The sequence below is a fragment of the Pocillopora damicornis genome, chromosome 1 (assembly GCF_964200805.1).
Source record: "Pocillopora damicornis chromosome 1, jaPocDami1.2, whole genome shotgun sequence".
NCBI lineage: Eukaryota > Metazoa > Cnidaria > Anthozoa > Scleractinia > Pocilloporidae > Pocillopora > Pocillopora damicornis.
In genome coordinates this window covers 21,449,153-21,521,241 of record NC_142670.1, presented here as the reverse complement: position 1 = coordinate 21,521,241, position 72,089 = coordinate 21,449,153, and the positions used below count along the sequence as shown (strand labels likewise).

At 36.2% G+C, this 72,089-nt stretch overlaps 1 protein-coding gene across 1 annotated transcript; it reads right to left on the bottom strand.

Moving 5' to 3' along the window:
* Window positions 1-34,669: 34,669 nt before the first annotated feature.
* On the bottom strand, window positions 34,670-61,292 carry LOC149052755 (uncharacterized). Its single transcript, XM_089205462.1, has 7 exons — window positions 61,223-61,292; window positions 59,252-59,517; window positions 58,983-59,100; window positions 58,524-58,646; window positions 42,585-42,704; window positions 37,881-38,003; window positions 34,670-36,634 (listed from the first exon to the last, which is right to left on the bottom strand). The coding sequence occupies exons 1-7, from the start codon at window positions 61,290-61,292 to the stop codon at window positions 36,252-36,254; spliced, it is 1,203 nt and encodes a 400-aa protein (XP_089061588.1). The 3' UTR covers window positions 34,670-36,251.
* Window positions 61,293-72,089: the final 10,797 nt, after the last annotated feature.

Below are 72,089 nucleotides of genomic sequence, written 5' to 3'. Positions count from 1 at the left end.
TGCACCGGTATCGCAGAGGTCATGAGTTCAACTCCCGTACGGGCCTTAATTTTTTTCAGATCTTATTTTAACTACCACTTCAGTAGTGTTCATAACTGCGAAGATCTCTTATATTTGTTTCTTCACCGCAGTGCACATACATGATTTTCATATATTTACAGTCAGTACTGCAAAACATTCCGGAATTCGAAGCTTACAACACAACTATTGTGGCAGAAATACATCATAATTACATAGCATAATAGAATGTTCTAGTTTTCCATACTATGTCATCAGAAAGTTTGAGTATCAATGTAACAGTGAATAACAATTATGCAATTCTAGGAATTATTTAGTCTCTATCAACAACACACCTAAGCTGCTTTAGTTTCTAACGACCTGAGTAAATATCAAGAGTGCTCAAAACTTACATAGTGAAGTACTTCGATCGGAACAAATATAGATATTATGGTTATTTAAAAGCTTACTAATGCCCATAGTTGTTGACATTAGTTGGAGGACAGGGGGGGAAGAGTCTGTTCTAATACTCGGATAAAAAACTATTGGTCAGTCGACTCTGATGATGATTTCCGTTGAGGGTATTGAAACTTCAGTCACTATTACTTGCTACCTGCTGTCACAACTTCTCAGGATTACTCTTACTTGGAAGACCAAACTAAGCGGTCCAAAGGTAATCTTGTGTTCAAACTACTCACTGTTTAACACTAATCGTAAAAAGTGGATCATACGAAATTCTTTAAGTCCCTGTTATCATTGATGTATATGTGCGTGCCAATAAATCGATTTGTGAATCCTTTCACCGTGCAGAATGACTTGCTCATAACATTTAGTCTGTGCCACAGTAGCGCAGATTACAAACAGTTACGTGTAGTAGTTTGTAAATAAAGTAGGATCCGCAGTCTCTCACTTTTATGCGAACTGATTGCTTGCAACAATCTGCACCTCTGGTAAAGCAGACCTCTGAAGTAACCTCACCATTTGCCAGTGTGGGGTGACCACCTTTTAGCCAGCCTGAGAAGTCCGCACCACATCTATAACCCGATACGCACTGGGTTGGCATTTTTGTTCCTGCATCTCCCACAAAACGATACCATTCCCCGGATATTATGGATGAGGATTCGTCGTCGCATTTTCCTCGACCGTTGGGTGTGTTGTAAGTGCTCTTTCTGTTAGCCTCGCTCAGGTTTCTGTAATTATGGCACGGATCGGCTAAAAAGTTGAATTTCGGTTAACGCGATGTTTTATATATTTTTCTTTATAAGAAAGCTTAAGGTAAAAAAAATCATCATACAAACTGCGGTGTTTTAGAAGGATTTCCCGCCCTAAGAAAATTCGTAATAGCACGCGCTTAATATGACGATAATTTTTTACATGTGTTTGATATCACCAATCAGCTGTGTCAGGTTAATAAACGAATGGCAAAGCGTTGACTGTTCTCAATCCAGGGTCGCTTGTCAAGATTTTATCGGATTATGGCTGCTTAAAGCACAGAAAAGTTAGCTATCATTGTTTATTAATAACTTATCTGTTATCTGTTTCTCAATACACGCTCTAGCCGATCAAATCGCGTGTCTGACAACACATAACCAATCAAAGCTTCAGCTTTGAAATATTGTAAATTGGACAGAAAATACCGAAAGCGTTTGAAATATACGACACCACGAAAGTTGAAAATGAATTTCACTGTAATTTATCGGTTTTTTAAATTGACGAAACCTTGCCCAATTTAACAGCCCTAAAACGTGATTGAGAACTAAGGAATTTGAACTGCTCATCGTGCCTTGTAAATTTTTGCTGGTTGGTACAGTTTTGCTCGAGCCTTTTCCAGCGACTGACAAAATCTTTTCCTACCGTTTAAGTTACTCTTAGTATTGAATTAAGTGTTGTTGGATTTCTACGTACAAAAGTCTTCGATTCAGACTTCATACTTTGCTCGTAGCTTCGTCGGTTAGATTAAAATTTGCTTACGTTTCCCTTATTCTCTTTGCCTGCTTCCTAATTTTGAGAAAATATTATTGCATTAATTACTGTTGAAATGAACAAAAAAACTGAATCTTGTGATTCCTCAGTATTTCACTGGGCATCCTGTACTGCGCATAAAAATCACGTAATCGGGCGAACAAGCGCGCTTGAATTCCGAGAACACGGTGTTGTTTTTCAATAAATGGACCAAGCAAAGAGTTACGATGCTGTTCAGCTCTTGAGCATGGTGACCTCTATTTTTCATTGCATAATTTTGGTGTACAAATTTTATCCCCTTTATATTTGATGAATTAAAAAAATAATCGAAGCAAAAAAAGATATTGCTAAAAGCATGCACAAAGCCCGTTATTTGATGATGAAAATTATGACTTGGAAAACAACGACTAGAGGAGCGTTTCGAGTCGGCGTCGATTAAAATTACGTGATTTTTTTCACAAATTATTTACCAAAATCTTCCCTACGCTCGAGACTTTGTACCTGTCAATTTTTTTTAAATTTTTACTTTAAAAACTATTCTTCCAGCTATCAAAAAATGTACCGTGAAAATGCATCAGTAGAGGTCGTAGAGGCAGAAGTGGGGTAAGTTTGGCCCGTCATTTCTCTCAAACAAGCAGGGTGACCTTTCTTTTTAATTATACTTTTAGAAACAGACATTGGCAAGGAAAATTTAAGGAAAGACTGAAAAAATTGTCGGATAACTTTTTTTTCTGAGGAATTACCTTAATAGGTCCGAATGGGAAATCTTAACCGCGGTCAACATCCAATCAAATTATTCTGTTTGATTGCTATCAATCCTTTCGAGACATAACCTCATAATGATTCTATTTATAAGAAAAATTATGCATCATCAAGAAAAAATAATGGGATGATTGTTTTCTCTCCTGGAGGACAAAAACGATGCACATCAAGTCTACAAATATGATACAAAAAAAATCAAAAATTAAATCTATATTTTGAACATTGAGTGCGATAGTTGTCGTTAGAGAGTTGTTGGTGGCTATTTACTATAGATCTGAAGCTGATCAACGAAAATGTTCAGCATTTTGTCCTGTTGCTTTCAATTGGGATCAAGGATTTTCATTTTGTACCATTGGTCAAAAATACTAAGGCAAGGGTAACTACTTTATCAAAACAAACAAATCAGTCGACTAAGAAGGAACGTGCAAATTAAACAAACAAACAAACAGACGAAAGCAAACTAACATATCTCAACGTTATAGCGAGGCAATTACCTGTGCAGCTCCGTCCATCTCCGTTAAATCCAAATAAACAGGTGCACACAAAGGATCCATTTGTGTTTTGACAAGTAGCGTTCAGGTGACAATCGTGAGTATTTTTTTGGCATTCATCAATATCTAAAAAAATGGGAAAGAAAAGAAAAATTCTACAACGGAAGTGGTTCCACGAGTCGGATAACACATTCATTTTTAACTTTTATAAGATGAAAAAGCATTACGTTAGCTATCATTGTGATAAATGAATTGTTAATTTAAACTAAACCAAAACTTCCACTGCAGCGGAATCTCTCTCTGGCCACCATTCCAAGCTGTAGCCGGATATCAGTCGTCAGAGATCGGCCTTGGTAGCATTCCGTTGTAATACGCACTCCAAGGCCAAACGTGATATATAAATATGGCGGTTTAAATACTCCAGGATATATTGTATTCTTATAGGTCTATTCTGTAATTAACCTTTTTCGCAATGTTCTCCTTCGAATCCAGGAGAGCACGAGCATCGATATCCCTTGATTGTGAAACCGGACTGACAAGTTGCATTATTTTGACAAAGTGGGTTTTTACCGCAGGCGTTCTGAAAAGAAAAAAGAAAAAAATAATAAAGAAGGAAGATCGATGTATTGAATAATTGATACATGAATGAACGAACTTAAGTTTTGTTAAACGTCGGTTGTTTTCCACGATTCATCACCGAGTTACTGAATTTGAATTATACCATATATTTTACCTTTGAGCCTCGGTAAAAAAAATCAGCATCAGCTATCAGGTCAGTATCATTTTCAAGATGAGTGGCGTTATTCAGTTCACAGATATAAGCGATTCCTCCAGTCTCTGGCTCTTTTTTGAAGTTAGCACTGACGCAGTTGTCGTTCATGTACCAAAAAAGCTCACAGTGATCCAAGTCTTTGACGTATTTAGTTTCGATTTTATGGTTCATCAAACGACTTTTAGCAAAGAAGAAGTAATCTGGAAACACCATTGTGCGATCTCGCTCTGAAATAAAGCAATCAAAATATAGTTAGAAAACAATTTTTTTCTTTTCATACAGAAATAAACTCACGATTCGAGTTATTAAGCGTGCAAAATAACACGCTTGGTGAACAAAGAACTGTGATCTCAGTTAAACCATCACTACGAAAAAAAGGAAAAAAATTGATGCTACCTTCATTTGTTGACTTTTGTCTTTCTTTGAACATAAGTATCTAGGACAATTTTCCAAGTTTCAATTCCGCGATCAGAGATTTCCTCATGATTTGAGCGGAGACTTCTATTTCGATAAAGTAGGTTAACACATAAAATGCTTGCGTAAATAACAAATTTGAATAAGGTTTATAATTGTTTTTTGATCACGCTGTGCCCACTCTTATATCACAATTTCGGAATATTTTGTATAATAAGGCACTAGGTAATTACACCCCGCCCCCTTCTCCACTGAGAAAAACTTTCAAAACAAAAGAGAAACCAAAAGCAAAAATTGGTTGCAGTGACCATCACTTTTCTTTTGTGAAGACACAAGGCTTTTAGAGAGAGGGTTCGGTCTCTCTATTTTCCGCAGCAATATTATTTTAGGGGAGATAGGACAAAATCCGTAAAAAATACGATCCGTCAATCTTTTACTGTTGCTGTAATTTATCATAATTTTGAATATTTTGTGTAATAGGGCGCAAGGTAATTAACCCCAGCCCTCCCTCCCTCCCAAAGTTTAAAACAAAAGAAAAAAAAAAAAACAAAAATTAGCAGCAGCGACCATCACTTGTGAAGAAAAGATGTTTATAGAGCATTTCGTGTCTTCTTGTTTCCCCTGAACGATATTATTTTAGCGGAGATAGAACAAAAGCCGTTTAAAAAAGCTATCCGCAAATTTTTCTCAAGTTCCTTCTCTAATTTATGATCGCTAAGTCATGAAAAAAAATCATTTTTCTTTATAAACCTTTTCACTTTCTTCATCACACAGGTCCTTGAAATTCAGAGTTTCTTACTCGAGTTTAAACGATCGCCTTTGGTTATTTAGATCGATTATCACAGAAGAAGAAATTTATGCTAATTTTCATTAAGACGGGCTATCGTTGTCAGGCATCACGCAGGAGATTCATATACGGGTTCAAGATGTTTCTATCGATAAATTCAGTATACATTGGGAAATTTGACTTTTTCCTGTAAAATAGTAAATTTAAATGAAGAAAGTTAAACACTATATTTCTCAAACAAAAAATATCGAAAGTACCAACAGTTTAACGGTAGTCATGCCACCTGTTTTTGAGGTGAGTGCCTTTAAACTAATCCTTAAATATATTTTTGCTGACCTGAACTTTCTCTGAGACTTGCACAATATTCGATTTTAGCTTTTGATAGACAAGCTATGTTCATGGACGAATATACAACAAAACATTGTAGGCATTCTTTAACATATGTCAGCACTGTTCTCTTGTAAACGAAGTAATTTGTATTTGCCAAAGTTTTTTGTCGTTTTGCATCTCATATCCAATTTTCTGAATAAAGAAAAGATAAAACATTTTTGTTAAATACCTTTTAATTTTTCAAAAACGAGTTCCAATCTTGGGTGGATGTTCAATGTCGGTTTTTGACTTAGTCTTTGCTAATTGTTGTAACTTTAAGTCTTTTTGTATCAGCAAAAGAGAATAAAGGAGATATATAAATAAGGTTGTACTCATAAGTGAATCGAAGGATAAAAAATGATTCGCCGTCTGCGACTCACCTTTTCCAAAAGTGAAGTTAGTCAATAATGTATTCCAGGCTATGAACATGAAAAATGAAATAAATTCCATGCCTTCTTCAAGGTAACGGTTTTCTGTTTCTATCACGCGCGTATGGCACAAGTTTTAAGTTGATCGCCAGCTCCCAGCAGTGGATTAAGCTTCCCAAATCGACCTGTTGTTATGAACAAAACCATATTATGAAAATAAATTTTAAAAAAAGGCCTGTAGCTGTCGGTTCTATGTGGACATTAATGCAAATGACGCAATTGGGTGTTATCCGCTTCGCTCGATGGAGAGAATTAGATCTCCTAGGAATATCTTTAAATGTTAACATACGTATCAGACAGTGAAATTAGTCCACAGAACAACGTTGTAAAAATTTCGATCAATTTTTTGAAGGTCTAATTGACAGCGAAAAACCCCGGGAAAAGCAGATACTGAGACGTTAATTTCTTTTAAACTTTTTGATAAAAAGAACTTTCAAAATTTAAAAGATCATGCATATTTTTCAGCATATTTATTTAGCACATTTTTCATTCATTCCCACTAAAAGATAAATACCCTGCAAAATTTAATTGTATTTTTAATATTTGACGTATAGCAACTTTGGTAACAATAGACATTTAATTAACAGAAAAGTCATGTTCCCGTTTCAAGCTCGCCTTAATTTGTCAGTTTTTGGAGTTAAAACACGCAGACACATTATTCTCAACAAACTTCGCTCCCTAAATCAACTGAAACAGGTGATAATCAACCCTAATACGAAGCTTTTTAGCGTGCGGATATCTCCCTCCATTAGATGTTCTTAAACTGCCCATAGAAGAATAAATGTACAAGGATAAAAAATCTCCATTCAGAAATTTCGGTTCTAGATGTGAAGTGATGACGACTCGACCTCGACAAGAACTTCAGAAGAGATGATATATTCTTACTAAGCGAGAAAAAAAAATTGCACATGTTTGTGGTTTTGAAAGTTAGTTCTCTAATTAAGAAAGGACTTTCATCAAACTGTCGCGCGATTTTACTTTGAAAACTTGCTCTGGCCTTGAGGAAGTCTTTGAGAAAATACTGACGATTCGTGTTGGAATTTACGGTGAATATTTACACACATTTATTTGATATGCCAAATACTTAAAAGCTGTTGCTAAATATTTTTTAGCATGACGGTTTTTAATGAGTCATCGACAGTGTAGTTCAAATAAAATAATGGCGCTGCAAATATAACTTTCTTTCTTTCGTTATACACACTGTCTTGAAATTTGCTTACGTGCTTTTCGCATTACTAATAGTTCATTGAATTGTCCTCTGTCTTGTCTCAAGAAACCTTAAATCAACTCGTAATAATGATTCGAAATTATTTCAAAAGTTTCTATTCTTGTAAAATCGTTCGATCTTCTTCCCAGGGCTTCGTCACTACAAGTTAGACAGGAAGCCCAACGTTTTCCGTCCCGGTAGGATAAAATCATCCCGACAATTTGTGCACGATGAAACATGTAGCCAGCTTCACGCATTCTGTGGGAGTTTTAAAACATTTTTTTTAGGCGCACTTTTACCAGAATTAACAATTAATTTCTCCCCTATTACTTTACATAGTAAATGTTTTGTTCAAGATGACAGACAAGGCAGATAACAGAAGCTTTTTATGTCTTTTTATGAGCCACAAAATGACGTCTTTAATAAATTATCTCATATATTTTTCCAGCTTGCCTAATTCTTCGGTGGAATTTGCTCGAATTTTCAAGTTACGCTCATAATTGTTTAAGTTCTTATTAGATGTGATATGCCACGGAAAAATAGCTCAATAATTTGGAACTTCAATTTAATTAAAGAAATAAAACGTTGGAAAAATTGTGTGATCCACATTTCTAGTCCTCAAGTCTCTATTGTTTAAATTTGCAATTGAATTAGTCTCGATGCACGAATGGTTCAATTTCTGAAATTGAAAACTGTCAAACAATCTTTAGAACTTATGCACGTAGGAACATTTTTCATTTGTTTTGTACCTGAGGCGAAGAACTGTACATAAATTCAAGAAAAAGTTCCAGTAAAGAATAGTGAAATTGTTTCAAAGGCAGCTTTCAAGACATGGGTTTTGCCTAAGTTAAGAGGCTTGCATTTTTCAGCGAATTTATTCAGCGTCGCTCTTAAGGCCCTGTTTACTATTCGAGTTGTTATCAGATAGTTGTCTTTTGACTGTCGACTGGTCTCATTCGCGTTTTCAACGATATAGAGAATACTTTATTTAGGAAAGCGATAAATTAAATCGTGCTATTTTTTGCAATTACGATTAGACCAAACTGTTCGACTGAAGTTCATGTAGACTTATTTTCCATCGATTACGATTCATCTTTCGTTAAATGTGATTCACTGGCGCCTTGAAACGAAGTAAGTAGGTGAATATGTAGAATATGGAACTAGCAATCAAGGAGATGCAGATGATAGAAATACAGAATATTGTGGTGAAACTTGCAAGATTTACTTTACGAAGCATCGTGTGTTATAGTCTTCATCCTGAACTTTTCATCTTACACTTAACGAAGGGTAAATTATGATTTTCTTGGTTTTTGCTTAAGCATTCATGAAATAATCAGTTCGGGAAGTTAAACGCTGACTACCATGCAATACTGCTTCCGTTGAAGGAAAACAACTCAAGGCCACTCAGAAACTGGCATTACATCGTCGTTTTATAATCGATAACAGAATCCTTGGAATCTTTTAGCCATCACGGGAACATTACAGCATTTAGGTTTTTAAAATCATATGGGAACATTAAGCAGCAGCGTATAACTTCAAGGTGGTAAGACATCCAATAAACTTTATTCGTATCTTGAATTATGCGTTGCCTCTATTTCATTTTCTACGGTCTTCTTAAGGACAGGAGTCTATAAGGAAACGGTTGCTAGATCCTTTTTTTCCTTATAACTCTACTTTTGGTGTGCTGTCTTGTAACAAAATAAATAAAAAAAGAGAAGTTGCAGGTTCCGCGTAACTTAACGAGCCCACCGAGGAGATTACGGGAAAACGGAGAAAAATTAACACTGCCTTCATTTGCGGATTTTTGCCTATCTGAGAACATAGGTATTTAGGAAAATTTTCTACGTCTCAATTCCGCGCTCAGAAATTTCCTCATGATTTCAGCTGAGATAAAGGAGGTTAACACATAAAATGCTTGGAACAAAACAAATTTGAGTAAAGTTTTTTAATTGTTTTTGTTCATGTCGTTGTTACCGCTGCTATATTTTAAATTCCCAACTTTATGTATAATACGGGTCCTAGATAAATAGCTCTGGCCGTCTCCCTCCCAAAAACGGTAAAAAAGGGAGAAACAAGAACAAAAATTGGCATCATCGAGCATCACTTGTCTTTTGTGGAGACACAAGGTTTTTAGAGAGCATTTTTGTGTGTTTTGTTTCTCCTGAGCGATATTATTTTAGGGGAGATAAAACAAAAGCCATTAATAAAAGCTATACGTAATTTTTTCTCAAGTTCCTTTTCTATTTCATGATCGATAAGTCATAAAAAAAATTCATTTTTCTTGATCAACCTTTTTTCTCTTTCTTCATTTTACAGGTCCTTGAAAATTCAGATTTTTCCTACTTGAGTTTACACGATCGCCTTTGGTTATTTAGACCGATTATCATAGAAAGAGGAAATTTATGCTAATTTCCATTGAGACAAGACATCGTTGTCTTGCATCACGCAGCAGATTCATATATGGGTTCAAGATGTTTCATCAGTAAATTCAGTATACATTGGAAAATTCGACTTTTTCCAGGAAATAGTAAACTTTAATTAAAAATGTCGAACACTATTTTTCCCAAACCAAAAATATCGAAATAGTCGGCAATTTAAGGTCGACAGATGCCGCCTGCTTTTGAGGTGAGTACCTTTAAACTAATCATTCAACATGTCTGTGCTAATAACTTTCTCTTAGACTTGCACAATACCAAATTTTAACTTTTAGTAGATAAGCTATGTTTATGGACGAATATGCAACAAAACAATGTAACTATTCTTTACCATATGTCAGCACTGTTCTCTTGTAAAAATAATTTCTTTGAGATGGTTAAGTGCGATAAAAATGTGCTTCCGTACGATGCAGAGAGATCAAATTCCCGCCTAATAGAACACAGGGAAATTGAACATAACATAGTGTTATACGTGCATGTTATTGAGAGAGGAGGGATGGGAATGTAACCATTTTCAATGAAGTCTTTCGAATTTACCGAAGTTTTTTGTCGTTTTGCATCTAATATACAATTTTCTGAATAAGAAACAATTAAAAATTTTTACTAAATACCCTTTAATTTTTCAAATATGAGTTCAAATCATGGCTGGATGCTGAATGTGGATTTTTGACTTAGTCTTTGCTAATTGTTGTAACTTTAACTCTTTTTGTATCAGCAAAAGAAATAAAGGAGATATATAAATAAGGTTGTACTCATATGTGAATCGAAGGATAAAAAATGATTTGCCATCTGCGACCCACCTTTTCCAAAAGTCAAGTTAGTCAATAATGCATTCCAGGCTATGAACATGAAAAATGAAACAAACTTCATGCCTGCTTCAAAGTAACGGTTTTCCGTTTCTACCCTACGCGTATGGCGCAAGTATAAGTTGATCACAAGCTCCTAGCAGTGGATTAAGCTTCCAAAATTGGCCTGTTTTTATGAAAGAAACCATACCATGAAAGTCAATCAAAACATAAAAAACAATTCAAAATTGTTGGGGCTATCAAGTCTATGTGGAAAGTAATAGAAATGTCGCAGATAGATGTTACCCGCTTCCCTCGATGGAGAGAAGTGGGTCTCACAGGAATATCTTTACAAGTTAACATACTTATTAGACATTGAAATTAGTCCTTAGAACAACATTATAAAAATTTCGATCTATTTCTTTAGAACGTCTAATTGACGGCAAAAAACCCCCAGGAAAAGCAGATATTTAGACGTTAAGTTCTCTTAAATAAATTTGACAGATGAAGAATATTTTCGCCATATTTATCCAGCATATTTTTTAATTCATTCCTATCGAAAGATAAACACCTTGGAAAACTTATCATGCTTTTAATATTTGTCGTATGGCAAGTTTTCTAATAATAGACATATAATAGAAAGAAAAGTCATGTTCCCGTTTAAGTCCACTTTCATTTGTCAGTGTTTGGAGTTAAAAAACGCAGACGTGTTATTTTCATCAAACTTTGCTCCTAAAATTGTCTGAGAGAGTTGATAATCAACCCTAATATAAAGCTCTTTAGCGCACAGATATCTATCTCCACTAGGTGTTCTTAAACTACCCATAGAAAAACGAATGTCCATTCAAAAATGTTGGTTTTAGATGTGAAGTGACGACGACTCGACCTCGACAAAAACTCAGAAGAAATAATATATTCTTATTGAGCAAGGAAAAAACTACGATTTTTGACAAGTTGGCTAATTAACATTTACAAGCTGCTGCTTATCCTCATCTTATATAAAACAAAAATCCCGATGATTGTTGAAACCCTTTGTTTATCTGCTAAGTCCAATAACCAAAAGGGCAAGAAAGATTCAAACATAAAGTTTCCAAACTATGTCCGATGAATAATCCTTTCTAATACATCAAACATTTTGGACGGAGTTGAAACTTCAGCGACCTTTTGGTAATTTTTGTGGTAAACCGAGCAACATATTGTTTACCAGAGCTTTCGTGTTGCATAGAAGATAGGTTCGGTTAGTAATCCCCGAGTATTGATAATCTGCTTTCGTTGAAAAAACCCTACCTTAGTTTGCTTTCAAAATCGTACCATATCCTTATTTGAGAATGAAGCCAACCTTTTTCTTTTGGTATGTAGAATTAAAGGAGCCGCGGGTAAATATCCTTTTCGTAAAGAATATGGATTTTCCAGGGAAAGTATTACTCAAATAACCCATCAAAGTTTTCGATATAATCAACTCTTACCTCTCAAGATGCAAAGCTCTTTGGTCCCTTACTGTTTTCGAGGTAAAAGTGCTTTCTTTTATAACAATATGGTAGCTATGGTTACCATAGACACACCTGGTTTCAAGCCAAAACGATGATTAACTTTAGAAAAGAACTTCCTTGTTCTCTCTACAATGTCACTGAACCATGACATTAATTAAACAATAGTTACCACGATCACGATCTCAAATTTTGCAATAAGCGTAAGTTTCGGCTGGTAACGTTGACAAATTATCATTATGAAATATCATATTCGGTCTGAAGTAGCTTTTAAACGATGTTTAAGAAGATTTCCCTTAAGTTCTCAAATAATCCGGTGTTTATCTAAGGAAACTCCACCGTGTGATAATAAAGGATCGCTAATGAAAACTAATACGGAAAGGATGTCTTTGACAAGAAAATATTGCCAGCCTCGAGAAACGTTAAGCTTTCCGTTGCATAAGCTATTCACAAAAGCTCTTAACATACAATAACACTCCTATGTTTGCATCAATCAAAAGGGTCCCTCTTACAGAGTATGGAACTTCTTTAAAATAAGTGGGGGCCGAGTAGATTTTTACGGGCAGGGAAAACTGCATTTTTTTTCTTTTTGCCTTAAGAAATGTTGCACTTGTTTGTGGTTTTGAAAGTTAGTTCTTTAATTAAGAAAGGACTTTAATCAGCCTGTCGTGTAATTTTAGTTTGAAAAGTAACTTGCTCTGGCCTCGAGAAAGTCTTCCAGCAAATACTGACGATTCGTGTTTGAATTTATCTATCAAAGTTTATGAGGCTCCATCTTGCGCGAAAGCCACAATGACCATAATTCACGGACGTCAAGACATGCAATACAAACGATGTGCTCGAACCTCTGGGGCTTCAAAGCTACAGTTCAAATTCAAGTTGACAATGAGGACAAACAGATTAAACAAAATGCGATGTAAATTTACGCCGATATGCCAAATCCTTAAATTTTGTTTGCTTAATATATACATTTTCCCCTATTATTTCACATAGTAAATGTTTTGTTCAAGAAAATAAAACTTAGGGATAATGATCTTGTTTCTTTCAAGTGATCTTGTTTATTTCAAGTAGCTGAAGAAGTTTTCTCGCCAAATGTTTGCAATACCCACATTTGGAAGCTCGGTAAATTTCATTTTCGTTTTATTTCAACTTCACAGAAATAGAAGTTAAGGCTGGATATCAAATCTTACCATGGTTTTAAAGTGATACTCAAGTTTTTCATGCAGTAAGTACAGTCATCTCCTACCTTCCAAGATCCAACGTTCTTTGGTGCCCCACACTAGACTAATTTAGCCAAACGCGTTTTCTTTTATTACTGTCTGGTAGCTATGGTTACGATAGATGAAAGTCAAGATGATCATTAATATTAGAAATGAACTTCCCTCTTCCTGTTTGGGCTCTTTGCAAAAAAAGCTAGATTGGTGAAATAATACGCGGCGAAGAATTTAAGTTAGTGCAACGGATTGACTGAAGTAATGCGTCTTTTCATGTGGCAAACAATAGCGCCGTATCCATTCGGCTGTTGGTTGCAAACAATCAAAATGGATTTTTTTTCTCTTGGTATCACTTCCGGTTCTAACAAATTACAAGATTCCAGGCTTTATTTTCTTGTTATCTATTAGGTAATATAGGAATTTGCATCAACTTTAAACTCTGTGAAAAATGTAGCAACACAGATCTTAGGGCGAGTACCTTACTGTACCACCCACTTCACTACATCGAGCGAAATGTTTTCCCGTTTAGCCCTCCTACTTACTCTAAACAATACATGTGCGCAATAATTTAAGGATGGCTTTCCTATTTGAAAACCCTATGTAATTAGTCATTTTGTCTTCCCCCGCATTCATTAACGTCCAAATTAATTAATGATGAGTTCTAATAACGTCTTTGCCATAATTTGAACGGAATTCAAACGAGCTGCATTTAAGTCTAAGTTGAGGTATAGGACAAAACGATTTGTGAAAAGAAATCTTTTTAAATACAAAAAAAAACAGCCGTAGTTTTTGGCAAGTTGGATGATTCAAATGCAAATTTTTTTCATTAACTTTATTTTTCTTTACTGTAAACTGAACCCAAACAGCGGGCTTCGTTATTTTATTAAATCCTCTCTCATTGCCTTATGGGATTTCCCGTCGCTTCCAGTTTCAAAATTTGTGACGTGCTTGGAACCGCCAGCTCTGACATTTATAATTTGGTATTTTTCTCTATTTACGATAGCGATAGAACTATAATTTCTACAACGGGTGTCATTATAACATAAACAAATATCGCTGAGAAAAGGTTCAAGAAGTAAACCCGTTGTAGGAAAATAAGAATTGTGGAGAATCATCATGTTTATTTCAGTAGCTGAAGATGTTTCCTCGCCAAATGTTTGTGATACCCACATTTGGAAGCTCAGTAAATTTAATTTTCGTTTTATTTCAACTACACAGAAATAGAAGAGTTAAGGTGGATATCATTTCTTATCATGGGTGACGGTCAAACTCAAGTTTTCCATGCATTAAGTACAGTCATCTCTTACCTTCTACCTTGAGCCAAATGTGTTTTCTTTTATCACTGTCTGGTATCTACGGTTACGATATAGACTGTTGGTTTCAAGCTACGATGATCATTAATATTAGAAATAACCTTCTCTTTGCCCAGAAACTTAAATTAATAAAATAATACGCGGTGAAGAATTTAACCAAATGCAACGGATTGACTGGAGTAATGCGTCATGGACTGTAAAATGTTATTATTAATTTCTTGAAAGTGTCGCCCGTCACGTCAGGTGCGAGAGGCATTATAATTATAGATCGTTTTTTTAGTAATTCATACCAAACAAACGCAATGCAGGTGAATTTAAGAGAACAAAAAAACGGACTCCAATAAAAATTCAAGGCAAGTCGACCTGTAAAAATGGTTTTGAGAATCACACAAACACAGAAAAAGAGGAGAATTCACCACTAAGTACTTCTTAGCTTGATGAATTTTATTTAATCGATTACAGTCTATCAATATAGTTAATCTATGATAATGAGACTGGAAAGACAGAATTTTTTTTTTGTAATCCATAATTTTCTAAAACGTGTTTAGTTAAACACAAGCCCACTTGAGACTGGGGCTGCACACTGCGGCAGACCCGACGACCCAACATACACAAGGGTAGTTGGGATCCAAATATAGAAACTTCTTTACTTAGTGTAGAGCCAGTGAAATCATTGTGTTTTCGCTAAAAATTTGGGTTGAAATGGCCGTGACCAAAAGTTGTTCTTGCAAGGCTTGAAATTTTGAGGACTTTGTTACTCCGACCGATTTATTAATAAAGTTTTCATAATGAGACATACACGCCGGGGGTGTGCTGTGTGATTATAAAGGACCTCTCTGCGTCTCTGCTATGATTTGTGATTCCTGCAGTCTTGACCGCTCAACACGGAAAGTATGTTCAATCGAGAGTTAAGAAATTTATTTCGCTATCATTTACTCTCCAAAATACATTTTGAATTTCTTTAACGATCAAATAAACTATCAAAAGATGTAAAGCAGTGTGCTGATTAAAATTTCCTCGATTGACCGACCAGAAACCTTAAAGAGGTTGACAAATTAATGATGAATTTCTCTCCTGAGTAATGTAAAAAATTAGAAAAAAAGTTTCAAACTTTGCCATTAGCATATTTTTCAATAGTAGCAAAGTATGTTGGGTTATTTTGAATGCTCCATACAAAGCTCCTTTCTTCTTTTCTGCAAAATTTTAGTATATGTAGGTTTCGCTAAGGTAAACAATAGCGCCGTATCAATTCGGCTGTCGATTGCAACTTATCAATTTTTTTTTTCTTAGTATCATGTCCGGTTCTAGTAAATTGCTAGATTCCAGGCTTTTTTCCTTTTATCTATGTGGTAATGTCGTAATTTGCATCAACTCTTAATTCTGTGAAAAATGTAGCAACACAGATCTTAGGGTGAGTGCCAAACTGCCGCCCGAACCTAACCTCTGTGGACTCATAGCCTTTTCTGAGTGCGAAAGAGCGTGCCCATATTTGTATATTCACCGAGGCGCATCCAGCGAGCCTGGGCTGCCTGTGACTTTATCGTTCATTTCTTCTTTGGTTGATAAATCTCCGAATATGACTTTAAGGTCTACCTCAAAATATCTGTCTAAATCTTCTCGGCGTATTTAGCTTTGAATTCGTTTCAGGCCATAAACGCAAATAAATTTCTCTCACATTTTCGCAGCCGAGATTCCTGACCGCAAAAAAGAAAGAAAAGAAAGTTAATGACTGTGAATGTATGAAAATCATATATGGGAACTGCGGATTCAGAAATGATTACGAAAGAGATCTAGCAGTTAAAACTCTATAAGCAGCAGTGAAAATAAAGCCTGAAAATTTCAGGTCATACGGGATTTGAATCTATGAACTTTGGCTCTATCACATTTATATTTGTATTGTCATCACTCAGGTTTCTACGATCAAAACACAGATTGGCTACACATTTAAGTATGAATTTTAAAATAATTGTAATCATTACAATTAAGAATAAATTTTTTTTACGTTTTTTAAGTCTGAGAGTATATCAGTTAAATTGCCTAGGATATGTTGATAACAAGTCCATTGTATCGTTTAATTTTGTCCTAGAGATACCAATTCTACCGCATTTCTTGAAAAGATCTTTCCTATCAAATAATTGACCAAAGCGACAATTGATCAACGAACCTGTTTCTCTCAGAAATTCGTCTTGATAATTCAAAAGGGAAACCTCATTTGAAAAGTTGAGAAGAAGCTAGAGTTGCTCGAGGCGTAGCCGAGAGCAACTCTTACGCATCTTTCGTGCTCTCCAACTTCCCGCGTGCTTCATATCTCGATGAACGCACGCTGATGTATGAACCAATTGTTAATTTTAAAACGTTCCGGAATTCGAAGCTTATAACACGAAGAAATAGATCATAATTATATAACCTAATAGAATGTTGTAGTTTCCCATCCTATGTCATTAGAAAGTTTGAGTACCAATGTCACAGTGACTAAAAATTCTAGAAACTATGTACAGTCTCTATCCACAACACACCTAGCACGATTTGAAAATCCTTGTACATAATGATGCTAATGAAAGCATAAGCGAACATAGTAAACAACTTGTGTACAGTCACTGACCGCCGTGACTCATCGTGGAAGGCTTTTAGACAGAACAACAACTACATGCAGAGAAGGCATAGGTATTAACAGTTGCTTTAGTTTCTGCTATGGCAGATAAGCTAACACTCCCCTTTGGATTAACGACCTGAGTAAACATTAAGGGTTCAAAATGTTTTGTAATAAGCGAAATGCAAAGCTCAAAGTTCTGCTTAAAACTTACTTAGTGAAGCTCTTCGATAGGAACAGATAGAGATGATAATTGCTAATATTATTTGGAAGCTCACTTATGCCCATAGTTGTAGACCTTTGCTGGGGGGTGGGAGGGGGGGAGAGAGAAGAGAGGGTCTATTCTAATTCGCGGGTTAAACTGTAGTTAATTATTAACTTCTGAATTTCATATTATAAAATGGAGGTTGCTGCCTGCCCCCCCCATACTTTTTTCCTGGAAAAAGGTTACAACTTCTTAGGCATATCTACCATACTTGTTCCTGACATTCGAGACTTTGTAACTTTCAAGTTATTTTTTAATTTTTGCTTTCAAAACCTTTGCTTACAGCTACCAAAAAATATATCATGAAATGAGGCGCGTGGAAATTTGCAAATAGAGCATAAATGGGGTAAGTTTGGTCCGTCATTTCTCTCAAACAAGCATGATGACCTGTCTTTCTTATTGTATTTTCGAAATAGTCATATGTAGGGAACATTTAAAGAAAGATTTTTAAAAAATTGAGATAACTTTTTTTTTCACCTTAATAGGTCAAAATGGAAAATCTTAACCGCGGTCAACATTGATTTAACCAATCAGGTTATTCTGTTTGATTGTTTTCAATCCTTTCGAGACACAGCCTCATAGTAATTCAATTTACAGAACAGTTATGCATCATCAATAAAAAATAATGGGGATCATTAGTTTGTCTCTTGGTGGACAAAAACAATGCACAATAAGTCTACAAATATGATATGAAAAATCAAATCGATGTTTCTTTTTCCCTAAAGGTGCGTTGAAGGACGTTTCCAAGCAATTTAAAGGTACAAAAAACTGACGTGATTTTTTACATGGCCAAACAAGAATAGCTATTCAGTCAACATTATTTACAGCGAGTTCAGCCAGCACCATCTCTAAAAATGTGTAAGGCAAGACTAACCTTTACAATTCAAACCATCCTCAATGTATCTAGAATTACAGGCGCAACTGTAGGGGCCCTGGGTATTACTGCAGGAGGCGTGCTCATCGCAGATATTCAGTTTTGAACACTCGTCGCTTTCAGATGGGGATCAAGCGCACAACGTCACAACCCACAATTGAATGTTCTGTAGAACTACATTTAAGGATAAATATTTGATCACTTCCGGCGCCATAATTTGAGTTAAAAGGACGTTTCAGATTACTTCCCGCTTCGAATAGCTGGGATTGTATGTATAGAAAGAGCAGCAATGAAAATTGCTCCTCTCTGGTCATAAAGAACTTTTCTGGACATTGAAGGAAACTTATTAGAATCACCTAAGCAAGTTTGTCCATCTCCAATGTATCCAGTGTGGCATGTACATACATGTGATCCAATGATGTTGGTACAGTTAGCATTCGCATGGCAAGAAAGATTTCTAGCGGATTTATCAATATCTGAGACATCAAAGGCTTCTGGGAGTATGATGCATATATAAATCTCCTTATGTTGAACGTTGAGTGCATTTTGTCATCTTGCTTTCAAGTGGGATGAAGGATTTTTATTTTCTTCCATTGGTGAAAAATATTAAGGCAAGAGTAACTACTTTATCAAAACAAACAAATAAAAGAAAGTGAAATGTGATCATCGCAGTAAATTTTCCAATTTAAGCAATTGGAAAGAAGAAGCCTGAAAAAAAGTCAGGGCTTCAACGGGATTCGAACCCGTGACCTCCGCGAATACCGGTGCGATGCTCTACCAACTGAGCTATGAAGCCACACATTGGGAGCGAGGTCAATTTATTGAGTTCATATCTTCCCGTGCAGTGAAATGATGTGAAGTTTATATGAAATAATTCATTTTTGTACTGCGGTTGTAGATGAAAGTGAAATGTGATCATCGCAGTAAATTTTCCAATTTAAGCAATTGGAAAGAAGAAGCCTATTAATTGCTTAAATTGCTTAAATTGGAAAATTTACTGCGATGATCACATTTCACTTTCATCTACAACCGCAGTACAAAAATGAATTATTTCATATAAACTTCACAAACAAATAAAGAAGGAACATGCAAATTAAACAAATAATTCAAAAAACAAACACAAGCAAACGAACATTTGTTAAAGTCATAACGGAGCAATTACAATCTAAAGGCCTTTACCTGTGCAGTTCCGTCCATCTACGTTAAATCCAAATAAACAGGTGCACAAAAAAGATCTATTTGTGTTTTGACAAGTATCGTGAGTATCTTTTTTGGCATTCATCAATATCTAAAAAAAAAAGGGAGAGAAAAGAATAATTATGCAACGGTTGTAGTTACACGAGCGAGATACACATTAGGTTTTAAACTCTTGCGAGGCGAAAAAGCATTAAGTTAGTTGTCATTGTGACAGTTTAATTGTTACTTTAGACTAAACCAAAACTTCTACTGCAGCGGAATCTCTCTCTAGACACCACTCCAAACTGTAATCGGATATCAGTCGTCAAAGATCAGCCTTGGTAGCCTTCCTTGGTAGATTTTTTTCTGGCGGATTGTAAAATTACATTGCATTCACGTGACAAGAGTGATTTCCTTTACACTCATCAATATCTGTAAAATCATAAACACAAAAAAAAAATAATTGTAATAGGAAAAAAGTTGCCGAGCATCATGCTTAGAAACCTTAGTCTTTTTGTCTTGTGGTTCTAGACGGAAGCACTTCACATTACCACACACCAGATTTTTTTCTCGGTTCCCTCAAGTTTAAATCTGTTGTTCTGTCCTGTAAGCCTTTGATTAATAAATTAGCTAATAAGGCTTTAATTAAGCCTTTAATTTAATCTCCGTTTGCCATTTGAGATTTCTTACCACTAAATGTTTAATGAACCTTTTAATTCCCATGAGTGACCAAGACATAATTTCTCTTTACCAAATCAATACAATATCAAACAGACAAGTGATGAGAATAAAGAAGAATAGCAACGTGTGGATTATTAGTTGATTCAATACCAAATTCTTAGAACAAACATCAAAAGAATTGTAAGGCAGACAGTCAAAGAACTACTAATGAGATAATGAAAGGGTTAATACAATTGTGTCATTGTCACCATTGTCGTCAAGTCTATACTCATCACTTTTTTATACAAGGTATGCTGGTAAAACAAGTCTTGCAAAGATGATGGTGCTTTTCTTGCTAATTGGAATGGTTACAAAATAAACGCATCAAGTACGTGTGCACTCCCGTCCATTTCCAGTATATCTAGGGTGACAAGTACAAACTTACGATCCCTTGGTGTTCGTGCAGGTAGCATTCACGTGACAAGAGTGAGTCCTTTACACTCGTCAATATCTGAGAAACCATGGATACATTTTGCACTTTATCATTTTTATGATCATAGTCGTTTAATTTCTTTAATCATTACAAAATATATAAAAAAAATGTTTCCTTTTTGTTAATGCGTGAATTAGATATTGCGAAATTATATTTCAGCACAATTATTTTAATTTATCAACCTGACGGTTCTGAAACAAGCCAGATGTAGATCATGGTAACTCTGTGCATAAACATGTATGGGTAACGCTGCTTAAAATTATGAGACGATTAACAAAACTTAGTTTTATTGGGAAATATCAATAAGATCATCTTCAAAATTACCTGAACATCAACGTCCATCGCCGATGTATCCCACTTTAAAAGTGCATTTGTAAGAACCAATCGTGTTCGTACAGTTTGCATTCACGTCGCAGTCACTGATATTAAATTTACATTCATCCATATCTAAAATGTTGAAAGAGAAGCAGTGACTAAGTTAGAGCAACTTGAGAGAGGCATCCACGCTATAACTGATCTAAACCAAATATTACGATAATGATATCAATAATAGTATAATTCATTATAATTTCATGATACTGATAACTCGTTACAAAATAAAATAACTCAAGCAAAGTTATAGGACTTACCTTTGTTAACTATATCACAGTAAATCAGTTTTTCTGTTCCTTTCTTAGTTAGATTCAGCCAGTACTTGCCGCCTATGGTGTGTTTACCTTCACTCGCCTTTATTTCGTGACAAGACAGCGCCGTTAATTAGGGATAGAACCTAAAAGAGTTGAGGTAAAGACGTGTTTCACATTCACTTCCTATTCCTTGCTCTTCTAGGTGAGATGTAACCAGGTTGAGGATGCAGAAGATTTAAAAGATATAGAAATCACATAGAAAGCCATTTGATTTCTTACCTCTGCTGTTCGATCGCCGGATGTAAAACCAAGCGGGTGCTGAAAGGAAATTCTCTGTTCTCGCCTCCTTGGTGCGGTTATTTAGTTCACATATTTGGTATTTTCGATTGTAGTTATAGCGGAGCTCGCAGGGCGCGAAGCGCGCAGCGTAGCCCAGTAATTATACGAATAATAACCCATCAAGCCGAAAAAATTTGGACGTGCGACCATACGACCGACCGTACAAGGTATTACCTTTAGTATGCGGGGCCAACTGTATAACGGGCACTATCTTAGCCATTACGTAATGGAAGGGCGAGAGAAAAGGTAATGCGCAGGCGCGATTGCGCGCGTAACTGGGATACTGTTGTGTATTAGGGTTCGTTATATACTACTATAGAGTAAAGCGTGCAAAGACCAAGTGCTCTACACAACTGCATGCTTTATAAGAATACCATCAAGTTAATTACACACAATGATATATGAGCATAATCACGCGACTGCGGTCAAAGGTGTGCTAACCAATAGAATAAAGATTATGTAATAGCTAAGGTATATTAAAGTTCACACAGCAAACAGGTGGACAATCAGACATAGTTTGATGCTACTTTAGTTTGCAGATTTAATGAATGTAACCGAAGAAGTTACAATTCATAGACCCAAGGTTTCGACACTCCTGTCTAGTGCCTTCATCAGGGGTGATCTAAACGCTGCAACAAAAGGTCCTTTTATATGATCACTAATTAGCGGCCTTTTTTTCTGGTTATCTTGCAAGAATTTTATCGCCTGTTGTTGGGAATACAGATTACACTGTCAAAAATTCCTGCGAATTTGCGGATTTCATAAGAGATAAAACTCTTAACGCTTGTGAAGAATTAGTATCTTTCGACGTTGTTTCGCTCTTCACTAAAATCGCAGTTGATCTTGCCGTTAAGGTTGCCGAGGAGAGACTCAGAGAAGATGCTTCCCAGGGACAAAGAACTTTACCTGTAGAGGATATTATTCATCTGCTGTCTTTTTGCCTCAAAACCACGCAATTTACATATAACGGCACCTACTATCAACAAGTTTTTGGTACAGCGATGGGTTCGCCCGTCCCTGCTGTCATTGCTAACATGGCAATGGAAGACGTGGAACAAAGGGCCTTAGCCACTTCACCGGTTAAACCCTTTTTCTGGAAACGATATGTCGATGATGTTATTTCTGCGGTATCCGGAAATGAAGCGGAGCGCCTCTTGTCGCATTTGAATTCAGTAGAGCCGTCGATCCAATTCACCCTTGAGCGTGAAAAGGATAGACATTTGCCCTTTCTTGATTTAAATGTGTCCAGAGGGGTTCAGGGTAATTTAGAGACAAGTGTTTACCGTAAACCTACCCACACCGACAAATATCTCGCCTTCGATTCTCACCACCCTATTTGCTATAAACAGTCTGTAGCCAAAACTTTACTTAGGAGGGCTGACTGTCTACCATCTTCACTCGATTCGAAGGCTGAGGAGAGGAAATATGTTTCCAATGCCCTAAAGGCAAATGGCTATACAAAAACTTTTATCCGTAACTGCCAAAAACCAGTTACAAATAGTAACGCTCTTGATGAAAGGGAACCAGCGACTGGTTTTGCTGTTATTCCTTACATACAGGATGTTACGGAACCCATCAAGAGAATTTTGAATTGCCACAACGTTAAAGTTGCTCAAAAACCTTTTCAGACTTTGGGGCATATTTTCGCCAAATCTAAGGATCCTGTCACGAAAGAACAACGAACCGACGCTATTTATTTTATTCTTTGCGATGACTGTGACAACGAATACATCGGACAGACCAAACGTCAGTTTGGTAAACGGTTAAAAGAGCACCAAAAAGCGGTTTTCCTTTGCAAAAAGGAAAATTTAGCTTTATCGGAGCATACGTGCCTAACTAACCATACAATTGGGTGGGATAATTCTAAAATTACCACCACTAATCGGTGTTACCACCAGCGCCTTTGTTTGGAGACTTGGCATATTAACTCCGCCCATGCTCCTTTAAATCGTGACGATGGCGGCTTGCTTCCTGACGCCTATTTACACCTCGTCGAAAAAAAGGCCGCTTATTAGTGATCATATAAAAGGACCTCTTGTTTCAGCGTTTAGATCACCCCTGATGAAGGCGCTAGACAGGAGTGTCGAAACATTGGGTCTATGAATTGTAACTTCTTCGGTTACATTAATTAAATCTGCAAACCAGAGTAGCATCAGACTATGTCTAATAGCTAAGGTATTTATCCAAATAGGAATAAACACTACATTCCCCCACACTTATTTCAAAGGCTTGATAATCAGCTACTCTAATCATTATATATTAAATCCTAAACGCTGCGGTGCTTTACGCAGTCGAGTTGGATAGCGTGTTTTAGGTTGAGGCTGTGCTGTCGCGGCTGCGTGCGCATCTTCATCGTTATCATTTTCGCTACTTTTGGTTTCGTTTGGTTTTAGCGTTGATTTTTGCGCAGTTTCCGCTTGCGGAGGCGTTACCAGTTGGATGTCAGTGGTATCGTTTGAATGTGTTACACTGGTTTCTGGTTTGCTATCTTTGTTGCCTAAATACTTTTGGTGTATTTGGTCAACATGTCGTTTCCAAAGTTGTTCTCCGACCGTCTCAGGCCTTTTGATCCGTCTGCCTGTCAAATACTTTCCGACCGAGCTCAGGACGCATTAAATCTAACCTCGTTCTTAATCGATGATTTAGGAACAACTCGGCTGGTGTTTGGCCTGTAGTACTATTTGGTGTCTTTCGGTAACTGGAAAGAAATCGCGCTAAACTTTGCATAATCGAATCGCTATCCTCCACCTTAAAAAATTGCTTGAACGTTTGAACAAAACGCTCTGCTTGGCCGTTGGATCGAGGGTGATACGGAGCAACAAGTGTGTGCTTGATTCCGTTTGCTTTCATAAATTTACAGAATTCTTCTGAAGTGAACTGTGAGCCATTATCACTCACGAGTTGTTGTGGAATGCCATACCGAGCAAACATATCGCGAAGATTTGCGAATGTCGCTTCAATAGTGATGCTGGGCATCATTTCTACTTCAAACCATTTTGAGTGGCTATCGACGACAATTAGAAACATTTTACCCATGAATGGACCTGCAAAATCGATGTGCACTCTCTACCACGGCATTTTTTGCCAATCCCATGGGTGTAAGGCTTGTTACGTGACTTCTGACAGTTGTCGCATTTCCGTACGATTGTGGCTATATCTCTGTCAAGATAAGGCCACCAAACGTGAAGTCGCGCGAGTGACTTCATACGAACTATACCTGGGTGCCCAGTGGGTAATTCATATAGCACACGTTCGCGAGGCTGGCTGAGAATTATTACTCGAATTTCCTACAGTAAACAACCATCTTCGACTGTAATTTCGTGACGTTTGCTAAAAAAGAAAAGCGATCCGCCAATCTTTTATCTGGGTTTTTTACCTTCGTTATAGTGGAGAAGTTATAAAAAAATTGCATTTAATAATCACCTATGGCTATTAAGACCGGTTATCTTGGAAAGAAGAAATTTATGCTAATGATTATTGAGACGTACCATTGTTTCCTGACATCACACAGCAGATTACTATTCGGGTTAAATGTTTCTACTGATAAATTCAGTATAAATGTGATAAATCGACTTTTTCTCGGAAGATAAGTAAATTTGAAACGAAAAAAGTCAAACATTATACATCTCAGATGGAGAGTAGTCAAGTTATCATTTCTTTTTCAATTGTTTCCAGATGCCACCTGTTATGTATACCCAGTCTTTGTGAGTATAAATGGGGTTCGTCTGAGAATGAGACGGAAAAAACTCTTTTTTCCTCTGTAAAAAGTTTTGGCCTCGGCATTTTAGGTTGACGAAAAAGATTAAGAAGGCTTTTTCTGAAATGAAAGGTATTTTTGATAAGTGGCAAACGAGCGGACGCTGCAGCACCTTAAATTTTGAATCTAGTAAAACTTCACAAGTCTAACGCAACATTTATGCAAATTTTTTCCTATAATCCAACTATATTGGGTCATTAAGTTTTAGTGAATTTTAAACTAGTCATTAAAGATTTCTGCGTCAATAACTTTCGTTCAAGGACTCGTAAAATACTCTTTCATACTTTAGCAATGTTCTAGGATAAAATCAATTTCTCTGAGATGGTTAAGAGCGGTAAAAATCTACCTACGTTCGATGAAAAAACATCAAACTACAATGGAACTTAACGTAAGAGTGTAATACGTACATGTTATGGAGAGAAGAGAGTTGGAATATAGGATTTTTTTAACTGACGTGATTCGTACTTGTCGAGGTTGTTTGCGTTTTCCATCTTGTATCCAACTTTCTGAGTAGGATACGCTTAAAAATCTACGTTAAAACACCATTCTATTTCACAAAAATGAGTTCCAGTTATGGGTGTATGGTGGGCTTGGCTGTTTTCCTTACTTGGTTTATTTGTTACTTCTCTCTGTATCAGCGAAGACAATGAAATTTATGTATGAAATAAGATTGCACTCATAAAAATTTAGGTATAAGGTGTTTTATGGAGGAGAAACTCAACTTCCTCTTTTATTAAAGGGGGAAAGTTTCTCAAGAAACTGTGGTGCTGTGTAGGTGGTAGATTATAACAGGGTAATTTAGCATTATCAACTGAGTTGATATCTTAAATTGGCTACCGTAAAGAGTTTTACAACTGACGTTTAGAGCGTTAGCCCTTCGTCAGAGCAAATAACGAAGTACTTACGCTCGAAACGTCAGCCTTAAACTCTCTATGGTGGCCAATTTACCTTGTAAACTCAGTTGATAATGCTAAATACTAATAAACCTAATTACCTCCCTTACTTTCCGCTGAGTATCATTTAATTAGTTCCGGATATGAGGGGCAGCAAATTTTAAAATTGTCAATTGAGCCATTCGTCAAAATAAAGATATAAAAGGAATTTCTATCAAGAATAAGGAAACAAAGCTCTTGCAATACGCGGATGACACTACTGCAGTGCTTTCGGATATGGACTCGGCCAAAACTTTATTTGAATTGTTGGATGTTTTTAAGGACGTTTCTGGTCTTAAAATTAACTGCACAAAAACTGAGGGTATGTGGATCGGAGCATCCAAAGAAAACAAAACAAAACCGTTTGGAATTAAATGGCCAACCGAACCAATAAAAGTTCTTGGACTATATTTTACCTATGACCTAAAACTGCTCAAAGAAAAGAATTTCATCGAAAGACTGGATAGTATTAAAAAACTGATCAACATTTGGTCTTCAAGAGGTCTTTCAATCTCTGATAAAGTGACAATGATAAAATCCTTTCTAACTCCAAAATTTGTTTACGCATGCTCACTTCTGTCTACACCCAACGAGATGGTGAAACAATTGAATCAATTGCTTTTCAAATTCTTGTGGAAAGGAACAGATAAAGTAACGCGTCTGTCAACAATAAATGATTATGGGGAAGGTGGATTAAAAATGATTGATTTAGAGAGCATGGTTAAAGCTCTGAGATTGGCATGGCTTAAACGAATAATTAACGCAAATGATGGAACATGGAAGCGATACTTACAACACCAACTGAAAACATTTGGAGGACTGTTCTTTTTTAATTGTAAATATGATGTTAACGATTATACAATCACTTCCCAGTTTTATCGAGAGCTTCTTCTATGGTGGTCACAATTTCGTGAAACTTTCTCTACAGACTTGAATTGAACAAATATTATTTGGAACAATAAAGAAATTAGAATAGATAAAAAGCCTATCTATTACAAAAAATATTTTGACTCCGGAATCATTCACATCCACGATCTCCGGCTCGATTTGAATATTAATGATTCCTTCAGTTACGTTTCAAATAAAATTAGAAAAATTAGCTTTCTACAATGGGCAGGTCTTCGACACTCAATGATGATCGTGATTATATCTATACACTAACGCCTTCTTCGCTTCAAATAAATAACAACATTTTTGATGTGAAGAAAAAGAAATCGAAAGATTATTATTCCTTGCTTGTTATGAAGAAATCACAGCCTCCTAATATTGTTCATAAATGGAGAAGCGACTTTAATATCTCAGATGATCTATTGAGGGAATATTTCATTTTACCTCACTCTGTTGCACTTGAATCCTATGTTAAGGCTTTTCAGTATAAAATCCTTAACAATATACTCTACACAAACACGAAATTGTGTAAAATTGGCTTTAGAGCTGATGACTTATGCACTTTCTGCGAAGCTGAGCGAGAAACGCTATATCACCTGCTTTATCAATACACTTATGCGAGACAGTTCTGGAATGATTTCGAATTGTACTGGTTCCGCTTGTCAAATCAGGTAGTTCACCTGACTTTGGAAAATGTTTTATTTGGAATGCTTTCAACACAATGCCCTTCACATACACTACTCAATTACTTTATTATTATCGGAAAACTGTTTTTGTGGGACTCCAGAAGAAAACAAATACACCCTAAAATACAAGGTTATCAGAACAAGATAGCTATCAAATATGAAATTGAAAGAAAAATAAATAAGAAAAACTTCTTTGAAAAGAAATGGATATTCAAATGAAAAGGAATGGTTAATAATTTAAAAAATCTTGAGCCGATTTGCCTTCTATCCTGTTTTCTCTCTCTCTCTCTCTTTTTTTACGTTATGTTGCTTGGTTTAATTAGTTTAATTTGTTTAATTTCTTAAGCTGAAAATAGGGTAACTGCGTAAGATTGTTAGATATATCGAATTGTTATCATTTTTAACCTATTTTATGAATGTAAAATTGTAACTGTGTAAATGAAAGGTCAGAATAAAATTGTTTAAAAAAAATTTTAAAAAAAACAAAAAAAATTTTAAAAAAAAACTGTCAATTGAAGAACAAGATCTTATTCCAAGTGGGATCGATTTTCATAGTCCTGGTGCCGCCACAGGAAACGTTCTCTCTCAAAAGTCTTTAGTCTCGCTTTCGGGGTCACCAGAGGGTATTGAACAGAGGACCTTAGTGTCCCTTTAGAGGTGCAATAATTAAGTAAGTCGCATATGTAGCCGGGCACTGCTCCATTGATAGCTTTGTAGATCAGTGAAAGAATTTTATAAACTATACAGTGACGGACAGGACGCCAGTGGATCTCCTTTAGGACAGGGGTCATGTTATCAAATTTCCTAGTACGTGCAACAATTCGAGCTGCTGTATTTTAAACGGATTGCAATCTTGAAAGCAGACGCTGAGGTAGACCATATAGCAGTGAGTTGCAGCTATCTAATATTGAAGTAATAAGGGCGTGAACAACAATTTTCTTCTTCAATGTACGTTCTAATTTTAACGACTACTCAAACATACAAACCATACACTGCAACGCACGTTTTTTCGTACCCATTATCGCCATAACCCCATTTTAACAAGTCCTCACTGTACCAGATTTTGAATTCTTGGTTCGTCTCCATCGTCAGGGGGGTAGACAAATTATCAAAAAGCAGTTGTGGCGATTCGGTTGTGGCCCAAGGCAGGCTGTAAAACTTGCAGTCCCGATAATCTGATAGGAAATTACTCTTTAGGAGAAGAAGATTACGGTTTTTGTCAGTTATTAACGTGGCCATTTGGTTGGGAATGAGACGGTTCCAAAGGCATCCCCATTTGGAGTGAAAACTTGACTTTTGTGCATCACAGGTGACGTAACTAGATCTGTACGTTAATTTGAATGTAATGACGTTACCGGCTTTGGAAGTTCTAAAGAAACCATACGAATCATCTCTTGCTCCAAAGCAAACTGTAGATGGCGTCATCTGTATCCATCTTACTGTTGGGAAAATAACCAGCATATATATGATGAATTGATTTTGAACAAAAGAATGTGAGTTGGGTAAAAAGAACAGACGGCTAGACAGCCAGCCGCCTTGTAAGACAGATGGATAGGAAAACAGGAGGGACAAAAGGGGATTCAGACATCTGGAGGAGCAGACGGAAGAGTGGTTGGCTGAATAGGACTGACAGTTGGATTCATCGATAGATAACTTAAAAGGTCAGGTAGAATTTTTCATAAAAGTATTTCACCAAATGAAAAATGCTTTTTTACCTACCGTTTCTTTCCTCGCAATTGGTGCCCTTGTATTCAGGTGGACAAAGGCATCTGTAACCTTTGTCTGTAAATCCTGTCTGACAAGTGCCATTATGTTGGCATGGAGTCTGTCCACAAGTGTTCTAATGTGAAAACGAGGTTTAAAAGCAGATATATGCCAATCGAAGTGGTAAGTTGTAATGGTACTATAAAATGAAAACTGAAACGTCACATGAGATCAGATCAACTGACCAACCAGCCAGGCAACAAATCAACCATACAAACCAATTGGAAACAAACATTGCGCAGCCAGCCAAACAACATGCCAGCGAATCAACTTAACATCGAACATTTACGAGCTAAACAACCCAAGGTTGAGCCAACTTTATATACTAATCTACCAAATGACAAGTAATGTTATTCAAAAATTACCAAACCCAGGATAAACGAAAAGCACAGATAAGAATGATGAATATTTACAGATAAGAATGTACTCACCATTGTTCCTTTAAATATGTAGTTTGTCCAAGACTTGAGATCCTGAGGATGTACATTGTGTGTGGAATTATTTAGTTCGCATTTTGCGATCACTGAAGATCCGCTGGTCACTAATTCGTTATAACTGACGCAGTTGGGTTCCATGTAGCATAGAGCTGAGCAGAAGTCTTGCACAGGGGATTCTACGGTTCGTATCAAGTGGTTTATGAACCGTTTGTCAGGGAAAGCAAGAGAAGATGTAAATTCCATCTTGCGACAGAAATCTTTTGGAAATTGAATCGGATTTGATTAGTACCATTTACGGTTTAATCTCGACAGGTAAGGAACCAGTTTCGTTTTTGAGGGACTGAGCAAAGCCAATGGAGTACTGAAACTTACGAGTTGTATAACAACATTCCAACGTTGATTTTTATTATAAGAAGCCAGTCTGAGTTAAAATATCTGAATTTTTTGTTTTGGCTGCGAGGACTTTTTGATACCCTTGAGTTATTGATCTCACTAGTTAGTTCAATTCATGTGGATGAGACATAAATTCCACACTTGCCCTAAACTTTAAACTCTTTCTTAACTGCTCGTAGAGAGAGAGAGAGAGACTCCCTCAGGGTGACTAGCGTAAAAACAAGAGGAGGAAGGTTGCCTTTCGATAGCGGGGAGTTTTGTCACCCACTAGTTTCTCTGGTCCTTGCATTGTAACAGAAATAACCGGGAGTCCGTTTTAATTTTAATCATACAGTAGGAAGACCTGCATTTTTTATGCGTGGGCTGCGGTTGGCAACTTAGAATTTGGGTTGTTTTAACAACACTAAACAGAAAAAAATGTGTTGTCATTATTAAACAAAAATCAACACGTCGGCCTTAGGCTGATCGTTCATGTGACATAAAAATTTTTCCAACAATTATCTTAGAATTTTGATAAATAAGTTTAGGCTGGATGGTTTCAAGTCTAGTTAGCTATATAACCTTTATATCTATGGGAAAAACTGAAAATAACGAATATGAAATTGAATGTGCGTCTGACTTAGTTGAACGGTAATTATTTTATGTCAACTCGGAAGAAATGAAAGTATAACTCACCTTCTTCACCCGCAACTTTGATTATCAATAAAGACAACAGGGCGACCAAGAAGTAAAATTTTCTGGAAGAAGCCATGGTAAAGATTAAATTGAGCGGCTGCGTAGGATAATCGCTGATGACTTCTGAAAAGGTTTTTATCCCTGTTTACTTCTTTTGTAAGCAAAGAGTTCTAATCACACATTAAGGAGATGTGGATTTTCTTTGCGACTTTGTGCTTTGCAGGGCTGCGATAGGCTCAGAATTTAGCTTAGGCGGCACTCGATCTGATTAAGGTAAATAAAACTCATTGAAAATGTGTCAATTAATATAAGCTCGATCGATTGAACAGCATGCGAAATATTCCGCTACTGAGATAATTGTGAACGGAGTTATTATTGCGCCTCTAGGTTTTAAACATTTTTGACCACATGATGATCGACTAAAGGAACAGGTGTAATGGTTATTCCCAGAGGATCAAAATATTATTTTTTTTTACCCTTCCTTTGCCGTCACTGAAGCCGGTGGACATGGAATAAAGGATGTGACTTGAAGTAATTAATGAGGTGTCTGAAAAAGGAGCAGGTTTAAAGCTTGTTCTCCGCACGTCAAGTTTAAATCGAGAAAAAAGTTCCATGCTTTTGTTGATGCCCTGTTACTAAGATGAGAAAGTCATTTTATTTGTGGACACAGAATTCCTATTCATATACTTTATTTCCAAATTCTGATAACTTTATCAAACTTCAGTAGTTCGAGATTATCAATCGCCTTTGCAGATGAAAAGAAAATCAGAAGCAACGTCAATTACTTCACCGTTAGTTCATTTCTCTAAACTTATGAGAAAGTTATCTTTCACAAACAAAGATCTGGTCTTTCATTTGAACTATTATTTCGGCGTCTATTTTAGAGAATCAATAGCAGTCTTTATTCATACAAGAGTGTTACTTGAAGTAAATAAATGTTTTCTTTTTGTTGGCTGTTAAGCCTCCTTGACTCTGTTCAAAGCTTTTTACGCGTGAATGAAACGTTTTGGCTCACTTTTGATGGCTTGGAATGTAGTTCCTGCAGCACAGCAGCTTAACTTTGTTGTAACCGCTGGCTAAAGAAGAGAAGATCAATAGTTCCCTTAAAATGTCAAGTGTAAACGAGCGCCAGGTAACTTGAATCGTGAAAACATCTAAACTCAGCCATAATTGTGTTAATCAAATACGAACTTTTTGATTTGTTCAAACCTTTCACTCTGATTGCGCGCCTCTTAAAATGCTATGAGTCGGAAACCCATTATTATCATTAATTATTTTGGGTTATAGATGCACGTAGATCTTCCTCAGCTCAAAGATTATGGAGGATTAAGTCAGTGGAGGCGAGAGTGATGTTTATCAGTCACATATTTACGCGTGGTTCTTCTCGCAAAGATGTCTGAACGGCTACATAGACTCGTTAATAGACGTACCTTAAAAAAATAAAACAAAACTAAGGGAAACAAACAAAAGCCGAAGACGTCGCTGCCAAATTTGTAAAGGTCGGCGCTGGAAATTTACATTTAAAAGAAATATTCTACGGTTCTAGATGCCATGCCATGATGTTTTTCGTAAATCGTCTAGTAACACTTGTCAAATGTTTTAATCGTGCCAAAGCGGATCAACCTTGAGACTTCACCATTTCACATTATAGGATGGTCACCAAACTTAAAATAATGGAAGTAATGATTACGATGAGAAATAAAATTTGTTAATTTCGTGATAGGCGTCTATCTAGATAGCGATTCACGAGTCCTCTTTTCACGTGGAGTTATATTCCTCAAAGTCAGTCTGTACCACAGTGGCGCAGATCACAAGTACATAGTGGCTGAAAAAGTTTTGTTGATATGGTAGGATTGATAGTTTATACTTTAATCTGATCGGTAGCAACAGCCTATACTTTTGTGTGAAAAGCAGACCTTCCTGTCAACTTCCCCATCTTCCATTGCGGGATTAGCACCACTTAACTCTTTAACCCCAAAGATCTGATTGTTAAGTCTCCCTTCAAGGTGCTTCACATTTCCTTATGAATTAGTTTAGAGGGTTTAATGTTAAATCAGGGAAACAACTTTTTCCTGATAATTGTGGGTATTCTCATTACCTATTTCCTAGATAATGAATGGATTTTGTTGGGAGAAGTAACAGGTTAATCGCCTCTAGGAGTCAAAGGGTTAACCAGCCTGGGTTGGCTTTACTACATTTATAACTATCCACGCAGGTTGTTGGAGTTCTAGTTCCTACAGCTGTCACGAAACGGTACCAGCCCTCGGAGAGTTGTGTGTCACGGAACACTGGACCATTTAGCGGTGTGTCGTCAAAGGTATTTCTTTTTTCGTCACCCTGTTTCATAACACGGATCGACTACAAATTTAAGTATTAATTTTAAAATAATTGTAATTATTGCAATTAAGAATTAATTTTTTAGACGTTTTTTAAGTCTAATAGTTTATTATTGCCCGGGATATGTTGATAACAAGTTAATTGCATCGTTTATTTTGTCTCAGAGATACCAGTTGTTTGAGATTTCTTGAAAAGATCTTTCCTATCAAATAATTGACTAAGGGCCTGTTTTACATGGAGGTGGGGGACCCCAGGTAGGTGAGGTAACCCACCTAGCCGTGGTCAAAAAATAAAACGCGTTTACATGCAATCTTACAACCCCAGGGTGCTGGGGCGAGGTTTCTTGAGGTTGTTGTCGCGCTTGCAATTAAGGAGTTTGAGCAGAGGCGTCCCAAGCTCACATCTCGAAAAAGACGAAAGATTAATTCTCGGACACATATGTATTTATTCATGAAAGCGTCACGCGTTGTGTTACGCAGTGTTTGGTTTCGCGAGGAGCCGTTGACTTAATAAGTTATACGGAATAGTTTGGGAAACCAAAATGGTCGATTTACAGCGCTAAATATTCCGAAATGTGAACATTTTACACTCATGTGTGTCCGTTGCGGTTTCTGGTGATCAAAATAAAATAAGAAATTTTATGGAAAGGCGGGTTACCTCACCTAGGTGGGTTACCTTACCTACCTGGGGTCCTCCACCTCCATGTAAACTGGCCCTAAAGGGAGAATTGATCAACGAACCTGTTTCTCTCAGAAATTCATCTTGATAAATTCAAGATGAAAGCTCATTTAAAAAGCCAATCAAAGCTAAATAATATTTATTATATTTAAAAAGTGCCGGAAGGGGATTGATGTATCAAAAAAGGGGACAGGTATCTCAAAAAATCAACTCCCTCCGAAGATTATTGATCATTCACCCGAAGAAACAGTGGAATCGGTTTTGTTTTACTGACATCTGAAAAGTGATAATTCATTGTCTCATGTAACCTTAAACTTGTTACACGTAGAGAATTTAAATAGCAGGCGATAAGAGGGTTTGGCCTTTAGGAAAGTCATGTAGACTGATAAGTGCGACAAAGACACGTAAACTTCTGATTACTTAGACGTGCTAATTGTCTTGGGCTCAGTGTCAGTTATAACAAAAGCAACCAGAGTATCAGATCACACCTTCTCTGTTACCGGTCACATACACACAAATAAGCTCGAAAAGGTTATTAAATCAGATTTCAAATGGTCGTCATTTAGGACCTCTTTCTGGTGTTGGTTTGTTTTTGTTAGAAAGGCTTGTATAAGAGCTTCTAACGAAGACATCATTGATATTTCACACATTTCACCCAACACGCTTTCCTGCAAGATTCACCTGTTCAGGTATGATTAAGGAATACTATACTCCTACAATTTAAACTATTCTATTAAACAACTTGTAATGATTCTTTCTCAGGAGCCGCTCCTATAGGCGATACATTAATTGTCCTTTAAGCTTACTTTAGCCCACTAGAGACTATTACTTAGCTCTCTACTGACATCAAAGACTCACTCTTGCTTCAAAATCTCCCCAAAATACGCAATCTTTGAAGTATATCGCAGTACTGAGCAATATTTTGGTAGAGCCTCTTTCTCATCACCTGAATAATAAATGGATTTTGTAGGGAGAAGTAACAGGTTAATCGCCTCTAGGAGTCAAAGGGTTAAACAGCCTGGGTTGGCTTTACCACATTTATAACTATCCACGAAGGTTGTTGGAGTTCTAGTTCCTACCGCTGTCACGAAACAGTACCATCCCTCGGATAGTTGTGTGTCACGGAACACTGGACCATTTAGCGGTGTATCGTCCGTGGTTTTTCTTTTGTGATCACTCTGTTTCATAACACGGATCGGCTACACATTTAAGTCTTGATTTTAAAATACGTACTTGTGATAAAAATGTTTTTAACGTTTTTTAAGTCTGATAGTTTATCATTACCCGGGATACGTTGATAACAAGTCGATTGTATCGTTTAATTTTGTCTCTGAGATACCAATTATGTGAGATTTCTTCAAGAGATCTTTCCTACCAAATAATTGGCCAAAAGGACAATTGGTCAACGAACCTGTTTCTCTCAGAAATTCGTTGAAATTTAATTCAATTTAAAAAAGTTAAGTTATTATCCAATCAAACGTGGATAATATCAATATATGCAAAAGATACCAGAAGGTAATTGATGTCTCAATAAATGAGGCAGATATCTCAACAAATCAACCTCTCTCTAAATAGAGCTTCTTAGATATTCGGTCTTTTGCGACAAAAGAAGTACTACTCCTAGCTTAGTCCTTATACACAATCACAATGTATTTTACAACACAACTATCGTGGTAGAAATACATCATAATTACATAACCAAATAGAATGTTCTAGTTTTCCATGCTATGTCATCAGAAGGTTTTTAGTATCAATGTCACGGCCTGCAGTGATTAAGAATTCTAGAAATTATTTACAGTCTCTATGAACATCACACCTAACACGATTTAAAAATCCTTGTAAAGGATGATGCTAATTAAAGCATGACTGAACATCATAAACAATTTGCATATAATCACGGACTGCCGTGACCCATCATGGAGGTCTTTTAGACAGAATAACAACTACATGTAGAGAGGGCGTGGGTATTAAAAGCTGCTTTAGTTTCCGCTAACGACCTGAGTAAACATCAAGAGTTCTAAACGTTTAGCAATAAGCAAAGTACAATGCTCAAAGTTGTGCTTAAAACTTACTAAGTGAGGCTCTTCCATTGGAATAGAGATGATATTAAGATCATTTGAAAGCTCACTAATGCCCAGAGTTGTTGACATTTCATGGAAATGTGAAATTATTTAAGTCGCTGTTATACATTAATGTACATGTGCCAATAAATCGATTTGTGAATCCTTTCACTTTGCCGAATGACTTGCTTATAGCATTCAGTCTGTACCACAATAGCGCAGATAACAACGATCTACCTTTTGTAGTTTGTAAATAAAGTAGGATCCGCAGTCTTTCACGTAAATGTTTGTTGATTTCTTGCAACAATCTCCACCTCTGGTAAAGCAGACCTGGGAGGAAACCTTACCATCTGCCAATGTGGGGTGACCACCTTTTAGCCAGCCTGAGTAGACCGTACCACATCTAAACCCCGGTACGCACTGGGTTGGCATTTTTGTTCCTGCATCTCCCACGAAACGATACCATTCCCCGAATATTATGGTTGAGGATTCGTCGTCACATTTTTCTCCACCGTAGGGTGTGTTGTAAGTGCTCTTTCTGTCAGCATCGCTCAGGTTTCTGTAATTATAGCACGGATCGGCTAAAAAGTTGAATTTCGGTTAATGCGATGCTTTATATATTTCTTTATGAGAAAGCTTAAGGAAAAAAAAGTTGTTATATAATCTGCGGTGTTTTAAAAGGATTTCCCGCTCTGAGAAAAAGCCGTAACAGCACGCGTATGATACTGTGATAATATTTTTACTTGTGTTTGATATCGCCAATCAGGACAATCAGCTGTGTCAGGGAAATAAATGAATGGTAAAGCGTTGACCGTTATTAATCTAGGGTCACTTGTCGAGATTTTCTCAAATTATGGCTGCTAAAGGCACAAAAAAAAAATCGTTTTTCTAACAGTGTCGTTCAAAGTTCCTAGAAGCGGAAGTAAACAAAATACGAATAGAAAACCGAAAGTTACGTACTTGACCTGGGTAATGGTATTTCTCGCGGCTGAGAACGAAAATCAACAAATGGAAGGTTTGCCACCGGCCGATTTTGGCCGTGTTCATGAAAATATTTCTTTTTTCGGTAAGGAAAAAGTCAATAACTGAGAGTATTGTATAAAGAAAGTTACGCCCTTACGTTGAGTTACGCCGACGCACTTTGCGACTTTTTTTTCGCGGATTGTGAAACCTACAATTTTATTCCATAAAAAAAGTCTACTTTTCTTTTCAATAAAGACCTACAGGGTTATACGATAAAGAAAATAATAAATGGTTGCTTGCAGTTATGGAACTTCTCTTCTCGTGTTCAACTCAATACCAAGAGATTAGAACAACACAAATACACAAGGAAATTTTTACAGTAACTTTATAACCATCCTTTGGTCTTTTATAAGCTAGAAGCTCAGTAGATTCTGTCATATCGGTCATTGTTAAAACTGTCTTTGTTTTGATGCTACTTTTCGACATAGCAAAAGTATTTTTGACGAAAATATTCACCAAAAAATAAATATTTCTTTGCCTGCTTCAATAATGACAGGTGTTTAAATTAAGATCATAAAACAAAGGATTATGTTGACAGAAATACCGTAGGTCAAGTAAATTCGTTACATGAGGTCACACAACTCGGCAATATTCACGGTAAAAATTTGCATATTTGAGCGGTCGAATGAAAATAAATCATTTCTCAAAAACTAAAATATATTTCCACAAAAAAACTACACTACAATTATTAGGACATATCGGGCTAAAAAACATGCAGTAGGACAGAAAACGAATTTTAGGTGACTTGCCAAAATATTTCAAATTTGTACGAAGGATGTTGACATCCTCTCTTAAGGCCTTTACCTCTGCAGTTCCGTCCATCTCCGTTAAATCCAAATAAACAGGTGCACACAAAGGATCCATTTGTGTTTTGACAAGTAGCGTTCGGGTGACAATCGTGAGTATTTTTTCGGCATTCATCGATATCTAAAAAAATGGGGAAGAAAAGAAAAATTCTACATTGATCATCAGCTGTGACAAAATCCATGGTAGAAACGAAAAGGATGAATCTTAAATGGCGGAAGAGCCACCACATACTTCTTTGTTTGTGCTGAATCTGAAAATATTGAAAATAGGATCATAGAGAGAAAAAAGCCGAGTTTTCTCTCAACAAAACTTGTTTGGTATCAGATGAAGCCATAAAGCAATAATACTACACGCACATTAAAACCTTGTCTGAAATTCTTTTAAGCACTTTCTACTTCACGATGTGAGTAAATAATATGCACAACGCTCGATAGGATGGTAATTAGAAGTCAAGGAAAATCAGCTCAACTCTTTATATTAAGCTTTAATTTGAAGGCTCCTTCATTTTTTTGTGAATGATAACTTTGATCTGCTTAAGGCATTTTGAAATGTCCTCCTTACAGGCCTGATCACTTTAGGCCCCCATAGAAGAACGAATGTACAAGTATTTGAAATCTCCATTTCAAAATTTTGGTTCCAAATGTGAAGTAACAACGATTCGACCTCGACAAAAAGTTCAGAAGAATTAACATAATCTTATTGAGCGAGAAAAAAATACAATCTCTAACAAGCACGCTAATCAAGATTTATAAGCTGCTGATTACCCTCATTTTTTTTTAATAAAAATCCCGAAGATTGTTTAAACCCTATATTTATCTACGAAGTTCAGTAACCAAAAGGATAAGAGAGATTCAAACATAAATATTCAAAACTGTATCCAATGAATAATCCTTTCTACGTTGTTATCAACACATTCAACATTTTGGACGGGGTTGAAACTTTAGCGACCTTTTGGTAATTTTTGAGGTAAACAGAGCAACATATTGTTTAGCAGAGCTTTCGGGTTGCATAGAAATAATCATGTTAAGGTTTATTAAGTAAACCTCGAGTATTGATAATCTTCCTTCGTTGAAAAGACCTTGAGTTAGTTTCTTTTAAAATTTCACCATACCCTTATTTTAGAGTGAAGCCAACCTTTTTGCTTTGGTATGCAGAATTAAAGGAGCCGCGGCTAAATATCCTTTTGGTTAAGAATATGAATTTCCGTGGGAAAGTTTTATTCAAATCATCCATCAGTGTTTTCGATATGATCAACTTTTACCTCTCAAGATACAAAGCTCTTGGGTCCCTCCCTGTTTTTGAGGTAATAGTTCCTTCTCTTATAACAATATGGTAGCTATTGTTACGATAGAAACACCTGGTTTCAAGCCAAAACGATTATTAACTTTAGCATTGTATGTAGCTTCATTAAGATAATTGGGGGCAGAGTAAATTTGTGCGGACAGGGAAAAGTGCATTTTTTCCCTTTTGCCTTAAGAAATGTTGCACTTGTTTGTGGTTTGAAAGTTAGTTCTCTAATTAAGAAAGGAATTTCATCAACCCGTGGCGTAATTTTAGTTTTAAAACTTGCTCTGGCCTCGAGGAAGTCTTCCAGCAAATACTGACGATTCGTGTTGGAATTTATCTATCAAAGCTTCCACGGCTCCATCCTGCGCGAAAGCTGCAATGACCATAATTCACGGACGTCAAGCGCACGCAATACAAACGATTCGCTCGAACCTCAATGGCTTCAGAGCTACAATAGAAATTCAAGTTGACTGCGAGGACAAAGAGATTAAACAAAATACGATGTAAATTTGCAATGATATGCTAAATACTTAAAATTTATCTCTAAATTATTTTTTAGCTCGACAGTTTAAATGAATTGTCGTAATTCAAATATATTAATGCCGCTGCAAATATGACTTTTTTTTTCGTCATACACAGTTTCTTGAAATTTGTCACTCATTATTGAATTGTTTACTGTCTTGTCTCAAGCAAAGTCAAATAAACAAGCAACAATGGCTCAAAATTATTTCAAAAGTTCCTATTCTTGTAAAATCGTTCGTTCTTATTTCCAGAGGTTTGTTACCACAAGTTAGACAAAAAGCACAACGTTTACCGTCCGTATGATAAAATCATCCCGACAATTTTTGCACGATGAAACATTTAGGTAGTAGGAGTTTTAAAACATAGTTTAGACGCGCTTCTACCAGAATAAACAATACATTTTTTCTTTTTCATTTAACATAGTGAATGTTTTGTTCAAGAAAATAACATTCAAGGATAATGATCTTGTTTATTTCAAGTAGTTGAAGATGTTTTCTCGACAAGTGTTTGTGATACCCACATTTGCACACCCAAGTATCATTCTCTATTTATTGAATGAGTACAATGACAGGCTTTCAATCACGATTCTTGGAGTATGATACATGTGTAAACCTTCTTATTTGAAAAACTGAGTGCATTTCGTCCTCTTGCTCTCAATTGGGATCAAGGATTTTCATTTTCTACCATTGGTCAAAAATATTAAGGCAAGGGTAACTACTTTATCAAAATAAACAAACAAACAATGAAGGAACGTACAAATTAAACAAACAATTAAAAACACAAACAAACAAGTAAGGTCATAACGAAGCAATTACAATCTAAAGGCCTTCAAATTTGTACGAAGGATGTTGACATCCTCTCTTAAGGCCTTTACCTGTGCAGTTCCGTCCATCTCCGTTAAATCCAAATAAACAGGTGCACACAAACGATCCATTTGTGTTTTGACAAGTAGCATTCAGGTGACAATCGTGAGTATTATTTTGGCATTCATCGATATCTGAAAAAATGGGAAAGAAAAGAAAAATTATACAACGTTAGTAGTTACACGAGTGATATATACATTCTTTTTTTAAACTTTTATGAGGTGAAAAAGGATTAAGTTATTTATCATTGTGGCAAGTTAATTATTAATTTAGACTAAACAAAAACTTCCACTGCAGCGGAATCTCTCTATAAACACTATTCTAAACTGTAGTCAGATATCAGTCGTCGAAGATCAGCCTTGGTAGCCTTCCTTAGTGGCCTCTTTTTTTCGCGGAATGTGAAACTTCTAATATCATTCTTTAAAAATCATATTATTTTTCGTAGTAAAGGCCTATTTTTGTCGTGTACATGAAAATATTCTTCTTTCGTAAAGTAAAAAGGCAACTGAGAATTTTGTGAAAAGAAAGTTACGCCCAATGTCTGTTTCTGTAACGGTTCAACGCATTTTTTCATCTTGAGCCTTATCGCCGACACGCTTTACGACTTTTTTTCGTGAATTGTGAAACCTATTATATCATTCTAGATAAAAGTCGCCTTTTATTCTCAGTAAAGGCCTATTGTGTTCGTATAGGTAATCACATGATTTCGAGTGCAATTTGGAATAAATAAGCACGAGTAAATTTTTTTAAAGACTAACAAAATTGCACGAGCCCGTAGGGCGAGTGCAATTTGTGGTATTTGAAAAAATTAACAAATGCTTTTTTTTCCAAAATCATGTGATTACGTGTTAATAATATACATGGAAAAATACGAGATGGCTTATCATAATTGAGCATGAGCAAAGCGCGCGCATCAAGTACAAAAATAATTTATTCAAACCGTGTGTTCGGTCAAAACAACCGCGTACGATCATAACAATAAAATGCAATTAAGGCGCAAAGAAGTTCAACGTCCGGCCAAACAGTTCAAGGATTTGTTCAGTCTGTGTCCGAATCACTTTCGTTTCCGAGGTTTAACCATGTTTGTTTTTAATTTCGGCGTTGGATCGCTCGAGCAAAGTGTTAAGCTGAGTTTGTTCGTAATTTTCTATTTCCTTAGCAATTCTCTTCTTTAAAAACTACTTTTTCCAAACCGACAACCAAGAAGCAGTGCTTTTAAAAGTGTTTTCGTTGTTTTAGCTGTTTTTCAGTTGCGGTGGTGAAAGAAAACCTACTTAAGACATCGGCCATTGTTTCGCTCGCAAATTTCAAATTTTTTTGCGACATCTAAGGCTCACATTTGATTGGCTATCTGTGAGTTTCTTTGATTATTGACCAATCAGAATGTCTGATTTGTTACTTTCTTTGCACTGAATTAAACCTGAATTAATTTTCTTCTGCACTGAATTACCTGAAAACTGCATTTTTCTCAACTAATCAGAACTGAGTAATTTTTCGATGTATATTATTAATAAGATAATCAAAATAATAGATGGTTGCTTGCAGTCATGGAACTTCTCTTCTCTTGTTCAACTCGATACCAAGAGACTATAACAAGTTCATAGCGGAGCTCGCAGAGCGTAGCCCCATAATTATAAAAAACAGTAGTAACCCATTAAGCCGAAAAAATGTGGATGTACGACCGTACAAGGTGCTACTTTTAACATGCGTGGTCAACTGTGCCGCGGGCACGCCGACGCCACGGCGTTGTTCAGTAGTCCAGTGGTCAGTGCACTGGGCTCCGAGTCGGACGACTCGGGTTCTAGTCTCAGCCGGGGCAAGGCGTTGTACCCTTGAGACATGCGGGAAAAAAAATGCGAGCTCCGCTTTTAGGCTTGGCTAAATCGTGCTAAATATGAGGACAAAATGGCCGAATTTTTTAGTAATAAATTGTCTAATTATTTTGCAACGCGGCTGAATGGTGAGGCACTGTAGTAGAAGGTGTCATGCTGGACTGTTCTACATATTGTAGCGAAGAGATTAAATTCACCTGTGCAGTTTTGTCCCTTTCCAGTATATCCAGTGTGACATTGACATACATGTGATCCAAGGGTGTTCGTGCATGTAGCATTCACGTGACAAGAGTGACTTCCTTTACACTCGTCAATATCTGTAAAATCATAAGCATTAAAAAAAATTAATTGAGAAAAATTTGCCGCGCATAAGCTTGGAAACATTAGTCTTTCTGTCTTGTGTTTCTAAAGAGAAGCCTTTCATGTTACCACTCACCAGACTTTCTCTCGGTTCTCCCAATTTCAACTACGTTGTTCTGTCCTATAAGCCTTTCCATCGAGTCTTCCTTTGCCAGTTGAGATTTTTGAATGTTTATTGAATACAAATGTGTCATTATCACCATTTTCTTTAGGCCTACATTCATCTCTTTTTTATACAAGGATTGATTGTGTTGGTAAAATATGATAGTGTTTTTCCTTCTGTTGGGAATGGTTACAAGAGAAACGCATCAAGTACCTGTGCAGTCCCGTCCAAATTATTTCATTTCTGAAGTTTAAGGCTGCTTTTCTTAAAATTCGGCATTTTGCCTTTGAGAAGAGATAACTCAAGAGGGATTTGAGCTATTGACCTGAAATTTTCAGGTTAGCTGGGTCTCACTGAGTTAGTTGTGATGAATGAAGGAATTTGTCATAAATATTTAGAAAAAATGGTTATTTTAAGAAAGCTTCTTAATTTTGATTGCGCAATTTTAGATGGGTCACGGTGTTGAGGCTTCACATTTTGAAATTTTGCAAAGTCCTTCATTCATCCCAGTAAGCAATATGTTTACTTGAGAAAAATAGTAAAAATACATGTTTCATGTGAAACTCTATGTAAATGTCTATCTTTTCTCAAGTAGGTCCAGGTCAGCCACAGCATGTGCTATTTAAAGGGCTTGGTATCAGGTTACAAAAAAAAAACCGCATTCAAATACACATTTTCATAATCTTCAGGCCGATAGCTTTCTAATGATGTATAGTGTGCTATGATTTTGATGAAAACCATAGCTGCCACAAGTGGTGCAAAAATGTCACTTTTTCAGGTGAAACCCCGCCTTAAGTTATCTCAGCAATAGGACATAGTACGTTAAGGAACTCTGAAAGCACATGAAGATTTAAAAAAATCTGAAATTGAAAGTAAAATTATTCTGCTGTACTAATTGCACCGTTGTTGAAGGTTGAAAAGTTATAAAAAAAGTGTGGCTGTACAAAGATTTTCTATCTATACTATTTAAAAAAGTGAGGAACTAATAATAAATCACATATTCGATGGTTTATCATATAATACGAGAGGAAATCTTGCTCATTGCTCTTAATTATTCTTGTTCCTTTCGCGCTTGGAAAAATACCAGGCAACTCTTAAAATATCTGCGCGTATTATATTTTAAATCTTGGAAAAATGTGAATGCATGCATATAATGAAACCCGTAACTTAATAGAAATACGAGGTCGGGGCGTGAAAATCATTAAGTTGCTTCTTGATCATAACCTCAGTTACGAAGATAATACTTATTATGAAAAGCTACTTTGCTCGACATGAAGTATCGCTTTTCTAATCTACGTTGGCAAAACTGTCCATTTATAATGTATCCTTTCTTACAGATGCAATTATATGAACCATTTGTGTTGGTACAGTTAACATTAGTATCACAAACACGACTATTATCGTTGCATTCATCAATATCTGTGAACATAATAGATTTGATTATTCTGCTTTTTTCTAAGTCTAATTTAATTTTACCTTGGCATGACTCTCCTTTTCCAGTGTATCCTTCCTTACAGGTGCAGCTATGGGAGCCATTAGTGTTGGTACAATTCGCATCACGTCACAATTATGGCTTCCATTGCTGCATTCATCGATATCTAGAAGCATAAGTGATGTATAAGAGGTAACGCCATAGCAATATGACAGTGGTGCGTGAAAACAGGCCTCTAAAATGTGGCTAATTTCCATGGGCGATAGTTTATGTGCAAAGCTGCTTGTTTTAATTAGTGTAGGCAACTCCTATTCACCTTGTCATGACTGTCGGTCTCCAGTGCATCCTTCCTTGCAAGTACAAATGTGAGAACCATCTGTGTTGTTACAATTCGAATTGACATGGCAAACATGGTTGCCATCGCTACACTCATTGACATCTGAAAACAAAAATGAATGCCAAAACATTACTTGACAGAGACAAACATCAAATTTCTGAGTTTTTAAAGAAAGAGTTTTGTTTTATTTGTGGGAAACTTCGTTCTGCTATTTGCTAAGTCTTATGTGATGATTATACCTTGGCATGAGTGTCCGTCCCCAGTGTATCCTTCCTTACAGGTGCAGATGTGGGAGCCGTCAGTGTTGGTACAATTCGCAGTCACGTCACAAGCATGACTTCTATTGAGGCACTCATCAATATCTAGTATTACAAATAATATAGATATGTAATACTTCATAGAAAATCTGTCTATATGGTATTTACGCACGAACTCGTAGTATCGGAAATCGAGGGAGTGAGCGCAAGAAACGAGTAAGATTTTTTATATACAGCAACGATTGTTCATGTACCGTAAGGACAGTCTTTACGTGATGTATGAGGTTTATTATAAAGTTTACATGTACGTAAGGAGAGTAAGTTCCTCCTTTATAACATTTAACTGTCAAACAGACAATGGTTTATAAATCGATCATGAAAGATTTAAACCATTCAAACGTCCCTTCTCGATAGAAATAATGCAACATACTATCAGCTGGCAAAAAATATCAAAATACCTCTCGATACTTGAAGCCAGGCATGTTAAGCCTGAGTGTTCATAATCGTCTCTGTCTTTAAGTTGAAAACAGTGAATAAACTCCGCAAGATACACGTTTAGTTCCTCAGCCGATATTGTGTGTACTTCAATAATTGAAATGATAGACATTTTCAATACGTGCTTGGGCGCTTATTGTAAGTTTCGACAAAAACTTTGAGGGAGAGAGGGAGGGGGCACTTATTTGTAGGGTGGGCGCTTTGTCGATTAGTCGAGAGGGGCGCTTCTTAAGTTATCTCAGCAATAGGACAAAAATCAAAAGAATAGATAATACATAAAGGAACTCTGCAAGCACATGAAAGTAGAAAACAGACAATGGTTTATAAATCGATCATGAAAGATAATAGCCACATAAATTTCCCTTCTCGATAGAAATAATGCAACATACTGAAAGCAAGCAAAAAATATCAAAATACCTCTCAGAACTTGAAACAAGGCATATTAAACCTGAAGGTTCATAATCTTCTCTGTCTCTAAGTCGAAAAGAGCGAATAAACTCCGCAAGATACATGTCTAGTTCCTCAAGCGATATTGTGTATACTTTAATAATTGAAATATTAGACATTTTCAATGAGCGCTTAGGCGCTTACTGAAAATTTCGGCTAAAACTGAGGGGGGGGGAGAGGGGGGCACTTATTTGTAGGGGGGTGCGTCATCGATTAGTCGAGAGGAGCGCTTCTTAAATTACCTTAGGAGTAGGACATAAAATCAAAATAATAGAAAATACATAAAGGAACTCTGCAAACTCATGAACGTAGAAAACTTTCGTATGAAAAAAAAATTATTCTGCTGTACTGATTGCACTGTTGTTGAAGGTTGAAAAGTTATATAAAAAAATGTGGCAGTAGAAACAGATTTTCCTTGTATCTATACTATTTAAAAAACTGAGGGAGGAGAAGGGGGGGGGGTGGTTATCCGAGCGTCGCCGCATATTCGAGAAAAATATTCCAGGTAATGGTGGTATGATATATCTCATGCTCATGCCTTCTTTTATCCTCGTTCCTTATGGGCTCGGAAACACTTTTAGCCACTCGTAAAATATTCGCACGTATTATATTTTAAACCAGCAAAAATTGTGTATCTATGCATATTATGATATCCGTAACTTAATAGAAACACGAGGTCGGGGTGTGAAAACCATTGCGTTGCCTCTTGATCGTTAGCCCAGTTACGAAGACAATTCTGGTTATGGAAAGGTGCTTTGCTCGACATAAGGTGTCGCTGTTCTAATCTACATTGGCAAAACTGTACAGCTCTAATGTATCTTTCCTAACAGATGCAATTATGTGAACCATTAGTGTTGGTAAAAATTTAGAACCAACATCATGACCCGCTCCCAGTTGGCTTGTTAGCTCAGTTGGTAGAGCGCTGCACCGGTATCGCAGAGGTCATGGGTTCAAATCCAGTACAGGCCTGAATTTTTTTCAGGCCTTATTTCCACTACTGCCTAAGTAGTGCACATTACTGCGAGGATCACTTTCATCCACGTCTTTATCCGCAGTTCAAATATATGACTTTCATATATTCTTAACCGTCTATTCATCACTTCACAGGTTTATTTAGAACCATTATCATGACAGGCTCCCAGTTGGCATGGTAGCTCAGTTGGTAGAGCGCTGCACCGGTATCGCCGAGGTCATGTGTTCAAATCCCGTACAGGCCTTTTTTTTTTTTTTTTTTCAGGCCTTATTTCCACTACTGCCTAAGTAGTGCACATTACTGCGAGGATCACTTTCATTTACGTCTTTATCTACAGTTCAAATATTTGACTTTCATATATTCTTAACAGTGTTGGAACAGTTAGTATTAGCATCACAAACATCATCGTTGCATTCATTAACATCTGTGAACACAAAAGATTTGCAATGGGTAATTGAATAGAGTAAAAAAATCTTCAGCCAGTTTGTTTGGATGACAAGGCAATTATTTGTGATGAACAGTTATTCTGCTTTTTTTCAAAGTCTAATCTAATTTTACCTCGGCATGATTCTCCTTTTCCAGTGTATCCTTCCTTACAGGTGCAGCTATGGGAGCCATCAGTGTTGGTGCAGTGCGCATTTATGTCACAATCATGGCCTCCTTTGCTGCATTCGTCGATATCTAGCAGCGTCAGTGATGTATAAAGGTAATTTAATAGAAATACGATAGTGGTGCGTCAAAACAGGCCTCTAAAATGTGGGCTAATTTTCATGGGCAATAGCTTAGGAGCAAAGCTGTTTGTTTTTAGCAGTGTGGACTACTCGTATTCACCTTGACATGACTGTCCATCTCCAGCGTATCCTTCTTTGCAGGTACAAATATGAGAACCATTTGTGTTGTTACAATTCGAATTAACATCGCAAACATGGTTGCCATCGCTACACTCATTGACATCTGTGAACAAAAACGAATTGCCAAAACGTTACTAGACAGAGAGAAAAACATCAGATTTCTAAGTTTTAATAGAAAGAGTTTTTTTTTTATTTGTGGGAAACTTTATTCCGCTATTTGTTAGGTCAAATGCAATGATTATACCTTGGCATGAATGCCCGTCTCCGGTGTATCCTTCCTTGCAGGCGCAGATATAAGAGTCGTCAGTGTTAGTACAGTTTGCATTTATGTCACACACATAGATTCCAGTGCTGCACTCGTCGATGCCTGAGGACACAAGTAAATGTAGAAAAAGGTAGCTTAATTGAGGAACAACACAAGAGATGAATTTTTTTATGAAAGCGTTCATTTTAACTTTAACCCTGGGAGGAAATATGATATCGTTTTGGCCTGATTGTTGTCCGAAGAATTTATAATTCAGTGCAATCTAGAGTTAAAGAAAACAAAGTATCAGAAAAGTAAATTAATCGACTTAACTTGCCATTTGTCATCGTGACACCCTACGCCATTAAAGTGAAATTAGAGCTGCTATTTCTGCCTTCTACATCAAAATAGCATGGACTCAAGAACCGAAATTCGTGTGCAAAACTTACAAGAACTCAGCTCGTAGATTTAGTTCTTAATCTTTGACCACCATACACAACGCGTACTCTTATATGTAACTTCTTCAAAATGTCACGCATGTAGAACCCTTTTGTCATACTTTTGCTTCATTTCACTTCACTGAGCAAACTTATTTGCCTACTTGTATAAACTCCTGCTGTTGTCAAATAGGACGCGTATGAGAATGAGGCAAGTTTTTAGCATCTCATTTCATGCAGTGCTGTTTATTATTTAAGAAAAAGTTTTAAAAAACTTTTTCTAAAAAGTTAATCCGGATCACGAATGATCCCAAAATTGAACTGTACATGACTTCTTTGAAAATGCCTGGAATGACGTAGATTTTTTCCCAGGCTCCATAAAAGGACTAATTTATTACTAATCTAAAGCTAACTGATGAAACTAGGTATTAAGAAAACAACTGGAACAATGGTTATCTGCTACTTATTGGCCATTTTGTAACTTTTGGTTGTATTCGGGAGCCTACTTCACTTTTGTAGGAACGCACGCTTGGGTAACCACTGGGTAATTCAAACAGGCAGATATCACTGTAAAACTGAAATTTTACCGCTGGAATGCTCTTAAGTAGCCTCGCAGCTACTTATGTGCTCGTGCATGTTCTGTCAACGGATCGCTTGCCTCTTTGATTTCCAAAGCACATTTAAAACTTATCGCTCTTACCCTAACATTGATGAGAGGACAAAAACGCCAGCTTTATGACTTTTTTGTAGAATTGGTATTTTTAGATTTATGAAAGCTTTTGATATCGAATTTGAAAAATAAATCTGGCGGGGTATGGACAACGCGAACGAAAGTGCTCCTACAAGTTTCCTTCTTTAATGCTTACCATTTTCATGATCAAATTGAATACTTTATCGTCTTGTCCATATATCTATTGATTAATTTTGTCCGCTAGCTTTTAGCTTTACGTGAAAATAAGATGATTACTTTCTATTACTGAGGACATCGACAGTGACACATCGATGTGCTGAAATTTCGACCAACTTCTCTCTTTTGTTCAAATATGTTTGTTTTTTACTGTTGACTTCTGAATAAATAGCAAAACTTGAGTGACATCTGAGACTTACTTTTCATGTTATCATCACTAAGGTATTCTGAAACGTATTTTCCAATGAACACTGCTGCGATGATTGCAGAAATTGCCACTGCAATAGCAACAAGAATGACCATAACTCTTAGGCGAGATCTAGAAGAACGATTGGCAGCTGTCAGTAGATCTCTGCTTCCCGTAATGGAGAGTTGTTCTCCAAGATTTGCAGGTTTTGGATGGATATGATCCAAAGAGATAGTCTCATTTTCTGACGACGCCATCTCAGATGAGATCTCTAGGCGTGAGTGCAGGATTTACTTCACTCTCAAGCAGATGATTCCCTTCACTCGAAGTTTTAGCTTATAATCATGAAAGGTTAACACAGCATCTTTCTTAATTGTAAAAGTCTGTTCGTCGACGTGGCTTTCAGTTTCGAGTTTCGGTTTCGTAACTGTTAATGATGCAGTCATGCGTGATATTTTATGCATAAACGTGACCTTGAGTCTCGATTGTTTGAGCCACATGTAGCTTTCAGGCACTTTCCAGTACGTTAAGAACTCGGTTTCTTTTCCTTGACCAAAGAAAATAATTGATGAGCAGGTTTTCTTGCCTTTACCTTTTTTTTCTCGCTTTCTTTCATTTTCGTCTATCCTCTTTTTTTCTTCCTTTTTTTCCTTTTTTCCCTTTCTTTCTTTTAGTACCCACTTCTCAAATCTTCAAAACCTCGAAACGTTGACAGAACTCTGCACTCGTCTAGTGTCCCTGTTACCGCGGATATATCTTAAATTCCTAATTTTTTGTATAATAGGGCCCTAGATAATTAACTCCAGCCACGACTCCCTCCCCAAAACGTTAAAAACAACAATGAAACGAGAACAAAAATTGGTAGCATACTGCATACACTTGTCTTTTGTGAAGACACAAGATTTCTAGAAAGCATTTTCGTGTGTTTTGTTTCTCCTGAACTATGTTATTTTAAGGAAGACAGAGCAAAAGCCGTTAATAAAAGCTATCCGCTGATTTTTTCAAGTTCCTCTTCTACTTCATGATCGATAAGTCATGAAAAAAATATTTATTTTCCTCTATAAACCTTTTTTCGCTTTCTTCATTATACAGGTGCTTGAAAGTTCAAAGTTTCATATTCGAGTTTACATGATCGTCTTTGGTTATTTAGACCGATGATCATAGAAAGAAGAAATTTATGCTAATTTCCATTAGGACACGCCATGGTTGTCGGTTTTTGACTTAGTCTTTGCTAGTTGCTGTTACCTTCACTCTTTTTGTATCAGCAAAAGAGAATAAAGGATAAATAAGGTTGCTCTCATCCGTGAATCGAAGGATAAAACTTTCTTCGCCGTCTGCAACTCACCTTTTCTATAATTCAATAATGCATTCTAGGCTACTATCATGAAAAATGAGACAAATTCCGTGCCTGCTTCGAGGTAACGGTTTTCTGTTTCTACCCCGCATGCATGGCATAAGTTTAAGTTGATCACCAGCCCTCATCAGTGGATTCAACTTCCAAAATCGACCTGTTTTTTGTGAACGCAACCGTTTTATGATAATAGTTAAAGAAAAAAGCTTACAGCTGTCAGTTCTATGTGGAAATTAAAGCAAATGACGCAAATGGATGTTAACCGCTTCGCTCGATGGAGAGAATTGGGTCTCTTAAGAATATTTATTTATATTTACATGTTAACATACCTATCAGACACCGAAATCAGTACTTAGAACAATATTATAAAAATTTGGCGTGTGGAAATCTCCCTCCACCAGGTGTTCTTAAACTACTTAAAACTCCCTTTATTCTGTTGGAATCTGACGACCGCCTTTTTGCATATCGTGTCTATAACAGAAGCATCCTGTAAACATATCTAAGAGGGCTATGACAACCTGTTTTCCTTGTTTTTTCGATATTATCTGTAGTCAAAAATTGCGTCTGTGAATAGTGTTCTTTTGGATTCTTTACCTTCCAATTCTTGAGAGGGATTATGAAATAAAGTGGGGCATTCCTAATCTCAGCCACGTTTCGTTAAAATAATGATAAGGTTAACTAATATCAGAAGAAAACTTCGAATCATTATTTTCCGATATTATTTATCAATTCTATGATGCACAACGGTCGTGGTGGTGGTCGTTTATCAGAAATAAGTTAAATTCCTTTTCCCCGACAAGTTCAAGCTTGATCGATGATTGTGCGAGATTCTCCAAGTTTTCTTTGCTTTGTTTCCTGACCCTGAGTTTAGTTATGAACATATTTACTTTTATATCTAAGTAACAAAGTGGTTTGAGTTTCATGATCAAGCCTTAGGTAATTTCTTACGTTAGTGATGCTTGATTTACATGTCCTCACATGTTCTCGAAGTTCCAAGATCTTTAACACACTGATAGTTAGGCCTTCTTTGGTATATACATTCTTCTAATTGCGGATAAGCTTCATGGTAAACAAGGATGTTTATGGGGATAATGGGGAATTTAATAATTTATTAGGTCTAATTACCACTATTCCTACTCTAACCATTATTGTCTTCCAGATGTACCCTGGCGTTTAATCATGAAGCACAATAGATGGGCGTGCGTAGATAATTTCTCTTCTCGTTCACTGCACTCACTCGTGAGTGTTGAACACGAAACAGGAAATTCCATATCTACGGGGAACCATCTATTTTTTTGTTTATTATATAAACACCATATGCATTTACTGACAAAAGTAAATTCAACAAACAACCTTGGATTGAGAAAAGTAAACGCACTTTGCACCAAATCATCCATGTTAAAAAAGAAAATAAAAAAAAGGAGTTTATCGAGGATTATTTTCTAAATAATTTGCTAAAACTGTTTTTGCATAAGGCCTTTTATGAACGAACAAACTACTTCGATCACTTCCCTCTGAGTAGCATCTACATCTGGATGTATAAATCATTATAACGTCCATTTAAAAACTGCAGGTACGTGAATGACAAAGGATTAGCGGAAGGAATGTAAATTTTTTTTCAAACAAATGTTAAGGGAAGCAAACTGATCATTAAAGTTCATAGAATGCGAACATTTACAGCACTACTACGACTTTGAAATAGGAGTAGGAACTAAATTTCCAACACACCAGGTTCATCCCTATATGTTTCCTAAACCCGAAAGCTAACTACTGTATGAAAAGTTATAAGAAATGTGATGGAAAATTGAAACAGATCGAGTAACCAAAATCTACTTACGAACAAAAACTTAAAGCAAGATTAAATAGAAATTGAGAAGAAATGAAAGTAGACCAGCATATACTCTGGCTTCTTTATTTCATCTCTTTATGATTGTGATGAATAGCATAAAATCGTGCAAGGCATTCTCATGAATTCTCCGGAGCGATATTATTTTAGTGGAGATGGGACAAAATCCGTAAAGAGAAGCGATCTGTCAATCTTTTTAAAGTGCCTTATCTAAGTCATAGTGGAGAAGTTATAAAAAAAAATTGCATTTGCTGCACTAAATGTTTGGTCCCGCGGGAAACAGTTAGTTTTGTTTTCCCTCGAGTCGAGGTAATTTATGCTAATACGCAATGAGACGTGCCATTGTCTCCTGAGCAAATGTGCTCGAAGCCCTTAAAAAAACATTCAAACCAAAAAAAAGCAGTTTTAAATTTATGTGGCGTTATGATCTATAATATTGTAGACGGGCTATCGAAACTGCCTGGTGATCTGCTACAATATCTGAAAACAAAGAAAAACGATTTGATTACAACATATGCGAAGTGGGGAACGACAACCGTGCACTATCGTTGTACTACAATGTCATTCGTTTATTTTTTAAATGTTTGAGTTATTAATCTGGATATTAAAGGATATTGAATGACGGAAAGAGAATGAAAAATCGTGCACCGCCCGACCCATTATTTTCGTTGAGGACAGCGTGGATTCAAGAGTTTTCGTCCTTCAGTTCGCGAAAAAGTTATGGGTCTTCCCGAGAGACGAGATGATAATAGATAAGGCAACAAGACAGTAACGCTGGTAAGTTACTTAATGATTTGTGTTACTTTTCTTTTTATATTGTAATAGGGTCAAATTAGGTAACGTGCCATGTTCAATGGGCTGCTATGTTCTAAGTCTAACTCGTCCCCGTGCGCTCGAACTGGTAATTTGACCCTGGAAAAAGATTTGACTTTCAAAGAAGATCTGAGTATCTGATAATTTTGTCTCAGAGATACCAGTTCTGTAGGATTTCTTGAAAAGATCTTTTCTATCAAATAATTGACTAAAGGGAGAATTGATCAACGAACCTGTTTCTCTCAGAAATTCTTCGTCATAAATTTTAGAGGAAAGCTCATTTAAAGAGTCGAGAGTCCAATCAAACCAAGAAAATATTAATATATTTAAAAGGTACCAGATGGCGATTATGTCTCACTAAAGGAAAGAGATATCTCAACAAACCAACCTCTCTCTTCCTAAAGTTCGGAAACCCTTCCGAAGATTATCGATTATTCACTCGAAGGAATACGATGAACTTTGCACTTCAACAACATTAGCGACAGTGCCTTTGACAACAAAAAAAAGATAAGGTGGAATCGTTTTTGTTTACTGATATCTGAAAAGTGATAATTCATTGTTTCATGTTACCTTAAACTCATTACATGTAGAGAATTTGAATAGCAGGCGATAAGAAGGTTTAGGCTTTGGGAAAGTCAATTTAGATTTTCTAAAGTACAGCAAAGAAAAGTAAACCTCTGATTACTTAGACGTGCTATTTGTCTTAGGCTCATTATCAGTTATAACTAAAACAACCAGAGTAACAGATTACACCTTCTCTGTTACCGGTTGCATACACGCAAATAAGCCTGAAAAGGTTATTAAATTAGGTTTTAACTGGTCGTCATTCCAGGCCTCTTTCTGGTGTTGTTTAGTTTTTCGCTGGAATGGCTTGTAGAAGAGTTACTAACATAGAAAGCATTTTCTACTAGCAACACGTTTTCCTACAAGATTCACCTGTAAAGGTATGATTTAATCAAAATAAGGAGTACTATACTCCTACAATTTTAAACTATTTTATGAAACAACTTGTAATAGCAATCACTCCGACGAAGGGCTAACGTTCGAAACGTCAGCTTTTTTACCCTTTACGGTGGCTAATTTACGTTTTCAACCCAGTTGTTAACACTAAACTTTAGTTTATTATTGTAATGATTACCTGCTATACTCTCCCACCGACGCAGCACCACAGTTTCTTTATCAACTTACCCCTTTATTCATGAGTCTTTATATACATTCACAACGCATTTCAAAACGAATATAAGCGACCCTCTCAGCTATGAACACTACTGAAGTAGTAGTTGACATAAACCTGAAAAAAAATCAGGCCCTTACGGGATATGAACCTATGATCTTTACGATACCGGTGCAGAGCTCTAACAACTGAGCTATCAAGCCAACTAGATACTGATTATTATGTTGGATCCGAATAAACCTTCCAAGTGGTGAATAATGACTGCAAACATATGAAAATCATATATGTGCACTATGGCGAAGAAACGAATATAAGAGATCCAACATAATGACCAGCTTCCAGTTGGCCTGTTGGCTCAGTTGTTGGTAGAGCAAATCCCGCACGGGCCTGAATTTTTTTCAGGTCTTATTTCAAGTACTAGTTTAGTAGTGTTCATAACTGCGAGGATCTCTTATATTTGTTTCTTCACCATAGTGCGCATACATGATTTTCATATATTTACAGTCAGTACTTCAAAACATTCCGGAATTCGAAGCTTACAACACAACTATAGTGGTAGAAATACATCATAATTACACAGCCTAATAGAATGTTTTAGTTTTCCATATACGTCATCGGAAAGTTTGAGTATCAATGTAACAGTGACTAACAATTATGCAATTCTAGAAATTATTTACAGTCTCTATCAACAACACACCTAAGCTGCTTTAGTTTCTAACGACCTGATTAAACATCAAGAGTTCTTAAAACTTACATAGTGAAGCACTTTGATTGGAATAGATAGAGATATTATGATTATTTGGAAGCTTACTAATGCCTATAGTTGTTGACATTAGCTGGGTGACGGGGGGGGGGGGGGGAGAGTCTTTTCTATTACTCGGATAAACAACTATTGTTCAGTCGACTCTGATGATGATTTCCGCTAAGGTTATAGAAACGTCAGTCACTATTACTGATTACTTGCAGTCACAACTTCTCAGGAGCACTCTTACCTGGAAGATCAAACTAAGCAGTCCAAAGGTATTCTTTTGTTGAAACTACTCACTGTTTAACACTAATCATAAAAATTGGATCATATGAAATATTTTAAGTCCCTGTTATCATTGATGTACATGTGTGTGCCAATAAATCGATTTGTGAATCCTTTCACTTTACAGAATAACTTGCTTATAGCATTTAGTCTGTGCCACAGTAACGCAGATTACAACTAGATGGCTTTTCAAGTTTGTAAATAAAGTAAGATCCGCAGTCTTTCACTTTAATGTTTATTGATTTCCAGCAACAATTTCCACTTCTGGTAAAGCAGACATTGGAGAGAACCTCACCATCTGCCAGTGTGGGGTGACCACCTTTTAGCCAGCCTGAGAAGGCCGCACCACATCTATTATGCTCTACGCACTGTGTTGGCATTTTTGTTCCTGCATCTCCCACAAAACGATACCATTCCCCAAATATTAAGGATGAGGAATCGTCGTCACATTTTTCTGCACCGTAAGGTGTGATGTAGGTGCTCTTTCTGTCAGCATCGCTCAGGTTTCTGTAATTATGGCACGGATCGGCTAAAAAGTTGAATTTCGGTTAACGCGATGTTTGATATATTTTTTCCTTATAAGAAAGCTTAAGGAAAAAAAAACATCATACAAACTGCGGTGTTTTAGAATGATTTCCCGCCCTAAGAAAATTCGTAACAGCACGCGCTTAATATGACGATAATTTTTTACATGTGTTTGATATCGCCAATCAGCTGTGTCAGGTTAATAAATGAATGGAAAAGCGTTGACTGTTCTCGATCCAGGGTCGCTTGTCGAGATTTTATCGGATTAATGGCTGCTTAAAGCACAGAAAAAATCGTACTCGTAACAGACAGTGTCGTTCAAAATTCCTAGAGGCAGAAGTAAAACAAAATACGAAAACAAAAACCGAAAGTTACGTACTTGACCTAAGTAATGGTATTTCTTGCGGCTGAAAACGAAAATCGACAACTGAGAGATTTGCCACAAGCCGAATTTGGCCGTGTACATGAAAATATTTCTTTTGACGATAAGGAAAAAGTCAACAACTGAGAATTTTGTGAAAAGAAAGTTACGCCCATTATCTATTATCATTATCTTATCTATTTCTCAATACACGCTCTGGAGGATAGTATTTCCTAATAGCCAATCAAATCGTGTGCCTGACAACACATAAACCAATCAAAATTCGCGTTAAAAAAGTTCAAGTTGAAACTTGTGGCAATTTCAGCTTTGAAATATCGTAAATTTTACAGAAAATACCGAAAGCGTTTGAAATATACGACACCTAAGGAAAGAACTTCAAGAGGAGGAGTTTAATAAAGTTGAAAATGAATTTCACTGTTATTTATCGGTTTTTTTTTTGACGAAACCTTGCCCGATTTAACAGCCCTTAAACATGATTGAGAACTGGGGAAGTTGAATCGCTCATCTTCCCTTGTCAATTTTTGCTGGTTAGTACAGTTTTGCTCGAGCCTTTTCCAGCAACTGACAAAACCTTTTTCCTTCTGTTTAAGTCACTCTTAGTCTTGCATTAAGTGTTGTTGGATTTCTACATACAAAAGTCTCCAATTCAGACTTCATACTTTGCTCGTAGCTTCGTCGGCTAGATTAAAATTTGCTTACGTTTCCCTTATTCTCTTTGCCTGCTTCCTAATTTTGGGAAAATATTCTTCCATTAATTGCTATTGAAATTAACAAAACAATTGAATCTTGTGATTCCTCAGTATTGCACTGGGCATCCTGTACTGAGCATAAAAATCACGTAATCGGGCGAATAAGCGCGCTTGTATTCCGAGAACACGGTGTTGCTTTTCAATAAATGGACCAAGCAAAGAGTTACGATGCTCTTCAGCTCTTGAGCACGGTGACCTCTATTTTTCATTGCATAATATTTGTGTACAAATTTTATCCCCTTTATATTGGATGAATGAATAACAAATCATCGAAGGCAAAAAAAGATATGGCTAAAAGCGTGCACAAAGCCCGTTATTTGATGATGAAAATTATGACCTGGAAAACAACGAGTCAAGGAACGTTTCGAGTCGACGTCTCAAAATTACGTGATTTATTTCACAAATTATCTATTAAATTCTTCCCTACGCTCGAGACTTTGTACCTGTCAATTTTTTTTAATTTTTACTTCAAAAACTATAATTGCTTCCAGCTATCGAAAAATGTGCCGTGAAATGAGACGCGTGAAAATGCACTAGTAGAGGTCGTAGAGGCAGAAGTGGGGTAAGTTTGGCCCGTCATTTCTCTCAAACAAGCAAGGCGACCTATCTTTTTGGTTATATTTTTCGAAACAGACATTGGCAAGGAACATTTAAGGAAAGACTGAAAAAATTGTCGGATAACTTTTTTTTTTTTTTTTTTCTGAGGAATCACCTTAATAGGTCCGAATGGGAAAATCTTAACCGTGGTCAACATCGATTTTAACCAATAAAATTATTCTGTTGGATTGCTTTCAATCCTTTCGAGACACAGCCTCATAATGATTCTATTTATAAGATCAATTATACATCAACTAGAGAAAATAAGGGGATGATTGTTTTCTCTCCTGGAGAACAAAAACGATGCACATCAAGTCTACAAATGTGATACAAAAAAAATCAAAAAATCAAATCTATATTTTGAACATTGAGTGCGATAGTTGTCGTTAGAGAGTTGTTGGTCGCTATTTACTATAGATCTGAAGCTGATCAACGAAAATGTTCAGCATTTTGTCCTGTTGCTTTCAATTGGGATCAAGGATTTTCATTTTGTACCATTGGTCAAAAATACTAAGGCAAGGGTAACTACTTTATCAAAACAAACAAATCAACCGACTAAGAAGGAACGTGCAAATTAAACAAACAAACAAACAGACGAAAGCAAACTAACATTTCTCAAAGTCATAGCGAGGCAATTACCTGTGCAGCTCCGTCCATCTCCGTTAAATCCAAATAAACAGGTGCACACAAAGGATCCATTTGTGTTTTGACAAGTAGCGTTCAGGTGACAATCGTGAGTATTTTTTTGGCATTCATCAATATCTAAAAAAATGGGAAAGAAAAGAAAAATTCTACAAAGGAAGTGGTTCTACGAGTCGGATAACACATTCATTTTTAACTTTTATAAGATGAAAAAGCATTACGTTAGCTATCATTGTGATAAATGAATTGTTAATTTAAACTACACCAAAACTTCCACTGCAGCGGAATCTCTCTCTGGCCACCATTCCAAACTGTAGTTGGATATCAGCCGTTAGAGATCGGCCTTAGTAGCATTCCGTTGTAATACGCACTCCAAGGCCAAACGTGATATATAAATATGGCGGTTTAAATACTCCAGGATATATTGTGTTCTTATTGGTCTATTCTGTAATTAACCTTTTTCGCAATGTTCTCCTTCGAATCCAGGAGAGCACGAGCATCGATATCCCTTGATTGTGAAACCGGATTGACAAGTTGCATTATTTTGACAAAGTGGGCTTTTACCGCACGCGTTCTGAAAAGAAAAAAGAAAAAAATAATAAAGAAGGAAGATCGATGTATTGAATAATTGATACATGAATGAACGAACTTAAGTTTTGTTAAAACGGTTGTTTTCCACGATTCATCACCGAGTTGCTGAATTTGAATTATACCTTATATTTTACCTTTGAGCTTCGATAATAAAAATCAGCATCAATTATCAGGTCAGTATCATTTTCAACATGAGTGGCGTTATTCAGTTCACAGATATAATCGATTCCTCCAGTCTCTGGCTCTTTTTTGAAGTTAGCACTGACGCAGTTGTCGTTCATGTAGCAGAAAAGTTCACAGTGGTCCAAGTCTTTGACGTGTTTAGTTTCGACTACATGGTTTACCAAACGTCTTTCAGCAAAGAAGAAGTAATCTGGAAACACCATTGTGCGATCTCGCTCTGAAATAAAGCAATCAAAATATAGTTAGAAAACAATTTTTTTCTTTTCATACAGAAATAAACTCACGATTCGAGTTATTAAGCGTGTAAAATAACACGCTTGGTGAACAAAGAACTGTGATCTCAGTTAAACCATCACTACGAAAAAAAGGAAAACAATTTATGCTACCTTCATTTGTTGACTTTTGTCTTTCTTTGAACATAAGTATCTAGGACAATTTTCCAAGTTTCAATTCCGCGATCAGAGATTTCCTCATGATTTGAGCGGAGACTTCTATTTCGATAAAGTAGGTTAACACATAAAATGCTTGCGTAAAAGACAAATTTGAATAAAGTTTATAATTGTTTTTTGATCACGCTGTGCCCACTCTTATATCACAATTTCGGAATATTTTGTATAATAAGGCACTAGATAATTACACCCCGCCCCCTTCTCCACTGAGAAAAACTTTCAAAACAAAAGAGAAACGAAACCAAAAATTGGTATCAGCGACCATCACTTTTCTTTTGTGAAGACACAAGGCTTTTAGAGAGAGGGTTCGGTCTCTCTATTTTCCGCAGCAATATTATTTTAGGGGAGATAGGACAAAATCCGTAAAGAATACGATCCGTCAATCTTTTACTGTTGCTGTAATTTATCATAATTTTGAATATTTTGTGTAATAGGGCACAAGGTAATTAACCCCAGCCCTCCCTCCCTCCCAAAGTTTAAAACAAAAGTAAAACAAAAACAAAAATTAGCAGCAGCGACCATCACTTGTGAAGAAAAGATGTTTATAGAGCATTTCGTGTCTTCTTGTTTCCACTGAACGATATTATTTTAGCGGAGATAGAACAAAAGCCGTTTAAAAAAGCTATCCGCAAATTTTTCTCAAGTTCCTTCTCTAATTCATGATCGATAAGTCATGAAAAAAAATCATTTTTCTTTATAAACCTTTTCACTTTCTTCATCACACAGGTCCTTGAAATTCAGAGTTTCTTACTCGAGTTTAAACGATCGCCTTTGGTTATTTAGATCGATTATCACAGAAGAGGAAATTTATGCTAATTTTCATTAAGACGGGCTATCGTTGTCAGGCATCACGCAGGAGATTCATGTACGGGTTCAAGATGTTTCTATCGATAAATTCAGTATACATTGGGAAATTTGACTTTTTCCTGTAAAATAGTAAATTTAAATGAAGAAAGTCAAACACTATATTTCTCAAACAAAAAATATCGAAAGTACCAACAATTTAACGGTAGTCATGCCACCTGTTTTTGAGGTGAGTGCCTTTAAACTAATCCTTAAATATATTTTTGCTGACCTGAACTTTCTCTGAGACTTGCACAATATTCGATTTTAGCTTTTGATAGATAAGCTATGTTCATGGACGAATATACAACAAAACATTGTAGGCATTCTTTAACATATGTCAGCACGAAGTAATTTGTATTTGCCAAAGTTTTTTGTCGTTTTGAATCTCATATCCAATTTTCTGAATAAAGAAAAGATAAAACATTTTTGTTAAAAACCTTTTAATTTTTCAAAAACGAGTTCCAATCTTGGGTGGATGTTCAATGTCGGTTTTTGACTTAGTCTTTGCTAATTGTTGTAACTTTAAGTCTTTTTGTATCAGCAAAAGAGAATAAAGGAGATATATAAATAAGGTTGTACTCATAAGTGAATCGAAGGATAAAAAATGATTCGCCGTCTGCGACTCACCTTTTCCAAAAGTGAAGTTAGTTAATAATGTATTCCAGGCTATGAACATGAAAAATGAAATAAATTCCATGCCTTCTTCAAGGTAACGGTTTTCTGTTTCTATCACGCGCGTATGGCACAAGTTTTAAGTTGATCGCCAGCTCCCAGCAGTGGATTAAGCTTCCCAAATCGACCTGTCGTTATGAACGAAACCGTATTATGAAAATAAATTTTAAAAAAAGGCCTGTAGCTGTCGGTTCTATGTGGACATTAATGCAAATGACGCAATTGGGTGTTATCCGCTTCGCTCGATGTTAAATGTTAACATACGTATCAGACAGTGAAATTAGTCCACAGAACAACGTTGTAAAAATTTCGATCAATTTTTTGAAGTTCTAATTGACAGCGAAAAACCCCAGGAAAAGCAGATACTGAGACGTTAATTTCTTTTAAACTTTTCGATAAAAAGAACTTTCAAAACTTAAAAGATCAAGCATATTTTTCAGCATATTTATTTAGCACATTTTTCATTCATTCCCACTAAAAGATAAATACCCTGCAAAATTTATTGAATTTTTAATATTTGACGTATAGCAACTTTGGTAACAATAGACATTTAATTAACAGAAAAGTCATGTTCCCGTTTCAAGCTCGCCTTAATTTGTCAGTTTTTGGAGTTAAAATACGCAGACATGTTATTCTCTTCAAACTTCGCTCCCTAAATCAACTGAAACAGGTGATAATCAACCCTAATACGAAGCTTTTTAGCGTGTGGATATCTCCCTCCATTAGATGTTCCTAAACTGCCCATAGAAGAACAAATGTACAAGGATTAAAAATCTCCATTCAGAAATTTCGGTTCTAGATGTGAAGTGATGACGACTCGACCTCGACAAGAACTTCAGAAGAGATGATATATTCTTACTAAGCGAGAAAAAAAATTTGCACATGTTTGTGGTTTTGAAAGTTAGTTCTCTAATTAAGAAAGGACTTTCATCAAACTGTCGCGCGATTTTACTTTGAAAACTTGCTCTGGCCTTGAGGAAGTCTTTGAGAAAATACTGACGATTCGTGTTGGAATTTACGGTGAATATTTACACACATTTATTTGATATGCCAAATACTTAAAAAGCTAAATATTTTTTAGCATGACGGTTTTTAATGAGTTATCGACAGTGTAGTTCAAATAAAATAATGGCGCTGCAAATATAACTTTCTTTCTTTCGTTATACACACTGTCTTGAAATTTGCTTACGTCCTTTTCGCATTACTAATAGTTCATTGAACTGTCCTCTGTCTTGTCTCAAGAAACCTTAAATCAACTCGTAATAATGATTCGAAATTATTTCAAAAGTTCCTATTCTTGTAAAATCGTTCGATCTTCTTCCCAGGGCTTCGTCACTACAAGTTAGACAGGAAGCACAACGTTTTCCGTCCCAGTATGATAAAATCATCCCGACAATTTGTGCACGATGAAACATTTAGCCAGCTTCACGCATTCTGTGGGAGTTTTAAAACATTTTTTTGGGCGCACTTTTACCAGAATTAACAATTCATTTCTCCCCTATTACTTTACATAGTAAATGTTTTGTTCAAGATGACAGACAAGGCAGATAACAGAAGCTTTTTATGTCTTTTTATGAGCCACAAAATGACGTCTTTAATAAATTATCTCATATATTTTTCCAGCTTGCCTAATTCTTCGGTGGAATTTGCTCGAATTTTCAAGTAACGCTCATAATTGTTTAAGTTCTTATTAGATGTGATATGCCACGGAAAAATAGCTCAATAATTTCGAACTTCAATTTAATTAAAGAAATAAAACGTTGGAAAAATTGTGTGATCCACATTTCTAGTCCTCGAGTCTCTATTGTTTAAATTTGCAAATGTATTAGTCTCGATGCACGAATGGTTCAATTTCTGAAATTGAAAACTGTCAAACAATCTTTAGAACTTATGCACGGAGGAACATTTTTCATTTGTCGCTACATATTTGTTTTGTATCTGAGGCGAAGAACTGTACATAAATTCAAGAAAAAGTTCCAGTAAAGAATAGTGAAATTGTTTCAAAGACAGCTTTCAAGACATGGGTTTTGCCTAAGTTAAGAGGCTTGCATTTTTCAGGGAACTTATTCAGCGTCGCTGTGAGGCCCTGTTTACTATTCGAGTTGTTATCAGATAATTGTCTTTTGACTGTCGACTGGTCTCATTCGCGTTTTCAACGATATAGAGAATACTTTATTTAGGCAGGCGATAAATTAAATCGTGCTATTTTTTGCAATTACGAATAGATCAAACTGTTCGACTAAAGCTCATGTGGACTTATTTTCCATCGATTATGATTCATCTTTCATTAAACGTGTTTTATTGGCGCCTTGAAACGAAGTAAGTACGTGCATATGTAGAATATGGAATTTACAATCAAGGAAATGCAGATGCTAGAAATACAGAATATTTTTGTGAGGCTTGTAAGATTTACTTTGCGAAGTATCGTGTATGTTATAATCTTCATCCTGAACTTTTCATCTTACACTTAACGAAGGGTAAATTATGATTAACCTGGTTTTTACTCAAGCATTCATGAAATAACCGGTTCAGGAAGTTAAAAGCTGACTACCATGGCAATACTGCTTCCGTTAGAGGAAAACAACTCAAGGCCACTCAGAAACTGGCATTATATCGTCGTTTTATAATCGATAACAGAATCCTTGGAATCTTTTAGCCATCACGGAAACATATACAGCATTTAAGTTTTAAAATCATGTAGGAACATTAAGCAGCAGGCTCGTATAACATCAAGGTGGTAAGACATCCAATAAGTTTTATTCGTACATTGAATCATGCATTGCCTCTATTTCATTTTCTACGGTCTTCTTGAGGACAGGAGTCTATAAGAAAACGGTTGCTAAATCCTTTTTTTCCTTATAACTCTACTTTTGGTGTGCTGTCTTGTAAAAAAAATAAGAAAAAAAAAAGGAAAATTATATGTACCGCGTAACTTAATCAGCCCACCGAGGAGAATACGGGAAAATGGAGATTAATTAATCCTGCCTTCATTTGTTGATTTTTGCCTATCTGAGAACATAGGTATTTAGGATAAAATTCTTTGTCTCAATTCCGCGCTCAGAGATTTCCTCATGATTTCAGCTGAGATAAAGGAGGTTAACACATAAAATGCTTGGGACAAGACAAATTTGAGTAAAGTTTTTAATTGTCTTTGTTGATGTCGCTGTTACCGCTGTTATATTTTAAATTCCTAACTTTTTGTATAATAGGGCCCTAGATAAATAGCTCCAGCCCTCTCCCTCCCAAAAACGATAAAAAAAAAAAAAAGTGAAACAAGAACAAAAATTGGCAACATCGAGCACACTTGTCTTTTGTGAAGACACAAGGTTTGTAGAGAGCATTTTCGTGTGTTTTGTTTCTCCTGAGCGATATTGTTTTAGGGGAGATAGAACAAAAGCCATCAATAAAAGCTATACGCAAATTTTTCTCAAGTTCCTTTTCTATTTCATGATCGATAAGTCATGAAAAAAGAATTAATTTTTCTTAAAAAACCTTTTTTATCTTTCTTCATTATACAGGTCCTTGAAAATTCAGATTTCTCCTACTTGAGTTTACACGATCGCCTTTGGTTATTTAGAACGATTATCATAGAAAGAGGAAATTTATGCTAATTTCCATTGAGACAAGACATCGTTGTCTTGCATCACGCAGCAGATTCATACATGGGTTCAAGATGTTTCATCAGTAAATTCAGTATACATTGGAAAATGCGACTTTTTCCAGGAAATAATAAACTTTAATTAAAAATGTCAAACACTATATTTCCCAAACCAGAAATATCGAAATAATCGGCAATTTAAGGTCGACAGATGCCACCTGCCTTTGAGGTGAGTACCTTTAAACTAATTATTCAACATGTCTGTGCTAAGAACTTTCTCTTAGACTTGCATAATACGCGATTTCAACTTTTAATAAATAAGCTGTGTTTATGGACGAATATACAATAAAAAAATTTAACTATTCTTTACCATATGTCAGCGCTGTTCTCTTGTAAAAAATAATTTTCAGGTATGATCGAGAGCGGTTAGAATGTGTTTCCGTACGATGCAGAAAGATCAAATTCCCGCCTAATAAAACACGGGGAAATTGAACATAACATAGTGTCATGCTTAAATGTTATTGAGAGAGGAGAGATGGAAATGTAACTATTTTAAATGAAGTAATTCGTATTTGCCGAAGTTTTCAGTCGTTTTTTCTGAATAAGAAACACTAAAAAAAACTTTCGTTAATTACCCTTTAATTTTTCAGAAATAAGTTTCAGTCATGGGTGGATGTTGAATGTCGGATTTTGACGTAGCCTTTGCTAGTTGTTGTAACTTTAACTCTTTTTGTATCAGCAAAGGAGAATAGAAGAGATCTATAAATAAGGTTGTACTCATATGTGAAACGAAGGATAAAAAATGATTCGCCGTCTGCGACTCACCTTTTCCAAAAGTTAAGTTGGTCAATAATGCAGTCCAGGTTTAGAACATGAAAAATGAACAAATTCTATGCCTTCTACCCCGCACGTATGGCACAAGTTTTAAGTTGATCGTCAGCTCCCAGCAGTGGATTAAGCTTCCCAAATCGACCTGTCGTTATGAACGAAAACGTATTATGAGAATAAATTTTAACAGTGTAGTTCAAATAAATTAATGGCGCTGCAAAGATGATTTTTTTTTCGTCATACACAGTTTCTTGAAACTTATTTCTCATAGTTAATTGCACCAAATTATTTCAAAAGTTCCTATTCTTATAAAATCGTTCGTTCCTCTTCCCACGGCTTCGTTACTAGAAGTTAGAAAAAAAGCACAACGTTTACCGTTCGTATGATAATATCAACCCGACAACTTGTGCGCAATGAAACATTTAGCGGACTTCACGTACTCTGTAGGAGTTTTAAAACATAGTTTAGAAAGGAAATCTTTGTAAGTACAGAAAAAAACAGTCGTAGTTTTTGGCAAGTTGGATGATTCAAATGCAAATTTTTTTTATTAACTTTATTTTTCTTTACTGTACAGCGGGCTTCGTTATTTAATTAAATCCTCTCTCATCGCCTTATGGGATTTCCTGTCGCTTCCAGTTTCAAAATTTGTGACGTGCTTGGAACCGCCAGCTCTGACATTTATAATTTTGTATTTTTCTCTATTTACGATAGCGATAGAACTACAACTTCTACAACGGGTGTCATTATAACATAAACAAATATCGCTGAGAAAAGGTTCAAGAAGTAAACCCGTTGTAGGAAAATAAAAATTGTGGAGAATCATCATGTTTACTTCAGCAGCTGAAGATGTTTCCTCGTCAAATGTTTGTGATACCCACATTTGGAAGCTCAGTAAATTTAATTTCCGTTTTATTTCAACTACACAGAAATAGAAGAGTTATGGTGGATATCATTTCTTATCATGGGTGAAGGTCAAACTCAAGTTTTCCATGCATTAAGTACAGTCATCTCTTACCTTCTACCTTGAGCCAAATGTGTTTTCTTTTGTTACTGTCCAGTCACTATGGTTACGATAGAAACTGTTGGTTTCAAGCTACGATGATCATTAATATTAGAAATAACCTTCCCTCTTCGTCTTTGGGCTCTTTGCCCAAAAACTTAAATCGACAAAATAATACGCGGTGAAGAATTTAACCAAATGCAACGGATTGACTGGAGTAATGCGACATGGACTGTAAAATGTTGTCATTAATTTCTTGAAAGCGTCGCTCGTCACGTCAGGTGGAAGGGGCATTATAATTATAGAACGTTTCTTTAGTAATTCATACCAAACAAACGCAATGCAGGTGAAGAACAAGGTGAGAACAAAAAGACGGACCCCAATAAAATTCAAGGCAAGTCCTGTAAAAATGGTTTTGAGAATCACACAAACACAGAAAAAGGGGAGAATTCACCACTAAGTACTTCTTAGCTTGATGAATTTTATTTAATCGATTACAGTATATCAATATAGTTAATCTATGATAATGAGACTGGAAAGACAGAATTTTTTTTTGTAATCCATTATTTCTAAAACGTGTTTAGTTAAACAAGCCCACTAGAGACTGGGGCTGCACACTGCGGCAGACCCGACGACCCAACATACACAAGGGTAGTTGGGATCCAAATATAGAAATTTCTTTACATAGTGTAGAGCCAGTAATATCATTGAGTTTTCGCTAAAAATTTTGGGTTGAAATGGCCTTGAGCCAAAGTTGCACTTGCAAGGCTTGAAATTTTGCGGACCTTGTTACTCCGACCGATTTATTAATAAAGTTTTCATAATGAGACATACACGCTGGGGGTGTACTGTGGGATTATAAAGGACCTCTCTGCGTCTCTGCTCAACACGGAAAGTATGTTCAATCGAGAGTTAAGAAATTTATTTCGCTATCATTTACTCTCCAAAAATACATTTTGAATTTCTTTAACTATCAAATAAACTATCAAAAGATGTAAAGCAGTGTGCTGATTACAATTTCCTCGATTGACCGAACAGAAACCTTAAAGAGGTTGACAAATTAATGATGAATTTCTCTCCTGAGAAATGTAAAAAAATAGAAAAAAAGTTTCAAACTTTGCCATTAGCATGTTTTTCAATAGTAGCAAAGTATGTTGGGTTGTTTTGAATGCTCCATACAAAGCTCCTTTCTTCTTTTCTGCAAAATTTTAGTATATGTAGGTTTCGCTATGGTAAACAATAGCGCCGTATCAATTCGGCTGTCGATTGCAACTTATCAATTTTTTTTTCTTAGTATCATGTCCAGTTCTAGCAAATTGCTAGATTCCAGGCTTTTTTTCCTGTTATCTATATGGTAATATCGTAATTTGCATCAACTCTAAATTCTGTGAAAAATGTAACAACACAGATCTTAGGGTGAGTGCCAAACTGCCGCCCGAACCTAACCTCTGTGGACTCATAGCCTTTTCTGAGTGCGAAAGAGCGTGCCCATATTTGTATATTCACCGAGACGCATCCAGTGAGCCTGGGCTGCCTGTGACTTTATCGTTCATTTCTTCTTTGGTTGATAAGTCTCCGAATATGACTTTAAGGTCTACCTCAAAATATCTGTCTAAATCTTCTCGGCGTATTTAGCTTTGAATTCGTTTCAGGTCATAAACGCAAATAAATTTCTCTCACATTTTCGCAGCCGAGATTCCTGACCGCAAAAAAGAAAGAAAAGAAAGTTAATGACTGTGAATGTATGAAAATCATATATGGGAACCGCGGATTAAGAAATGAATACGAAAGAGATCTAGCAGTGAATACTACTTAAGCAGTAGTGAAAATAAAGCCTGAAAATTTCAGGCCATACGGGATTTGAATCTATGAACTTTGGCTCTACCACATTTATATTTGTATTGTCATCACTCAGGTTTCTACGATCAAAACACAGATCGGCTACACATTTAAGTATGAATTTTAAAATAATTGTAATCATTACAATTAAGAATAATTTTTTTTACCTTTTTTAAGTCTGAGAGTTTATCAGTTAAATTGCCTAGGATATGTTGATAACAAGTCGATTGTATCGTTTAATTTTGTCCTAGAGATACCAATTCTGCCGCATTTCTTAAAAAGATCTTTGTTATCAAATAATTAACCAAAGCGACAATTGATCAACGAACCTGTTTCTCTCAGAAATTCGTCTTGATAATTCAAAAGGGAAACCTAATTGGAAAAGTTGAGAAGAAGCTAGAGTTGTTCGAGGCGTAGCCGTGAGCAACTCTTACGGATCTTTCGTGCTCTCCAACTTCCCGCGTGCTTCATATCTCGATGAACGCACGCTGATGTATGAATCAATTGTTAATTTTAAAACGTTCCGGAATTCGAAGCTTACAACACAGCTATTGTGGAAGAAATAGATCATAATTATATAATCTGATAGAATGTTGTAGTTTCCCATCCTATGTCATTAGAAAGTTTGAGTACCAATGTCACAGTGACTAAAAATTCTAGAAACTATGTACAGTCTCTATCCACAACACACCTAACACGATTTGAAAATCCTTGTACATAATGATGTTAATGAAAGCATAAGCGAACATAGTAAATAACTTGTGTACAGTCACGGACCGCCGTGACTCATCGTGGAAGGCTTTTAGACAGAATAACAGCTACATGCAGAGAAGGCATAGGTATTAACAGTTGCTTTAGTTTCTGCTATGGCAGATAAGCTAACACTCCCCTTTGGACTAACGACCTGAGTAAACATTAAGGGTTCAAAATGTTTTTTAATAAGCGAAATGCAAAGCCCAAAGTTCTGCTTAAAACTTACTTAGTGAAGCTCTTCGATAGGAACAGATAGAGATGATAATTGCTAATATTATTTGGAAACTCACTTATGCCCATAGTTGTAGACCTTTGCTGGGGTGGGGGGGGGGGGGAGAAGAGAGGGTCTATTCTAATACGCGGGTCAACAACAATTGTTCAGTCGACTCTGATGATGATTTCGCTGAGGATATATAAGCGTCAAATGAATAAAGGGGTAAACGTCACCTTTTTTACCCTTTACGGTGGCTAATTTACCTTTTCAACCCAGTTGTTAACACGAAACTACCTGTTATAGAAGCGTCAGTCTTTATTACTGACTCATACCTTCAGTAAAAGCTTCTCAGGAGTACTCATACTTAGAAGATCAAAATACACCGTCCAAAGGTACTCTTGTGTTCCAAATACTGACTGTTTAACACTAATCATAAAAACTGGATCATGTGAGATTTTTAAAGTCCCTGTCATACATTATAGTACATGTGCCAATGACTCGATTTGTGCCATTTCCCGAATATTATGGATGAGGAATCGTCGTCACATTTTTCTCCACCATATGGTGTGTTGTAAGTGCTCTTTCTGTCGGCATCGCTCAGGTTTTTGTAATTATAGTACGGATGGGCTAAAAAGTTGAATTTCGGTTAATGCGATGTTTTATATATTTCTTTATAAGGAAGCTTAAGGAAAAAAATATGGTATAAACTGCGGTGTTTTAGACTCGCCCTGATAAAAACCGTAACAGTACGCGTACAATGTTACAATAACTTTTTTAAAAAAATAAGTTTGATATCATCAATCAGCTGTTTCAGGTTTGAAAATGAATGGCAAAGCGTTGGCCGTTCTCAATCCTGGGTCGCTTGTCGCTTGGCTGCTAATAAACAATTCGTATTTCAAACAGACAATGTCGCTCAAAATTTCCTAGAAGCAAAAGTAAAACAAAATACAAAAATAAAACCAAAAATAACGTATTTGACCTGGGTAATGGTATTTCTCGCGGCTGAGAACGAAAATCGACAACTGGAAGATTTGCCACAGGCCGATTTTGGCCGTGTGCATAAAAATGTATCTTTTGTCGATAAGGAAAAAGTCAATAACTGGTTTTGTGAAAAGAAAGTTACGCCCATTGTCTTTTTCTGTAATGGTTCAACGCATTTTTCCTCAAGAGCCCTATCTCAGACGTGCTTTAAGACCTTTTATTTGCGGATTGTGTAACTTATAATTTCATTCCCAAAAAAAGTCTACTTTTCTTATTAGTAAAGGCCTATTCAATTATATGATAAACAAATATAATACATGGTTGCTTGCGGGTCTAGAACTTCTCTTTTCTTGTTCAAATCCTACCAGGAGAAATACAGTATATAACAGTTTATATATATTTATAATGGCCGAGTTTGTCCTAAAGCCTCAACTCAAAATCCCTAAAAAGTTACCAAATTCAACGAATTTCAATGCGTCTTCGTGGCTCGATCGCTCAAGGATCGGTTTTCATACAGCCTGCTGACCAATAATGGGGATCATTATTTTGTCTCTTGGTGGAAAAAAACAATGCATAATAAGTCTACAAATATGATATAAAAAAATTAAATCTATGTTTCTTTTTCCCTAAAGGTGCGCTGAAGGACGTTTCCAAGCAATTTAAAGGCACTAAAAACTAACGTGATTTTTTGCATGGCCAAACAAGAATAGCTATTCAGTCAACATTATTTACAGCGAGTTCAGCCAGTACCATCTCTAAAAATGTGTAAGGTAAGACTAGCCTTTACAACTCAAACCATCCTCAATGTATCTAGAATTACAGGCGCAACTCTAGGGGCCCTGGGTATTACTGCAAGAGGCGTGCTCATCGCAGATATTCAGTGTTGAACACTCGTCGATGTCTGATGGGGATCAAGCGCACAACGTCACAACCCACAATTGAATGTTCTGTAGAACTACATTTAAGGATAAATATTTGATTACTTCCGGCGCCATAATTTGAGTTAAAAGAACGTTTCAGATTACTTCCCGCTTCGAATAGCTGGGATTGTATGTATAGAAAGAGCAGTAATAAAATTGCTCCTCTCTGGTCATAAAGGACGTTTCTGAACATTGAAGGAAACTTATTAAAATCACCTAAGCAAGTTTGTCCATTTCCAGTGTATCCAGTGTGGCATGTACATAGATGTGATCCAATGGTGTCGGTACAGTTAGCATTCGCATGGCAAGAAAGATTTCTAGCACATTGATCAATATCTGAGACATCAAAGCCTTCTGGGAGTATGATGCATATATAAATCTCCTTATGTTGAACGTTGAGTGCATTTTGTCATCTTGCTTTCAAGTGCGATGAAGGATTTTTATTTTCTTCCGTTGTTGAAAAATATTAAGGCAAGAGTAACTACTTTATCGAAACAAACAAACAAATAAAGAAGGAACGTGCAAATTAAACAAATAATTAAAAAAACAAACACAAGCAAACTAACATTTGTTAAAGTCATAACGGAGCAATTACAATCTAAAGGCCTTTACCTGTGCAGTTCCGTCCATCTCCGTTAAATTCAAATAAACAGGTGCACAAAAAGGATCCATTTGTGTTTTGACAAGTA

Excerpts from the sequence above, each read along its gene's own strand:
- LOC149052755 (XM_089205462.1), bottom strand. The coding sequence starts at position 61,292 with ATGGAATTTATTTCATTTTTCATGTTCATAGCCTGGAATACATTATTA. Across the intron at positions 59,101-59,251 it reads TTTATTATCGAAGCTCAAAG|AACGCGTGCGGTAAAAGCCC; the intron begins GTAAAATATAAG and ends TTTTCTTTTCAG. Across the intron at positions 38,004-42,584 it reads AAAGGGACAAAACTGCACAG|ATATCGATGAATGCCGAAAA; the intron begins GTGAATTTAATC and ends CCATTTTTTTAG.